General features: G+C 40.5%; 1 protein-coding gene and 1 pseudogene across 1 annotated transcript in view; both read right to left on the bottom strand.

Moving 5' to 3' along the window:
- Positions 1–23,569: 23,569 nt before the first annotated feature.
- On the bottom strand, positions 23,570–27,043 carry LOC139656362 (coxsackievirus and adenovirus receptor homolog pseudogene; annotated as a pseudogene).
- Positions 27,044–53,986: 26,943 nt separating this feature from the next.
- LOC139656359 (serine/threonine-protein kinase DCLK2-like) overlaps positions 53,987–65,000 on the bottom strand; it is a 25,303-nt gene continuing 14,289 nt past the window's right edge. Inside the window, exons 6-15 of the mRNA XM_071533909.1 lie at positions 64,499–64,571; positions 59,531–59,636; positions 58,822–58,879; positions 58,175–58,294; positions 57,295–57,441; positions 56,541–56,674; positions 56,261–56,338; positions 55,818–55,914; positions 54,397–54,477; positions 53,987–54,112 (exon numbers count right to left, since the gene is read on the bottom strand). Coding sequence (XP_071390010.1) covers positions 53,987–54,112; positions 54,397–54,477; positions 55,818–55,914; positions 56,261–56,338; positions 56,541–56,674; positions 57,295–57,441; positions 58,175–58,294; positions 58,822–58,879; positions 59,531–59,636; positions 64,499–64,571 — 1,020 coding nt within the window. The remainder of the gene's footprint in view (positions 54,113–54,396; positions 54,478–55,817; positions 55,915–56,260; positions 56,339–56,540; positions 56,675–57,294; positions 57,442–58,174; positions 58,295–58,821; positions 58,880–59,530; positions 59,637–64,498; positions 64,572–65,000) is intronic.

The raw sequence follows: 65,000 nt of genomic DNA, 5'->3' as shown, positions 1-65,000 counted from the left end.
GAGAGACAGACAGTAGAGAGACAGACAGGTCTGTGGTGACATCATCACTCTGCTGAGGCGGAGGTAAATCTTATAATTAACTCTAAACACATTTTAATGTCTTATAACACTATCTACAGTGGTCATAAAGCTAATTCATGATGTTTTATACGCATCTGCTTAATATAAAGAGTTATTAGAATGAGTTTTTAATGTTTTCCAACCCTCCATCTGAGCTCTGCCACGCTCTCACTTTACTTACAGTAGAACACAAAGCGCTTTATGAATCTTTAATGCACTAAGAGCGAGCAAATCACCTTTACTTGAAACTTTATAACACACTACAGATATGAAATCATACTGCACTTTAAGTCCAAGTTGTGTTATAAGACCGGTTTCCTAACAGAGGAGGTTCTAAAACATTATAAGCATATTCTGTAAGGCTTTATACGGAGATATTAAGAAAACAATGAGCTTTATAACACCACACATACAAATACTAGAGGTTCTTATAGTGTCATGAGACATTAAAACATGTTTCTAGTTTGTTATAGTGAGACTTGTTTGTGCCCACTTTATTAGAAAGTGATATGAAAACGACAGGAATAAGCAGACCGAGAGTCGAGGAACCTCAAGACTGTTTGGAGCGTCTGCTGGTTCAGGTGGAAGAGTGTCTGCCGCAACATCAGCTGACCCAGGAGCAGTTCAGGGAGCTCAGGCTGTAGATCTGAATCAGTACTGTGCTGCTTCCTCTTGCTCTACATCTCAAAAAACAGCATCTTCTCACTTCCAGGCTGAACATGAATCCTTATCAACTGAAACTCTTGTTAGCGTTTTTCTTCTTATTATTAAAGATCAAAACATGGAGGGTTTTCTCTGGATCTGCAAAAGTGAAATTAGTGATGATGACGAGCAGTCCCCCTCGCTCTTCATGTTCAGTGTTTTATCACAGGACACAGGAGTGAGCAGGATACTGGGCAGGGCCGGGCCATAATTCAATAATATGGTTTATGGTCTCTCAGTGGAATCATATGGTGATGATTTGGGGAAATCATGACACACAATTCTGCAGTCTGAACTGATGAGAACAAGCACAATTTCTTTAAAAACTGACAAAATGAGGTGTGGTGGGAATATGATTTGAAAATGTCGGTTTTGTTTGACATCAGTTTTCTAGAGTAATCCCAGCAACTACGGAGGCTGGCTTGCGATTATTTTTTTTAATGCCGTTATCTCAAGATCACGAGTTAATTATCTCGTTAACTCGAGAAAACGAGCTTCATAACGAGATAACGAGATAATCAACCCGTTATCACGAGAAAACAAAATGTCATTTCCTCTTATTACTTATAATGTTTATGCAGAGATGGCATCTTGACAACTGACAACAACGTTCTGCAGAAAACAAAACTACACATTTATGACTTGACTTCCTGTTCAGTTCTGAATCCTCCCTGACAGTCATGACAGTGATCTTGAAGGCTGAAATCAGGTGTGATCAAATGAACCAGACGCTCATTTTCGGGTTCTCCATAATTATCCCATGGTCTCGAGAAAACAGAATTCGTTTTCTCGTGATAAATTATCTCGTTATCTTGAGAAAACAAAAGGCCGATTTCTCGAGATAACGAGATAATTTATCAAGAGAAATATAAATTAACCCGTTATCTCAAGAAAACGAGCTTTGTTGTCTCGAGATAACGAGATAAATTAACCCGTTATCTTGAGAAAACGAGCTTTGTTGTCTCGAGATAACGAGAGAAATTAACCGGTTATCTCGAGATAACGAGCTTTGTTGTCTCGAGATAACGAGCTTTGTTGTCTCGAGATAACGAGAGAAATTAACCGGTTATCTCGAGATAACGAGCTTTGTTGTCTCGAGATAACGAGCTTTGTTGTCTCGAGATAACGAGATAAATTAACCGGTTATCTCGAGATAACGAGATAAATTAACCCGTTATCTCGAGAAAACAAGCTTTGTTATCTCGAGATAATGAGATAAATTAACCGGTTATCTCGAGATAACAAGATAAATTAACCGGTTATTTCGAGAAAACAAGCTTTGTTATCTCGAGATAACGAGATAAATTAACCGGTTATCTCGAGATAACAAGATAAATTAACCGGTTATTTCGAGAAAACAAGCTTTGTTATCTCGAGATAACGAGATAAATTTACCGGTTATCTCGAGATAACGAGCTTTGTTGTGTCGAGATAACGAGATAAATTAACCCGTTATCTTGAGAAAACGAGCTTTGTTGTCTCGAGATAACGAGAGAAATTAACCGGTTATCTCGAGATAACGAGCTTTGTTGTCTCGAGATAACGAGCTTTGTTGTCTCGAGATAACGAGATAAATTAACCGGTTATCTCGAGATAACGAGATAAATTAACCCGTTATCTCGAGAAAACAAGCTTTGTTATCTCGAGATAATGAGATAAATTAACCGGTTATCTCGAGATAACAAGATAAATTAACCGGTTATTTCGAGAAAACGAGCTTTGTTATCTCAAGATAACGAGATAAATTAACCGGTTATCTCGAGATAACAAGATAAATTAACCGGTTATTTCGAGAAAACGAGCTTTGTTATCTCGAGATAACAAGATAAATTAACCGGTTATCTCGAGACAACGAGCTTTGTTTTCTCGAGATCACAAGATAATTAACTCGTGATCTCGAGATAACGGCATTATAAAAATAATTGCAAGCACGGCCGTTCTCGGCTTCCGTAAGTAACTACCATATGAACCAAATTAAAACGATGAAACCGGGTCCCCTGACGCTGCGTTCCAGAGACGGCCGGAAAAGTCGGAAATTCCAGTTTCCCTACGAGGGAAAAAAATGTGAGGAAACGGCCTTTTGAGTCAGAAGCAGGAAACTCGGTCGGGTTTCTGAGCCCAGAGGGGTTTCCGAGCCGCGGTCATGTGACGTCACGTCACCATGGAGACGCAAACACTGTGAACTCTACACGGCTTCACTGTTAACATGTTTATGATGCTCAGAATACACTAAAGTTCCATGTTCAGCATCACGGGACCTTAAATCATCAGAACAGCTGTGTTGTGGTAAAAGGTTAAAGAGAAACTAAACTCTAACCTCAAATCTGTGTGAAGCCTGACATCCAGTGGTGAACAACATGCTGCTGAAATGGCCATCTGCTATTGGCCGATCTTTGGTACCAGGTGATGATGTCATTACCTGTTTTAGTCTATGGCAGTGACTCAACCTTTTTCATATCAAGGACCCCTAATCTAGTCCACATTAGAGCCACAGACCCCCATTTGACGAGATTTTGTCTCTCGGACCCAAATCTGAGAATATTAGATATGATTTTGTCCAGAATTCCATGACTTTCTGTATTGTAGGTAGAGAGATAACAGAGAAACTATGATCAGAACAGTCATTCTTCTACATTCTCTAATTGTTTTAACTTCATGTAAATTAAATAATGCTGAAGTTTAACAATTCATCATTTTTCTGGGGACCCCCTGGAACCCCCTCAAGGACCTCTTGTGGTCCCCGGACCCCACGTTGAGAACCACTGGTCTATGAAAGGTGACATCATCACTTGATGTCACGAAAGATCAGCCAATAGCAGATGGCCATTTCAGTAGCATGCTGTTTTTTTGTTGTTGTTTTTTTACCTTTATTAAATGTCAGGCTTTACTCAGATTTGGGTTTGGTCTTTAAATATAAACATTTGAAATGTAAAGTAGCATTTACAGTCGCTAACGTTCTGTTCTAACTAGCTAACATTGATAAATATCATTGACGTAACATTAGCTGTTGCAAAGGGAGCAGGATGCAGTTTTTCTGATCACCCGGCTTTAGAATTTCCCACTTCTGACGTGGACTTGAACGCAGCGTCGGCAAAACTAATTCACCGGCAGTTTATCAAAGAGGAAATCTGACATGTGGCGTCTTTAACATGCTAGCTATATGACTGGTGGTGTACCAATGTAATGACTGTAACGTGTGTGTGTGTGTGTGTGTGTGAGAGAGAGAGAGACGAACAGAGAGACTGGAATAGCTTTGTAACAAATGTTTTAATGTATAACCAAACATTCCAACTTTTTAATCCAAATAAAACGATGAGATGTTTTAATAGTTGTTAATCCTGCTGTTTTTTTTTTAATCATAGTTCTGTTGTTCTCAGTACAGGTGAGATTACCCATAATGCATTTAACCAGATTTGACCAAACTGAGCAGTTCCTCCAGCAGCTGAAGTGAAACCAGAGTGATGGGAGCGGCAGATTGAAGTCCTTGTTTGACTAATTGAGACACTTTTACACACTGGATCCTCTGCAGTTCACACACACACATACACACACACACACACACACACACACACACACACTGTCCATCAAAAGTTCAGGGACACTTCACCTTTTCTACATTTTCAAATCACTGTTTGATTTTCTGTGTTATTTTTCAATGAAGAAGTAAAAGGGGAAAAAAACGCCTGCAATGCTTTTTTTGTTAACATAAAATAACATCTGTTTCCTGAAACTTTGGATCTGTTTCTTCAACAGTCAGTCAGTATATTTATTTATTTTTTTTACATATATATATCACATTAATATTATTAATCACAGTGTCGCAAGAGAAGGTTTTGTCTTTTTTTTTCTCTCTCTCTTTGGCATGAAGAAAGTGTGAGCAGCAGCTTTTTGATTCATTATAGTTTAATTGTGTTATTGGTAACACTTTACAATAAGGATCACTAAGTTAAGGGTTAGTTAATGTTTAATAAGCATTAACTAACCCTTAATTAACAGTTAACTAATGTGTAATTTACTAATGGTGTTCATGTTAACTAAGGTATTAATTTATACATTATTTAATAGTTTATAAAGATGACTATTAAATAATGTATAAATTAATACCTTAGTTAACATGAACACCATTAGGAAATGATTACCAGACACATTAGTTAACTGTTAATTAAGGGTTAATTAATGCTTATTAAACATGGGAATGCTGCTTGGGAACAGGAGCAGCAGACTGGTTTCTCTCTGTGGAGGCTTTACCGATGACCTCATCACCTCTGGACCAATCAGCTGCTTTCTCTCTGACTACGGTGACATCATTTCCTGTGGACTGTGTGGCAGGGTGAGTGGAGCGCTGTTTAACTGCACTGGGTGCCAGATTGAGTGTGTTTGTGTGTGTGTGTGTGTGTACTGAAGTAGATGGTGAAGGGTGAGAGTTACACACGTACATTATCTCTCTCCGTCTCACACACACACACACACACACACACACAGTTTCAGTTCCAGGAACAGCTGCACTCACAACCTCAAAACCACAAGTAGTCAAACAAGAGTAAAACTAACACACACACACACACACACACACTCTAACACACAGACACACACACACACTGTCTCTAACACACACACACACACACACACACTCTAACACAGACACACACACACACACACTCTCTCTCTAACACACACACACACACACACACACACACTCTCTCTGTCTCTCTAACACACACACACACACACACTCTCTCCAACACACTCTCTCTCTCTCTCCCTCTAACACACACACACTCTCTAACACACACACACACTCTCTAACACACACACTCTCTCTAACACACACACACACACACACACTCTCTAACATACACACTCTCTCTCTCTAACACACACTCTCTCTCTAACACACACACATCCTTGTCTTTAATGCATTGTAAGGACTTAACACCTTTGACTGTCAAGGTGAGTGCTGTGGACCCATGATGCAGTATGATATTCATCCACTGGAGCTTGGCAATTTGTGTCAAAATTTAGGTTCTGTTAAGCAATTTTACAACACCATTATACTCAATTCGAGAGCACTGATAAAGTTTTAATAACTATTTAGGCTACTAGAGTATTATTATATTATTAGTCTCTTAACCTGCTGTTGTCCCTCTCATTGTGAACCATTCCCACTCTCCTTTGGTCAGAAAATGGCTCCTCTTCTCCATGATGTCTGAGCGTGTTTGTGATTATTACGGTATAAATTTACTGAATTTGCAGTTGTTGTTTTTGTTTTTTTTTAAATATAGAGTGACTTGAGCAATAAAATCCTCTCATTATAGATTAGAGCTCTCCTCAATCAATGGGGATTTTATTCCTGATCAGAATTTGCTACCACATGAAACCTAGTATTAAATGCACACAAAGGTACATCACCTGTATCACCATTTAGCAGCATTAAAGGACACAAATCCCAAAAGTAACGACATTAGACTGACAAAGGATCATGAATGAAAAATGTCATACCAAGATGCCTCTGATTATCTACACACCTGGTGCTGTACTGGCAGCACAATCCTGTAATTTTTGATTTCCTTGGTTGAATTTTAACAGAAGTTGCTCCAAATGAGAGACCTACTGTATGTCGTTGGATGAATTTTACAGTTCAAAACTTTTATTTGAATGTTATATGAACAAAACATTCATTTCAAGGTATCAAAAAAAAAATCAAACAAAAATGCCAAACAGTTGGTTGGACAAAAAATGCAAATTAAAAGGTCAAGTTTGACTGTTATGTGCAATTCTCTCTTTTTTCTGGCACTTTATAGACTAAATGATAAAATCAGTTGACAGATTAATCGATAACTAAAGTAATTGTTAGTTGCTTAACTTAACTTAACTTAACTTAACTGCTCTAAACTGTTGAACACTCCCTCCACTGGTTAACAATACTACCACAATGTCACAAAGTACTGCAGTACCACCTAATTATGAGATGAGTGGAGAGGAGAGGAGATGGGTTAAGATAAAATGAAATGACATGAGAAATGACACAGTGAAATAAGATGAATTGCAATGAGATAAGATTAGAGCAGAAGGGATACGATGAGAGGAGATTGTGGTGACAAAGTGAGGTTAGATTAGGTTAATGTACCAGGAGATGAAAGGAGATGAGGTCAAATGACATGACATAAGATGAGGGGAGATGAGAGAAGGGGAGATGAGTTGTGATAATATGAGAGAAGATTAGAGGCAATGAGATAAGATGAGAAAAGAGATGAGATAAAATGAGAGGAGAGAAGATGGGGTGAAATTGGATAAGAGGAGGGAAGATTACATGAAGAGATTAGATTAGAATGGAGGAGATATAAGATATGGTGACGTTAGATGAGATAAGATGAGAGATGACGTGAGGTAGGAATGAAATAAAAATGAGGTGAAATTATATAAAATGATCAGATATCTCCAGGACAGGAGATTAGGTAAGAGAGATATTGTATCGGTGCAACTATCAAAAATTTCAAACAATACCAAGCCCTACGCTTTCGAAAAAAAAAGAGAGCATCCTATTGTTGCACAAAATTAATCAATGTAGCAGAAACACTGAACGGTATCTAAATGTTGTTTCATTGCAAACGATAAAGTAATCTATGAAGGATAAGATTTAACATGTTGCGACCTGTATAACAATTAACACAAATACATATTTCTGTGTTTCTCTATGGAAGTGCTATGGAAATGTTATTGGAACAAAGGTCAATAAACACTAATTTGAAGGCTGCAAAATATGTGACAATGGGTCAAATTGAATGGATTTTGAGTAGAGACCAGAGAGACTGCATGTGTGTGGATCAGAGTTTGACAGAGGGAGGGAGCATATTATGTTACTTCAACAAAATAATAATTACTTAGAAGACCTGTCAGGTCACAAAAAGACTCATAATGAGCTGGACCATGTCAAGTGTTAAACACAAGTAATACAATAGGGACTCTGTGGGCGTTTCCAGACACACCTGCACCTTTACCCGGCTGGGTAAAGGTGATGACTCATTATCCTCTCAGCCAGTCACATTACTTGCCTCAAAGCTCTGAAACAGCTGTGCTAACCAGAGTGGAGCGTGACAAAAATCTCTCACCGAACGGAGAGATAATATTGTAGTGTAATTTCAAGTGTAATCACTGATCATGTCATTTTCCATCAATACTGCTGCTTTTCTTCTGCAACACAGTAATATACAGTAGATAAGAAATCTATAATATCTGTTACAAGCACTTGCTGACTGTTGTAGGCTACAATAAAATCAATAGTAACTGGTATAAAGAATAGAAGCAATAATACTTTGCATCAAGTCGTTTGACTACACATTGGACGGTGGCAGGAAGTTTCAGAGGAGAATCTCAAATGAGATTCCTCCACACAGAAAACCGCCAAAACTACCTGCATAACACTGGGGGTGAGTGAGATTTTTTTTTGTAATTTGTTTGAAATGACCCTTCAGATTAGAAGATTAAAAGACTGGAAACCATTAAACAGTGCAAGGGGGCAAATAAGAGGATTACAAATTTAATTTAATTTAATTTAATACTAAAATTAATATTAATTGAATTCAAAAAGGTATAACATTATACACAACAAGTTTTAAGTCTTGTCCATTTTAAGTGGGACATAGTGTGCATAATGTGACCTGATTCTCTGAAAACCAGAAGAAAACAAATTACAAAAAAATATCAATTATGATGTATTAGTCATACCTCTCTGTATTCTACTGTGTTTTGTCCACCTCTCCTTTACAACTGGGCTGTACAGTGGGAGCATTTTGCTGCATACGAGAGTAAAAATTAGAGTGTGTGAGTGTGAAAAATAATTTGGGCGCACCGGTTAGTGACTCTTGAGTTCTGACACTGAGGTTGCACAAATTCGCTGAGCTCTGACGGCAATTATCATTAACAGAGCAGTGTACAAACAACCAGCTAGCAGCTTCTCATGTCTAGCCATATCAAATCAGTAATTTAGGTTTATCAACTTAATATTTGTGACCCAGGACCTCCAGTATTTGAATAGTAGCTCATGAAAAATAAGGTCTGTCAGATACATATTTAATGAATATAAATATATCGTAAATCAGCAGATACCCAACGTTAAAGGACTGGGATCAGGATCAAAGCCAAAAAACTTGATCGGGACATCCCTACAGTAAATGGACATCCTTGAGTACATAAGCATGGTCACATTTCAGACCATATGAAAATACACTTACCTTGTGAGTGTGACTTGCACACCACCTCAGTGTCGCTGTCCAGGTGCACATTCTCTGTGAGTTAGTGGGGGGGTTGGAACAGGGGGTGGGAGGGAGGAGAATGACTGTTAGTGGAAGCAGAAGGCAGTTCATTTGATTCTGACATGCTCCAATAAGGCCCAAGAAAAACACATGAGATATAAGTGTTGTTTAATCACTTTAGATAAGCAAATTTTCTTTTGTGCAGAAAAATGCGAAGATAGATAAACAATTAGTACCCTCAGGATCAATGCTGATGTCATCCAGGGTCTTGCCCTTGAATTCTGCCAGGCGTCCCTGTTCCAGAGCCATGAGAACCTTGCTGATTTTAGCAAGTTGGAGGGTGCCCTGAGGAAGCCTGTAGAACTGCCGATGTACTCTTATATCATGGCCAAGAAAATCAGCTAACCGATCCAGCTCTGTATTACTGAGGTTGAGAACTTGAGACAGAGTTCCTGTTTGTTTGCGCGGTTTTGTGGAGGTGAGACTTCCAGGACTTTTTGCACCACAGATCTTGGCAAAGTGTCGAAGGCAATCAGACCCACGGTAGCAGGTAAAAGCGGATGGTCTGGCAAATAAGTATCTGTTATCCTGAGGAACCCCACATTCCTGCCGTTTGCTGACAAGCAGATCCAATGCTTGCTGCATTGCTGGGGTCAAAAGCACAGGAACCTTTCTTCCCCTTTTTCCTCGTATCTCTATCCTCCTGAAGTGTTGACAGAGTTTCTTTTCTAAGTCTGAGAGGGCTACATTCACATCTTCCTGAGGGTCTGATGGATTTTGAGACAAATATGCAGAGAGGGGCATTTTTGACACCTCCCCTGCTCTTCGTCGGTTGAACAAAATGACTTGCGTCAAAGTGACCTTTGCCAGCTGTGTCCATGTCTGGGGGGATGTCTCTGTGGACAGTTTACTGTGGCTATGTTGTTGTTGCACATCTAAATAAGAATGCAGAGTCTGGACATCTTTTGTGAATGGAAGCAACAGAGGGGAATTCCACTTAAGATTCCTGAAGTGTCCTCAGTGATGCAGCTGATATCAGTTCATTCCATCTGGTTTCATATACACTGTGGTATGTACGAGCATCTTTTGCTGCACTGTAGCTGTTCTGGACATTTGCACGGCTTTGTGTGTGTGTGTGTGTGTGAAAGTGTGTGTTGAGGCAATACCAGTCCCTACCACTAGGGGCCGACACTGAGTTACCTCTCCTAAGCACACCTAAGCACACTCTGTTGGTAAATGTGCATTGTGGGGTGAACCCTGAAAACCTGACAGGGCATTATTTTGACCTTCTTTTCACTGAATTACAGGTTTTCTTTGTGGGGTCCAGGTTTTGGGACCCCACAAAGATTTTGGACCCCACACTGTGACTGTGCTGTCAGATTGCAGGCCCCACCATGTGATAAAGACAAACACACACACACACGCACACACACTCTAACACGCGCACACACACACACACACTCTCTCTCTAACACACACACACACTCTCTTTCTAACACACACTCTCTCTAACACACACACACACACACACACACACATTCTTGTACTTGCTGCATAGTAAGGACCGAGTAAAACAACCCACAGAGTGAGGACCGGCATTTCTAGCCGACATATCAACACAAAGAAAGTATTTCTGAACTCTAGGTGGCGCCATCATACTATACATTCACTCTGATTTTGTGAAAAACAGTTTCAGGAAAGTTTTTTACCAACAGAGTGAGGTCCGGTTAGTGTTTTCATAAACCCAAAGTATATCACTGCTACTGTTGATGTTAATAATAATTAATGATATTTAATAATAATAATTTTATATTTTTCACCTACAATACCCCATAAATACCTCTTCCCTATTCAGTGGCCAACAAGGATGTCTTATTCATCATCAAATATGAATTAATATGACCTGTAATGAATTTTTTACTTTTAAAAATGGTCATTAGAAGGGTAATTTTATCTTATCTAATTTGCCATTAAAATGCCAAATTGGTCATCTCAACTGAGGGTATTTCTGATCTTGTATTATCAAACATCTACCAGGTAATTGGCAAACAGGGAAATAGGAATTGTTTTAGACATCAGTCTACAGTAGAGCCACAAACGACTAATTCCATCTTAATAAATAGTCATTCATTTGTATTTATGAAATGTTTTAATGAAAACAATATTTGAGAACACTTGTATGATAAAACATACAAAGTAATGACAAGTAAACTGTTGCAGTTGTCATTTCTAATGGCAGAAAACCACATAGCAGCTATAAGCTGAACAGACAGTGTTTAAGACTACTAAAACATGCTCAAACATACAGCTTCAAACAAACTGCAGTTGCCAGTTCCCCCTCAAAACAGGACCACCCAGTGTTCCTTAAACAGGAGTGGAGCTATGAAAAAACAACAACAAAATAAACATACCTTTCTCCTCCTTATATCTCTGCTTAAATTTCTCCCACTCAAAATAAGATAAGATTACCTTAATTGCTCCTCCTCAAAAATGAAGCCGTCTCTTGATTTTAATTATTTCTTTATAGACAAAATATTTAATATCCTTCCATGTTCGAGTGCCAAGGACTGGAGATTCTTACATAGCTGACAGTCAGTCTTTCCTGGCACCTTCCTCAGCGCAATGAATTTCGCCATCCCTCGCTTGACTGCATTCTTCTCTCGGTCAGTCCAGGGTCTCTTACCTTGGATTTCTGCATCTATAAAATCAGAAAATAAAGGTTCCATATAACTGGACAGTAACAAATGGTAACAGACAAGACAGATCTTTATTAAAACAATGATATCAAATTCAGAGCATCCTGTCACAAGCATTGGCTGACACACTCCCCTGGATGTGTCCTAACACCACTGCATCAGCTGTGGAGACTTCCAACCTTCCCTAATAATTACTTTTAAAGCCTTTGTACTGGTGCTAGACCAAAAGTATCAACTCTAGCCAGGAAATGGTCTGATGTCATCCATCAAAGCAGCTAATCTACCAAGAAATCAAACATGACAGCACCAATGCTCCCTCCTTCACCTGAACTCTCATTGTGTAACAGGTATGATCTGCTGACTGAACAAAATGTGTAATAATACAGTTACAATTAATGATCTGATAATCGAAAAGAACTAGTAAAATGGATATATAAATAATCTAACACTTCATAAATGTTAGTACAGCTTGACAGTTAACTATTCTGTTGGCAGAAAATTAACTGGCACCCATTCTAGTAAATCATTAAGTCATTGTTAATACATCAACTACATCATCTTGTAACAGCATTTTTATAGCATGTTATTAATACTTTTACTTAAGTAAAAGGACCACCACTGATGTTCAGGTAGCTGCTACAAACATAAATAAACCCCACCGTAAAACACAACAAACATCCTACCAATCATGTAACAACACTAATAAAATGAACCTGTACCACAACACATAATACCTCTGATGCAGTCATCCAGTCCTAGTAACTTCTGCATTGTCAGCAAGTGGCAACTTTACAGTCTTCAGAAAATTTACCTGTATTCCCTCTTTGAGGGGCAGTTTTCTTTCCCTTCTTGGCAGAGGATTTTGTGGTTGTGACGCTTTGTTCCTCTTCATCTGAAAATAGATATTAATACAGTTAAAGTACTGAAGAGTCAGATTCGGAACACTTAACTTGTGTATATCACCTGGACTCACCTGAAACTTCATCATGTTTTTACAATTACAATTACAACAATTACAATTTCACATTTGGCAGACGCTTTTATCCAAAGCGACTTACACATGAGATTTGCATACAACACAAGCAAGTTTCTAGATAGGAGAGAACAACGAGAGTAAGTGCTATAGAGCTAAGTTCTGGTCCAACAGGACAAAGGTTTAGTTGAGGTCTTTTTTCACCTCTTAACAGGAGGTGCAGTGTTCTTCATGGGCTGCTCCTTTTCATCTGACAAGAAAACATCAATGGACTCAAACAGTAGTCTCCGGTTCAGAACATATTATTTTTCATTTTAGTTAAAGCCTGAGATTTTATGGATACTTCTGTCATTTTTATTGTCACACTCAGCAGCTTTACCACGTGGCCTGTGGATGTGACACCACAGTACTACAGTAGATGCAATGCAAATCCAATGTATTACAGGCTGCAATGGTAAGGCAGAGGGAACTTCTGTCGGCCTGTATTGCTGCTTGTTCAATTAAATCTTTTATTTAAAAAAATATTTAATTAAAAAAACTTTGATCAGATTTTAGGTATGATAAAAATGTTTTCTTTTGATGAAACCAGACATTTTTAATAATTAAAAAAACATTTTAATCCATGTTATTGCACATGAATGATTGAACTCTTCTCTATGGACACAGTTTTAGATGCAGTGGGAAGACAGTACGTGTCACAGTTATGATAAAATAATGATTAAATGAAATTGAAGGTAATAATTGTGTTGAAAATATTCTATTATCAATCCCTCATAACATCTACACTTTAAAATATTTTCATTTTTAAACCTACTAGCAGGTACAACTGCTGGACATGTTTGTCCCTTTTCTTAAGAATCAATGCAATATAGCCGTTACCCAGGTCAGCATGTCAGTTATCTGAAGTGACAGTGTATTTTTTCCACACCTTTTCAATGTGAATGGCTGAATACCTGTTAACAATGCAGTTTTCTTAATCTCTAGACTTACCCCTCTCATCATCACTCCAATCATCATCATCATCATGTTTTGTTGCAGTATTTTGCTTCTTAGTTGGAGGTCTTCTGGTGGTCTGTTGTTGCTCTTCTTCTGTATATATATAGACATATAAAGTTTTAGTAGTGTGAAAGGACTGATATCTACAACTGAATATTGTAATGTTTAAGTGTATTTTATGAATTATGCCTACTTCTTCGTTACTTTGCAAACTGAGATTTTGCACATGAAACATATGAAGACTCACTTTTTGTTATAAATAATCTAACACTTCATAAATGTAAGTACAGCTTCACACTTAACTATTCTGTTGGCAGAAAATTAATTGGCACCCATTCTAGTAAATCATTAAGTCATTGTTAATACATCAACATTTTATGGATCAAACGTCACAAATGTGAGGATTTTGTTTTTCTGTATGGTCAACTTTTGCTCCTTTTCCTGCTTATAGATGAAATAATAAATAAGGACTTGTAACAGCATTTTTATAGCATGTTATTAATATTTTTACTTAAGTAAAAGGATCACCACTGATGTTCAGGTAGCTGCTACAAACATAAATAAACCCCACCGTAAAACACAACAAACATCCTACCAATCATGTAACAACACTAATAAAATGAACCTGTACCACAACACATAATACCTCTGATGCAGTCATCCAGTCCTAGTAACTTCTGCATTGTCAGCAAGTGGCAACTTTACAGTCTTCAGAAAATTTACCTGTATTCCCTCTTTGAGGTGCAGTTTTCTTTCCCTTCTTGGCAGAGGATTTTGTGGTTGTGACGCTTTGCTCCTCTTCATCTGAAAATAGATATTAATACAGTTAAAGTACTGAAGAGTCAGATTCGGAACACTTAACGTGTGTATATCACCTGGACTCACCTGAAACTTCATCATGTTTTTGTTTAGTTGAGGTCTTTTTTCGCCTCTTAACAGGAGGTGCAGTGTTCTTCATGGGCTGCTCCTTTTCATCTGACAAGAAAACATCAATGGACTCAAACAGTAGTCTCTGGTTCAGAACATATTATTTTTCATTTTAGTTAAAGCCTGAGATTTTATGGATACTTGTCTTCTTCTATAAAAGAAAAGTTTTAGTAGTGTGAAAGGACTGATATCTGCAACTGTGTACAGAACGCAGACTGAGAACATTTGTATGAACACCTGGACTTACCCATATCACATTGACTTTCCTCATCAGCATCATTGTAATCATGTTTAGTAGTTGCACCCTTCTTTTGCCTATCAGCAGGGGATTTTCTTGTGATCGAGTGTTGCTTCTCTCCATCTGAAAAAAATATGTTTTAGTACAATTACAATTTACAATTTCACATTTGGCAGACGCTTTTATCCAAAGCGACTTACACATGAGATTTGCATACAACACAAGCAAGTTTCTAGATAGGAGAGAACAACGAGAGTAAGTGCTATAGAGCTAAGTTCTGGTCCAACAGGACAAAGGTGCTACGAGACAGTGCAACAAGCTAAGTTCTGGTCCAACAGGACATAGGTGCTACGAGGGAGTGCTACAAGGCAGTGCTATGAGGTAATGCATATAGTGCATCAAATTTTTTTTATTTTTTTTATTTTTTTTATGAAAGGAGGTATTCGCTAAAGAGCTGGGTCTTTAGCCTTTTCTTAAGGATAGAGAGGGATTCTGCGGATCGAATGGAGTTTGGCAACTCGTTCCACCACTGGGGAACCACAGAAGAAGAGTCTGGCTAGAGACTTAGGGCCTTGCTGAGGTGGCAGCACCAGGCGCCGCTCCATGGCAGAGCGTAGTGAGCGAGAGGGAGCGTAGACCTGAATGAGGGAGTTCAGGTAGGTCGGAGCCGTTTTGGTTATTGTTTTGTAGGCGAGCATCAAGGACTTGAACTTGATGCGGGCAGCAACTGGGAGCCAGTGGAGGGATATGAATAGCAGAGTGACATGTGCTCTTTTGGGCTGGTTGAAGACCAGACGCGCCGCCGCGTTCTGGATCATCTGCAGAGGTTTGAAAGTACAGGCCGGGAGCCCTGCCAGTAAGGAGTTGCAGTAGTCAAGGCTGATATTACAAGAGCCTGTACCAGGAGTTGTGCTGCATGCTCAGACAGATAGGGTCTGATCTTCCTGATATTGTATAGAGCAAATCGGCATGACCGAGCAACAGAAGTCACATGCTCCTTGAAGGTTAGCTGGTCATCAATCATGACACCCAAGTTTCTGGCAGACTTTGTGGGTATGAGCTCAGTTGATTCGAGCTGGATACTGATTTGTTGTTGTATAGAGGGACTGGCTGGGATGACAAGGAGCTCAGTCTTTGACAAGTTAAGCTGAAGGTGGCGTTCCTTCATCCAAGCCGAGATGTCGGCGAGGCATGCCGATATCCGCACCGAGACTGTGGGGTCGTCTGGCGGGAACAACAGGAGGAGCTGGGTATCGTCAGCATATGAATGATAAGAGAAGCCATGTGAGCGGATCACTGCACCCAATGAGGTGGTGTATAATGAAAAGAGAAGGGGTCCAAGCACTGACCCTTGAGGTACCCCTGTGGACAAGTAGTGGGATTTAGACACTTCCCCTCTCCAAGACCCTCTGAAGGATCTCCCTGAGAGGCAGGACTCAAACCAGCAGAGGGTAGATCCTGAGAAGCCGAGCTCAGTGAGTGTGGAGAGGAGGATTTGGTGGTTCACCGTGTCAAAGGCGGCCGATAGGTCAAGTAGCAGTAGGACAGAGGACTGACCGGCAGCTCTAGCTGATCGCAGTGTTTCTACTACAGACAAGAGCGCAGTCTCGGTAGAGTGTCCGCGTTTGAAGCCAGACTGGTTGGGATCATACAGGCAGTAAAGTGTAAGTATTAAAATCTGAGAGGGTTTACAGTGAAAGAGTACTGAACTCTGTCTGAGATCATTTCTCGTGTTGACAATGCCTGGACTCACCCCCTTCATCATCACTGCAATCAACAGGGGGGCTTTCAGGGCTCTGTGGTTGCTCCCCTTCATCTATGAAAAAAAAAAAATTAGTGAAGTGAAAGCACTAATATCTCCATCTAAGAAAGATGACACTTGCACAGTGAAACAGTACTGAACTCAGACTGAGAACATTTCTTGTGTTGGTAATGGACTTACCCACATCACTTTCACTCCAAGCATTATCATCAGTCCTTCTTTTAGTAGCAGTCTTCTTTTGTCTCTCAACAGGTGATCCAGATCTCCATCTGATAAGAAAGCATAAGTTGTGCTGAAAAATCTGCACTCATTGTTTAGGAAGGTTACCTTTTAATAAAGATAACCTCTTACATAATTTGTTTTAGTCTCCTCTGCAATTTTTATAATTAAAACTGTAAGTTGAGCTCTCAGCCTTTTAACATGAATTTCTGAGTATAGAGATTTAAAAACTTCAATTTTAAGTGTGAGCTTAAATGCACTAATATGGAATTTCTTGTGTAAATATTATCACACATTACTTACCATCATTAACTTCCAGTGGTCTGTCTGCATTTGATGTCTGTCCCTCTTTGCGTCTTCTTGAGCCTGTGGTTACCTGAGCTACGTATGCTGCATGGCTCGCTTCACACTTCTTGTGGTGACTCCTTAAAATGTCCAAACGTCTTTTAAATCGCTCCATCCCCCTCTCCTCTCTCCTCTCTCAACTACCAGCTAAACACCAGCCACACCCTCCGCTGTTGAACTCTTCGCCTTGCGCATGGAGAGCTCTGATTGGCTGCTGCTGATGGGTCGTTAATTAGCGGAGGCCTCAGGTCTGCTTCTGCTGCTTCAGGACCACTCTGAAACTCTGTTAACCCTTTCAGTACTCTGCCTTTCTGAAGAAGGTTGACCCTAAAACATGAACATATTTTCTCACAATTCCTACAACTAGATAAAGTCAACTTAATTAATACAAGACATTTTGTGTATATTCATGAATATGAATAAAAATATAATATAAATGTATTTTTTCTTTTTTTCCACATTCAGTCTTGATCATAAAATTATCTCCATCATCATATTCAGGATTTTGACCCTTTAAATGCCAGATTGTATCTTCTTGAAATAAAATTTATCCTGTTATCATGAGAAAACAGAACAAACTTGACAATGTCAGAGGAGCAAGAGAAGGCCGCATCAGGCTGAAATAGCTTCAAGCTTTGCTGTTACAGATTATAACTGGTTTGACTGACTGGAGTTAATAAATTAAATTGAAAAATAAATTATCTTCTTATCTTGACAAAATGAAGGCAACATATTTTATTTATTTATTTATTTACCATAAAAACAGGTGTATAAGTGACTTTTATCTTTGAATAGTGGGTGGTAAAAGGCCATCTACACTTATGAAGTTTAATGTCCTATAAACAACTGTGTGAAGCATGCATGCGCATGCTCCAGCTGTGTCTGCAGCTAATGAAAGCAAATAGGCAACTCATGATCTGTTACTGCTATATGCTGTATGGATAAAAACAGGCAGGTTATCGGGTGCTGATTTGATGTGTTTTCAGTTTTTACAGACCAAACTGACCCAACCGACCAGTGACGTGCGGTCAGGGGAGGCAGAGCCTCACCTGTCATCATGGAAAGAAAAAAAACAAATAATGATAAAATAAATTAACCCTTTAACACCTATAATACAAATATGGCCGCCTGGATTTATTTTGATTATATGGCTATAGAATTGTCAATAAATGTGCAATGAGTGAGTGCTTCTACCCCTTTTTTAAGGGGGAAAAGAAAATACCTGAAATGGATTTTACAAGTTTATTGCTAGATTAGAGCACACAAATGACATGATCAAACAATTCCAAATGAAAAATGTGCAACTCTGAACTATATTACATATTTACAAAAAAGAAAGTGTCACTCCTGGCCTTTTCCCCCCTATTTTTCCCCATGTTTTATAACTAAGTTCCTAGCATTTTTTGGCTGTGGTAGTCTCTGAAGCAGTTTCTTTCCAGCTGCAGACAGAGCTCCACATCACACAGCTCACACTGCCCAGGGAAGCTCTCTGGGCCTCTTCCTGTCCATGGCTTGTGGGAACAGGGCAGTAACTTGCCACTAACGTGATCTAACTCATCTGTTACCTTTACTTTGGCGTGTAAAGCTGGGTGGCGATACCGCAAATGCTGCATCAAGTTAGATGTGTTTGACCCTTTAGAGGCAACTTTTTTTCCACTGGTTTTGCGGACGGGTGATCCGTCGTCTTGAATGACTCCTTGGTCATCCTTGGTGTATCTCCCACACTGCCGACTTCACTCTTTTCTTTGGTGGAAACAAAGCTTTGCTGCTTGGTCCTTCTGCCATTGCTAAGCTAATGTAGCGTAGCCTCCATGTCTCTTGATATGCTTGGTACTTGGAGCAGGTGCACCGCTGGTGTGACTTTGTTCTGTTCAGGTTGCGCCGAAAATAATGTAACAGCATAATGTTAATTTTTTGCGAGTGAGAACAGAAACACTCGGTGTAGTGAAGCCTTTGGGATTAAATAACCGTGATGTTTTAAAGCGCCATTAATAGTAAAATCGGTTAATCGCTGCATCCCTACCCACAGCACGTCACTGCAACCGACAACAGCAGATGTTGAAGCGCACACAGTATGAGCACAGATCAGAAGAATAAAAGATTCACTAACTTTGGTGTCTTTCCTCTGGATGGAACAGAGGATGATGTTTGTTTGACTCTGACTGACACAGAGTCTGAGGACAGTGAGCTTGGTGAGACTAACAGCACAGCGACAGCTAGTTTTTGGGAGTCAGAGAGCACACAGCTACACACTGTATTAAATATGTAAAGTTACTGTGTCCTTTTAAAAGGTTTAATGTAAAACTGAACCCGGTCTGAGTTAATATACCTATATGATGAGTGTTCCTCTTTTTTCAAGGATTGTTTTTCATGCTCTATGATTTGCACCTCATTCCTATATTCATACAACCACACAGCAACCACACACTCTGCACCAACAGACTTGGTGATCTTGGATAAAATAACTGACACTGTAACAAAATAACAGACAAAAGCAACAACAAACAGATAACCAGCATTTATGTCAAGCATGCAGGGTCCAAAAACAAGGTGGGCCTTCCACAGGCCCCTTGAACAGTGGGCCCAGGGTGACCGCCCCCTCTCCGGCGCATCCTGTCAACCCTTTCAGTTTTCTATCTTTCTGAAGCAAGTCGACTTAAATCATGAACAGATTTTCATACAAGTCCTAAAACTAGATAAAGTCAAATGAATTAATGTTAATTCTATGAACTATTAAGTTAAAACAGAATCAGAATAGAGAATAAAGGAGTTTGAACATGCCACACTGGGTGGTCTGACTATTTCAGAAACTGCTGATCTATTTGGATTTTCACACACAACCATCTACCTGAGTATCGTTGCTGACCATGTCCATACCAGTGTACCCATCTTCTGATGGCTACTTCCAGTTGGATAATGTGCCTCATCACAAATGTCAAATCATCTCAAACTGGTTTCTTGAAGGTGACAGTAAGTTCACCGTACTCCAGTGTTTAAGTTCAAGTTTATTGTCATGAGCATAAAGTACACTGTACCATAGGCAATGAAATAGAGTTTGCCCCAGCACTCTCTTAGCTCATAACATTAATAAATAAAAATACAATAATAACAATAAAAAATACAATATTTAATTAAGTCTAAGAATCAAAGAAAATCAGACCTCAGCCCTCCTTCTAGCTAAACTGTTGTTCAGGAGCCTTGTTGCCTCACAGTGACCAGGTGGCCAAGTGTATCTAATAAAGTGGTCAGAGAGTATAATATACATAATTTAAATAAGATGGAGAAAGAAAATACATCAGTACTTGAAAATGTACCTGAAAATTTCCAGACCAAAAGTTCATAGTTCATTGAATTAACATAAAAGAGTCTTCATCAGTACGTTGTCAATTTTGTAATTATTTGTTTGTTGTTTATCCAGCAAAGATGCATCTGCTGTTATATTATTATGTAGAAATAGTTGACATTGTGTTTTTTCTCATTTGTTTAAGGAATATAACTTCAATGTATTTATACAATGAAATTATATTGCACTATTAACTAGAGCTCAGCCATTTAAAAATAGCTCAGTTCATAAAGAAATAGGAAACTGTTTTATTTCTCAACTATAAATGTAACTACTTAAATTAATTCCTTCCCTATGGCAAAACTATCCATTCCATTTCTGTTTATGCCTCTGATCACAACACAGCAGTACAGGCTTTACTCTTTCATGATAATTTGGGTGTAATACCAGACTAATGCATTGAGGGCGCTAGTGAGCAAAAATAATTTGGGTGTAATACCAGACTAATGCATTGGGGGCGCTAGTGAGCATAAAGTGTGTGAAAATCCAGGTGTCCAAAACTCATTTTGACAGTGAAATTGGGACCTTTGTGAAAACAAGAGTATAGCATCTATATAGCCTCAGGAGGCTATTTAAGTGGAAGCAAAGTGAGGACCGGCCAAAATGTCCTCACTTCCCAAAAAAGACTTCACTTTGTTGGTTAAAAACTCATGCTGGTCTCTTTCTAACACACACTCTCTCTCTAACACACACACACACACTTTCTCTTTCTAACACACACACACACACTCTCTCTTTCTAACACACTCTCTCTAACACACACACACACTCTCTCTTTCTAACACACACACTCTCTCTCTCTAACACACACAATCTCTTTCTAACACACACTCCCTTACACACACACACTCTCTCTAACACACATACACTCTCTAACATACACACACACGCTCTCTTTCTAACACACACACTCTCTCTTTCTAACACTCTCTCTCTCTAACACACTCTCTCTTTCTAACACACACTCTCTAACACACACACACTCTCTCTAAAACACACACTCTCTAACACATACACACACACTCTCTTTCTAACACACACACTCTCTCTCTAACACACACACACACTCTCTCTAACACACACACACACACTCTCTAACACACACACACACTCTCTAACACACACTCTCTCTCTCTAACACACACACACTCTCTAACACGCACACACTCTCTAACACACACACACACTCTATTTCTAACACACACTCTCTCTTTCTAACACACACTCTCTAACACACACACACACTCTCTCTAACACACACACACACTCTCTAACACATACACACACTCTCTTTCTAACACACACTCTCTAACACACTCTCTCTCTAACACACACACACACTCTCTCTTTCTAACACACACACTCTCTCTCTCTAACACACACTCTCTTTCTAACACACACTCTCTAACACACACACACACTCTCTAACACATACACACACTCTCTCTTTCTAACACACACTCTCTCTCTAACACACACACTCTCTCTAACACACACACACACACTCTTTCTAACACTCTCTAACACACTCTCTCTCTAACACACACACACACTCTCTTTCTAACACACACACTCTAACACACACACACACTCTCTAACACGCACACACTCTCTAACACACACTCACTCTCTCTCTAACACACACACACACACACACACACACACTCGTTTATCTGGCCTCGTGAGGACAGTGGACAAAGTGGTGTCTGCTGGGGACCACCCTTTCTAAATGAGATACAGACATGGTTCCAAGTCAAAAAAATGTTTTTCAATTTTATATTTTCATGTATCACTTGAAATGTTAAGATTTCTCATTTTTAATTTTTCACTTATGGCATATGACATTTACCAACACGATGGGGACTTAAGGGGGGGGGGGGGGGGGCAACACTAGGTAGTTTGGACTCATTACTCCCCCAGCTGGTTGAGAAGCGTAATCATCTCTTAGCAGTGTGGTCATACTGTTGCTGTATGAACATCCCTGGGGAAAATCAATACATGTGAATTTGTTGACGGAGCCGGCGAATCACAAACCACCAACAAGGTAAAGTAGCATATGTTATACAATATTTATTATATTATATTTACTGTGACAGAAAACTACTACTACTGTGTCCATGGAAAATGAAGGTGCAAACAGCATATCCTGCTACTGTGATGTACTTGTTGATCAGTAACTGCCATAATTCTCTCAGGTGTATTTAACCACAGCTGTAAGGTTACACATAGGTTCAAAACTTCTGCTAACTGCTGCGTCGCAGAACTGCTGCAGTGCATTAAAGGAATAGTTCACCCTAGAAACAAAATTCAAGGAAGGAAGGGAGGAGGGAAGGAAGGAAGGAAGACAGGAAAGGAGGGAGGAAGGGAGGAGGGAAGGAAGGTGGGAAGGAGGGAAGGCAGGAGAGAAGAAAGTGGGTGAGTCCATAATGACTGAATTTTGTTTCTAGGGTGAACTATTCCTTGAACATGTATTTTTGTATGCATTTAACTGTGATATAAAAACAATTAGTTAAACCGACAACAAACAAAAAAATTCTCTGATATGTATAAAAACAAATGTGCACATTAACTACTGCTGTTAAATGAACTATTTACGCCTTGATTTTAGGAACCTTAATGCTTAATGCTCTCAGCTTCTGTTTTGCAGCTTGGAGTTTTTCCTTTGTCCACATCTTCCTCTTCTTTCTTGATGAATCTATAAAAAAATAAAATAAGATGAAATAAAGGTTGGTGGGGGTGATTCCTATAGATATGTGTGTGTGTGCCCAAAGACAGTCCTAAGGCTGCAGTTTTGCCTTTTTCATTCTGTCAACATCACATCCCTGGGCATCGATAAGAGGAATCGCTAAACTCAGAAAAATATGATGTTGATGGATTGAGCCAGTTCTCAACTTGAACTGGTTCTGGGTAAAAAAGTCATACTGTGTTTTCTAAGTTGTGTGTGAATTGAGTTTCATCAAACCCTAAAGTACCAGTAATTGTAGGAATAGTGGACATCCTGAAACCAACAATGTCTGTATGAGACTATAAAATAACCCACTGAAACAGGTTATTGTTCAAATACCTTTGCTTGGCTGTGATGAGGCATCAGACCCATGGTCCTCCTCTGCATGTGACCTCTTGATGGGTTTGGTCTTCTTCACAGGACTTGACCCTCCTTGAAAACATAAAGATGCAATGTTAGAAAAGCTCATTTAAAGCACTGCATCTTAGAAGACTTTTAAGGAAACCACATTTATATCATTCAAGTTTTTTCTCCAGGTATGATGAGGATATTAATTTGTGTATCTTGCATTGAATCAGAACGTGTCATTATATATAAACACAACAAAATTACAGAAACTGTCCCTGGTGCAGACAATGAATTAAAGTTGAGTTAAAAGTTAAATAGACAAGTTCGAGCACAGCTTAAAACCAATAAATGGCAGAATAAAAGTACTCTGATATTAAAAGAAAAGTTCATAATAAAAAAATATGAATTATGTATTGAAAGGAATGTTACACCCACTGAAACAGGTTATTGTTCAAATACCTTTGCTTGGCTGTGATGAGGCATCAGACCCATGGTCCTCCTCTGCATGTGACCTCTTGATGGGTTTGGTCTTCACAGGACTTGACCCTCCTTGAAAACAAAGAGACACAATGGTAGAAAAGTTCATTTAAAGTAGGGATCAACCGATTATCGGCGCCGATTTTCAACATTTTGACGCATATCTATATCGGCCTTTAATTTTAAATTTGACGGCCGATAGAAGAACAATTTAAAACTGGATTATTTTGGCTCTGCTCTGATGCAGCCGCGCCTCTCTCTGTTGTCACTGGCTGTCACTACTCTGTCTCCAACATTGTCCCACCCACAACACCATCTGATTGGTCACAAGCAGAGTCACGGTAACAGCCAATCAGCAGTGTGCATGCACAGCAGAGCAACACAGCAGCGGCATCTCACATGTCCCAGAGAGAGCGGTCCGAAGTAGATGCCTCGAAGGTAAGTTAAGTCACCTGAAATTGTAATAAACAGTCCACAATCCTCCTCTACAACTACTAGTAACATTTCTATGAGCCTATTAACGTTATAAACATAAGCTGCAACTTTGCTCGCTCACAGCCCTGCCTCCGTAGGCTAATAGTAGAATGTGTGAGTGATAAAGTAAAAAACCTAATGAACTCAATTCAGCTCAGTTTTACTGCAAAGACGTCAAGCACGTTGAGGCACGTTGTTGTAAAGGCTTTTAGCGTAGCATTAGTTAGTTAGTTAGTTAGTTAGTTAGTTTTCCTTCTCTGTCTCTAGACGCTCAGCTGTGTGTGTGCGTGTGCGTGAGATGAGCGAGGGGTAACGCCACAAGAGCGGAGAAATGCATCATAATAAACAATGAAGCATAGCGTTAGCCCACGTTAGCTTTTCCTTCTCTGTCTCTAGACGCTCAGCTATGTCCGTGTGTGTGTCGTTAAGCCACGCGAGAAGCTGCAGAAACTGACAGCAAAGTAACGTTACTGTCTGTCTGAGAGAAAACTGTAGGGCAGTAACATAATGTAGGCAAATAACTGCATCATAAAGTCTACATGAACTGCATGGTGTTCAGGGATAAACAGTCTCCTATTTCTACTGTACTATTTTTTCAGCTATAGTTACACTAATTGTTAGTAATGTAGCAGCCTAGTTTTGAATGGCAGGGTCCCTGCTATCACATATTTATAACATTTTAACATTATACAACATTATAACATTTACATAATACAAATCAACAACTTCCCAAATGCTGTTTTAATTTAAACATGATGAGTTGAGCATATGATGCATGTGGCCCCACGTTTAACTCTCTCTCTTTTTTTTTAAACCCTTATTGCAGATGGAGAGACCGAATACCAAAAGTGCTGTGTGGAATTATTTCAGCCAACCAACAGCAGGAAAGGCAGTGTGTAACAAATGCAAATGCAAATAATCTGGTGCTGCTCAACTGGGACTACTGATTTATTTTAGACTCAGATTTGTGTGTAAATTTTGTTTAACTCAGTTTTTATTTACTTTATAAACATCAGGGAGCTATTTATTTATTTAAATTTTCAGTTAACTTTATAAGAGATGCTGCTGGGAACTCTGCAATTTTTGTTAAAAAAATTAAAACTATGGTGTGAAAGAAAAAAAGCCAATAAACGTATTAAAAAGCTGCTTAATAAACGCATGCTGGAAGGCATTTAAACAAAGTTAAGTGAAGTTTGTATTATTTAAAATTTTGACACCAATATTTTCCCTTTTACTGGAAATGAATATCGGCTCTATATCGGTAATCAGCCTCTGTGAAACAGGTTATTGTTGAAGGAATAGTTCACTCAAATAATCAGTTACTATGGATTCACCCTCATGCTAATGAGAAATCAGGTGTAGTTTTTTATTCTTCAAATGGTGCCGTGGGGAGAACATCCCTCAGCATTTATCCATATAAAGGGCTGAGACCAATCATAAACCAACCATGTCTCTCGAACTCCTCCGATGGGGGAATCTTGGCGTGCTGGGGCTTCATCTCCATGTACTCGGACTCTGGCTTCATCTCCATGTACTTGGGCTGGGGCTTCATCCTGTTGTACTTATGCAGGTTGGACATCGAGCCCAGGGAGGAGCGCTGGCTGCCCACACTGAAGCTGCTCGCCGTCAAAATGCGTCTCTTAGGAGGAGGCACATCCTCTCTCATCTCATTGCTGGTTTCCTTCTCGTACTTCTTCCTGTGACGGGCACGCCAATAGCAGAAGAGGACGATGGCAATAATGATGAGGATCAGTAGTACAGCAATTATGGCTCCTGCGATGATGCGTCCAGTGTTGGGAGGTGGTGTCACATTGAGATACAGTACACATTGCTCAGTGCCAACGCGGTTTCTGACAGTGCAGAGATAGGTGCCAGATGCACTGGTAGATGCGTCCCTCACGTTAAGGGTGCCTCCCACAGGATCCATCGCAGCAGAGGCGGGCAGCAGCTTGTTGTCACTGGTCCTCTCCCAGCTGTATTGCAGGGTGTTGGTGCTTTCCATAGATAAGCACTTCAGCACAATGTCTTTGCCCTCGTGTGTGGGGCCTTCGGCATAGCACCTGGGCTTGGATGGTTTCAGCATGACTTTCAGCAGAAACCTCCTGCTGTCGACACCAGGAACCTTCTTCACCCTAACGTGGTAGGTGCCCGAGTCCGACAATTTCAGCTCTGTCAGATTGATGGAGGCGTCGCCGTGCTTGGGAAAAGCAGAGCTGAAATGGATTCGACCCTTCATGGGGGCATAATAGTCTTCATAGGCCCTGTCACCCGCGTACAGGATCAATATGTTGTCCTCTTTCTGTCTGTCAGAGGCCAGAAGGTTCCATTCAATAAACAGTGGCCCAGAATCTTCAGGAGCCAGACTGAACTGGCAATCCAGCTTCACACTCTGACCGCAGGCCTTCTCTATGGATGTCGGCCCTGTAGTTGTAATCTCCAGACCAGAGGCCAAACCTGCAAAGAGGCTTAACAGTACACAGCAGAACCGGCCTATCGAAAGATCCATTCCTGATCCTATTCCACCACTTCTTCTGCAAAACATTTTCTGGGAAAAAAAAGGTTCGGAGATATCAGAGAGAAGCAGTCAGAAAGATCATTCATAGTTTTCAGTGACGACCCACTCAGTCGGAGGGCATCGGTTAAACAACATGAACAGAAACTGTACAGAGCAATAAAGGCTGTTAATTTCCCCATTTATCAACCCAAGAATACTTTGACTGTTTTTCCCCCCACTGAAAACAGTCCCTGTCTGGAGAGTCCCTCGTCTGAAAAAAGCCCAGATAAAAGCTTTAAAAGTGCAGTTGTCATTTGGGAGGTGAAGACAGGGTTTTCCCTATCATTATAACCATAGATATTAGGGGTGTCAACGTTTACAATTTTTTCTACACATACATGTGGCTGTTAAACATTACTGTTAATACAACCCTCATTTATACAAACTCTTTATCTTGTCTTTCTCACCTGTGCATTCAAAGCCATCAACATTGGTTGCAAAACCTGGGCCATCATCCTGCAAGTACAAATGACAGTCAAAAAAAACCTTCAAGGTCCAACATTAGAAAATTCATGGTTCAGTCTGATAAAATATAGTGATGCTGTGCATAATTTGCAGACCACAATGGTCGGATTTATAATTTATAATATTATATTTTTATTATATTATCTAAAATCTGATGCAGTTGAAGTGCGCTACAGCATGAAAAAGTGGTGAAAGAAATGCGACAGGCTCGCTTCCCCTGCTGTGGTCCGTTTAGTCAGTCTGACTCGCTGCTAATTGAATGGTTTTTAAATGGAAACTGCAGCATGACACAATAAAACATTTTATTCTTTCATATTAAACCAAAGACGTGGATTGCCTGCTAACGCTCATTTCCACACTCGACTTTTCAGCACATGCATTAGCTAAAACGCTTGCTAGCTAAGGCTAGGTTAGCTAAACATTTTGGTGAAGCTACAACGTCGCTGCGACACATGTTGCGACACATATGCGAACCTACAGTATGTAATGTTATTCAAGTAAGACATATTTAACAGCACAATATTATATTTGAAGTCTGGAACAAGAACTCAGCACTTACCATCTCCTCCGCAGTTGAAGAGCCAACGCCACACTGCCAGCTCGTCATTTCACAGGTGTGTGTGTGTGAAGCAGACGGAGCGCGAGCTTGGACTCTGGAGACCAGCGCATATTGGGGCGAGCGACTATGACTTTGAACGGGGAGAGAGAGCGCAGACGCTAGTTTTTATAGGCGGGGTGGGGCGACACGGGGGTGACTAATGGTGGCCCGTAACGTCAGCTGCCCGGTTAAAAAAAAAGTGGTCTGGGGGTTTAGTTCATAGACATAGGCCTAATAAATTTATTATATTATTATTTATTATGTCTATGGTTTAGTTACTCTTTAAAGCAAGTTCACTTGGCCTAAGGCAGGTTATTTGGGTTGAACGCTGATGTCATCATCATATGCAAGGAAAAAAGTCAGATATTTATTGAAAGTTGATAGATTGAGAGACAATGTGTAGATATTCAGAGATAAAGATGGTGTGGGATTTTTTGTGTTTTTTATTCAAATTTGATGAGAAAATGTTTTTTTTCAAAGCTTTATTCAATGCAATGTACAAATCAATCAGTCACTGCAAATGACCAATAAAGCTTAGAAAAAAAGTTATGCATCATAATATTTATTGATTGATTATTGGTCCACATAATAACAGATTTTAGGGTGGGTTAGGGTTAGGAAAATTAGTCAAATAAAGTCAAGAGGCTGTCAGGCCTATAGTTTAACACCCTCTGACAGAGTTGACCAGTCTGAAGCAAATTATTTTTTTCAAGTTGTGGAAGTCTGATTTTTTTAGTATGTTGATTGATGACCGGAAAGGCTTTGGTTCAGTGTCGATCTGACCTGTACTTTTCAATGGGCAGGCCTTCAAAGTAATTGCCTTTTTGAAACTTCAAGTGCTTGCCTTTTGCACAAAAAATGACCAAATGACTTGAAACTTGGTGTCTGAACTTTAATTTGGACATAGATTGATCACCCTGAGTCCCAACTCTGTAGACCTATGGGAAAGCTAAGTAGCTCTACGGTGCTCATATCGCAATGCAACCAAAGAATCCACACACAAGACCCTCTGATGTGCAACATAGTTCAATCAAGCCTGCTCTCAGTAGACCACACACACACAATAACTGTATAATTCAAGATCATTTTTCATCACTGTACAATAAGAATACCATTGTCCACTATTTCACCAGTTAATATGCTCCACATCTACCTCTCTCCATTGTTGTGTATATTGTTGTTTATATTGTTATATTGTTTATATTATGTTATTCTATACTGTATACTGTGTATACTGTTTGGGTTTTAGTTTATGCCCTATCTCTAGATATTCTAGAGTCTGTGGATTATTTTTGATAATTGTTAATTTGATATATATTTTTTATCTTGTTTTTGTCTTTTTCTACTGAGTGCACTATCTCCCCCTTTCTTGTACAATGCTGCTGCTGCAACACAGCAATTTCTCACAAGTGAGATCAATAAAGGACATCTTATCTTAAAAATGGTTTGGTTCAGGCTTAGGGTTTGTAAATTTGGGCTAATTTTTTACAATAAAAAGTAGTAGCACAAAATAAGCCTCTTTTGCCCCTGGTACTCATATGAAGCACTTTTGACATGGATTCGCAGGAGTGCTGGCTTTGGTCCATGAGCAAGGCCAGCACTCCTCTCAGGTAGCTGCTCTGAACTGATTCATAATGGCCTTTTCAATAATATATACTATAATATAGTAATATATACAGGTATATCTTAATCTATACTTTTGTGTGTATTTTTATGAGCGTTGTCTATTATTTTAACTATTGTGTGCTTTGATTAGTGCTTATTTCTTTAAATTGTTCATCTAGCAGTAAACATTGTTTCATCAAATTTCTTAATTCAAACCACATATGGCCTATTGATGGTGTTCCTTCAAAGACCCTGCGTAACTTAAGGATTTTGTTTAATCACAATAATTCCTCTCTGTCATATACATTTTAGAGCATTTTTACATTAATTTGCATTTACATACATACATTAATTTTTACATTTTAACATTCTTTTAATGGGGCTTTCATGAGCCCTTTTTGGATTTTAAGGAGTTGTTTTGGCCCCCGAGAGCCTGTGCCCCTCATAGTGCTCTTTTCAAAGCGCTGATTGAGCGCATATGCCCTCGATTGTCAGCAGTATTGTCCGTGGGTGACTTATTTTGGTCACTATTACCACAAAAACAAACAAACAAATAAACAAAAAGCTTAATTTTATAAACTGGGCCTCCACAGTGCTCTCTGAAACTAGGCCTGGGCTGGCTTGTGTCCATGAAATGTGAAAATTAATACGAATTATAGGCTACTATTAATTTGGTCCGCAATGTAGTGGATTGTAAGTATAAACTTGCATTAAATGGAAATACGAGTAAAGTAGGCTAAAAGTACTTTAAAATACTAAAGTAAAAGTACTTACTGTCCACCACTAGAATAGTGAAACTTTGGTTAAGGAGAGAAAACTTAAATGTTAACAATTTAGTTTTTTGCAGTTTTCTGTAGTGTTAGATGTGAAACATCAATTATTTGCAACACTAGCCTGTAAAACTACCCTGTGAGTCACTGTTGAGAAGTGGAGGAATATTATGTGGTCCTAGCACTGCCTCTGCCGAGCGTTAATTAATGGCCCATCAGCTTCAGAGGACACCGCCCCGTCTGCACCTGCAGCCACAGCTCTGCAGCTCTGCACATCTCCCGCAGCTCAGGACGCTCGGGCGGGACAGCTCGTCGACATGGCCGCAGCAGCGGAGCGGCTTAGAAAAAGAATCTACGTGTTACGGAGTCATCACAATAAATGTCTAACACAACACCAGCAGCTGGTAAGATTTTAAGTTCTCTCACTTTTGCTTTAATATGTCATGATTTTAATCGATAAACAGCGATATTACTCGTGAATGGAGCAGTTAGCATTAGCGGCTCGCGTCGCTTGCGGCTAATACAGTAAACTACAGGTGTTTTATTGGACTTATCTTCTTCTTAACTATAGCCTCCTTTACCAAGGCCTCGGTTTATAATGTGTGCAATGAATTACTTTATTGAATTAATTATTGCCGGCAAAGCTCACTAGCAGCTGGACGCATTGCCGAGTGTCGATAAAGATATGTAGGCTATGTGCTGATTCACGTGACTAGATGTTTACGACCGAGTTATTGAGTTAGTTGTGTGTAAATCTGTACAAGCAATCTTTCAGAAAATACAGAGCTCATTAAACTGACAATGAACTGTTATGAACAGACTCATAGCAGACATTTACTGTGTGTAATTATTGAGTCTAATTGGCTAAGTATCTTAAAATAAGTTGAAATCTGTCTAGTCTGACACAGCCTGATCCTCCTCACTACCAGCAGCAGTGAATCTGAGCAACAGAGGGAGGAGGACAGAAGAGACCACTTAGTTGTTAACCAGTGTAAAGACCTGCATCCTTTTTAAATAGTAGTATGTGTTCGTCATCCTTAGTAATGTAAAATTTTAACTGCGGCAGTGCGGCTTTTGAAAGCATATCGAGTTAACACGAAAAGATCACACAGGGCAAATTTTTCTTCAAAAGTCTTGTTCTGTGTCCAATTGGTGGCTTCATTATGAAGTTTCTCCTTGCCTCACCTCCTTGTCTCCTCTCCTTCTGACACCCTCTCCTCTTTCATCTAGATGGGAGCCATGGACCACCAAGAGCAGCAGCAGCTGGGGTCCACAGCCCTTGGTCTGTCTAAGCAGCTCAAGGTGGATTTGCCCCCAGAGGAGACTACCACTGCCACCATTAATATCAACCACCTGCTCATTTCCATGGAGAAGAACAGTGAGGTGAGATAGAGGCCTGCAAATATTCCAATACCTACAAGTCATATTTTAAATAGCAATTTATTAGTCTGTAAACAGTAATATAACTAAAACACAAATGCAATGTTCCAACAAACTTAGGCTATTTCATAAAAAGTATTCAGCAGAATGAACTCGTCGCAAACTTTGCAACCTTAGTTAGCATACAACAATAAAATATAACAAGTAGTCTTTTTTATTCAAGGTTTAAAATTGAAATCTAAAGATTTTTCATTGAAGATTTTTTGAATTGCTCCTGTTATGCAGTTGTTCCCTCGCCCCCTGCATTGCCACTGCAGCTTTTAATGGGAGCGGATGGATCTTAGGCTGTTCAGGCTATTTACATCTCACAAAACTGCAATTTTTTAACAGACAACTTCAGATGGCTATTCAAACTTCAAGGAAGCAGACATGTTTATGAAAGTAGCTGTCACATGGCTGACCACCGTATTCAAAGTTATCTTCCCAGTGTTTCCCACAGATCTGAAGGCAATGTGTGGTGGTAGGCCGGCGGCGGCCGACCGGGGGGGGGGGGGGGGGGGGGGGGGTAATAATAACAATTCCTTCGTTAATAACACACCCAACTTTATTGTATTAATATTCACTCTACAAATATTCTCTACAAAATACTATACTATAGTAGTATATACTATACTAAGCCTACTTGCTGCAAAGTCTGCATGTTTTGTCAGAGCACCTGATTTTGCGGGGCTTGCTAAAAAAAGACTCTAATGCCTTATCATAAGCAGGGGTGCAAACTTGTCACCTTTCGGCGAAATTCGCCGTTTTGGATCCCAAATTGGTCATTTGTGTGATTCGTGTAAATCCGCAATAAAAAAAAATTTGAGAGGGGGGGGGGGGGGGGGGTCCGACGAGGCGAGCCAATGCACCTGTCTCTTTAAGGCGCATGCACCTTATCTGGATGACAACGAGTGGTGGCAGCGCTCCTCTTCTGTCCAGCAATACACACCTGAAGCTTCACTTTTAATACAGACTAACTAACGCGACTTTTTGAGCATGGCGAGTGAAAGAGTCGGAGCAAGAAGATGCGCCAGCAGTGCTGTATAGGTCTGCTCTGCTGTATGGGACCGCGTGTGTGTGATGATCGCGATCGCGGCCAATTAGCGATTAGCGCGTTTAGCATTAATTAGCTCCAGTGTCTCTTTCTTCTCTGGAGGAGGGTCTGGCGAGCGAGACCAGCTCCAGTGCGACCTGTGCAGCAGCAGCAGCAGCAGCAGCAGCAGGAGGAGGAGGAGGAGGAGGAGGAGGTTGACTGACTGTGGCAGGACACCTCTGCCTCTGTTTCACTTTATGTCGCTGGTAAATAATGTGGTTGTAAAAGTAGTAGGCTAAAGTTAAATTATTTTGTATGCACTAATTAAAGGGGCAGAGCTTTACATTTTAGCTTTTATATTTTATAAGATATATTTTTTGTAAGAACCACAATTAATAAATATAGGTTATATATAGGGCTGCCCCCAAATAGTCGACCAAGCACTGGTCGACCAAAAAATCATTAGCCGACCAAAATTTCATTGGTCGATTGGTCGCAGGAAAAAAAAAAAAAAATTGGAGCCGTGTCTTGTCAAAATTAAGCCAACATCAATGACTGAACTGTATATGAAAGGCTATTGGGCTTTTATTTTGAAGGGCCAGATACAGGAAGTCGTGACGTGACACTTTTTTTTTTTTTTTTTACACGGCACGGCAGTCTCTCTCGTATCACCGCTGTCACCATTAGCGGGTGCTGTCTGAGCCCCGGTCCCGTCCCACAGCGCTCACCGGCGGCCAGTCTCAGTGTCACGGAGCGGATCCATGATAGTCCCCGCTGCAGTCAGAGACCCGCACCCATAGACATATGTCTATGCCCGCACCGCTCCACGCCGCGGACCCCCACCCCCGCACCCCCGTCACAGCCTGAGCTCTAACTTTTTACCCTCCTCATCTACTGTGTTTATTGGTGATAAACGGGCATTCTGCCGGTAATAACGGTGAAACCCGACCGGCTTGTTGTTGAATCTCGGACCCAACACGGCCGGAGTCACGAGCATTAATTAATTAATTCTCAACCTGACCGCGGGAAGAAGAAAAAAAAAAAATTATTATTATTTTTTTTTATTAATTTTTTTTTTTTTTTCGTCAAGGTGGGGGGTCGATTAGTCGACTAATCGCCATAAGTGACGACTACTGGTCGACCAACAAAATCTTTGGTCGGGGGCAGCCCTAGTTATATATTTCAGTGAATATCTAATTGTTCTTAGCATTTGTTAGATAACTTTATTTGCCCAATAAATTAAAACATGATGGAACTATCAATGTCTCCTCTCTTGCCACCAGATCACCTACTTTTAACCTCAGACTGTCACAATGATGTATCAGATGTCAGACCGCCTCATTCTTTCAGTTTTAACCTGAATATACAAGACATGATTGATTTTCCCAACGATCAAAGTATACAAAACCGAACCGAAAACCATGACCACAAAACCGTGAACCGAACCGTTTGCTTGAACATCTTTTAAATACTGCCGCTTAATATGTTTTATGTAGCCTATGGCATTTTTAAGCTTCATGTGTGTTATTGGACAGAAAGAGCAGCGCTGCCTCGGAGCATAGCCTACGTACAGAAAACACATTTACATCAATAAATAAATGTTTCACAATGAACCAATCAGTCTGTATTAAATTTTATTTAGTTCGAAGGCAAGGTTTGCAAGGTTCATCTGATGGACATCAAGGGACAGAGGCCCCGTCCAGACGAATACGCGGCTTCACCGAATCCGATCTTTTTCTTAATCGTTTTGAAAAAAATCTCCGTAAACACGGCATCGTTTTCAAAAATATCTGCGTCCACATGATCACCTGAAAACGACCTAAAACGCTGTAGTACCTGCATACTGCAGGCGTGTGTGTGGAGTGTGTGTGTCGCTGTAGCGCTGCCTGCCACACATAAACACTTAAGACAGAGAAGAAGACGGGAAGTCCCCGCTGTAATTCAATAGAAGAAGTTCCCCGCTGTATTCAAACTCAAACATGGGATTAAATGTTGACAGGGAGTCATGTCAGAGTAAATATGATGATTAGTGATGATTAAACAGACGTGATTCAGCCGCAGCGTCTGAGCGACGCGACGTTAGTCGGCCGTTGTTGTTGTTACGTGCATAGACTGTCAGTGTGCAGCTGCTGCTGCAGCGGTGTGTGTGTGTCTCGGGTTACAGGTAGAGCGGCGGGGGGCATGACATCATCGTTTCTGAAAAAAGCCGTATTGGCCGTCCAGACGAAAACGCTGGGGCGGCGTTTTCAAATTTTCCCACTCTGGGACCCGTTTTCAAAAAATACCGTTTTCACCCCCTGAAAACGCCGGATTCGTGTGGACGCGAGGCCAATCCGATAAAGTATTTATCCGGATTCTAAAAAAACGGATTCGTCTGGACGGGGCCAGATTCTCCAAGTTTTGCACAGCTTTTACTCATGCTAAACCTGCATAGGCTGAAGACCCCCTTCACATATTTCAAAACCAAACACAGAGACAGATTGTGCAGGTTTAACAGGAGCAAAAGCTGTGCAAACCTGAGTAAATCTGGACCCTAGTCTCATGCTAAAATTGACTGTAAATTCACCTTTAAAGTTGGTTTTAAAAAAAATTTCCCCGGGGGAGCATGCCCCCGGACCTCCCTAGGGGGTCGGTATCTTGTCACCTTTTTTTTTTACCCCTGATGAGTTTGCACCCCTGATTTATTTATTATGAACTTTTCTTTTAATATCAGAGTACTTTTATTCTGCCATTTATTGGTTTTAAGCTGTGCTCGAACTTGTCTATTTAACTTTTAACTCAACTTTAATTCATTGTCTGCACCAGGGACAGTTTCTGTAATTTTGTTGTGTTTATATATAATGACACGTTCTGATTCAATGCAAGATACACAAATCAATATCCTCATCATACCTGGAGAAAAAACTTGAATGATATAAATGTGGTTTCCTTAAAAGTCTTCTAAGATGCAGTTCTTTAAATGAGCTTTTCTACCATTGTGTCTCTTTGTTTTCAAGGAGGGTCAAGACCTGTGAAGACCAAACCCATCAAGAGGTCACATGCAGAGGAGGACCATGGGTCTGATGCCTCATCACAGCCAAGCAAAGGTATTTGAACAATAACCTGTTTCAGTGGGTTATTTTATAGTCTCATACAGACATTGTTGGTTTCAGGATGTCCACTATTCCTACAATTACTGGTACTTTAGGGTTTGATGAAAGTCAATTCACACACAACTTAGAAAACACAGTATGACTTTTTTAACCAGAACCAGTTCAAGTTGAGAACTGGCTCAATCCATCAACATCATATTTTTCTGAGTTTAGCGATTCCTCTTATCGATGCCCAGGGATGTGATGTTGACAGAATGAAAAAGGCAAAACTGCAGCCTTAGGACTGTCTTTGGGCACACACACACATATCTATAGGAATCACCCCCACCAACCTTTATTTCATCTTATTTTATTTTTTTATAGATTCATCAAGAAAGAAGAGGAAGATGTGGACAAAGGAAGAAGTCCAAGCTGTAGAACAGAAGCTGATGAACAATATTAAGACTGGCAAGGTTCCTGGTAAATCACAGTGTGTAGACTGTATCCGTGCATTTCCAGAGGCACTTAAAGGTAGGACCTGGGATGCTGTGAAATACTATGTGAAAAACCGTATCGATACTTGGAAGCGGCACTCTACAAGGAAATTCTTCAGTTAAATGCATACAAAAATACATGTTCAAGGAATAGTTCATAGGAATGTTCAGTCATTATGGACTCACCCGCCTTCTTCTCTCCTGCCTTCCCACCTTCCTTCCCTCCTCCCTTCCTCCCTCCTTTCCTGTCTTCCTTCCTTCCTTCCCTCCTCCCTTCCTTCCTTCCTACCCTCCTCCCTTCCTTCCTTGAATTTTGTTTCTAGGGTGAACTATTCCTTTAATGCACTGCAGCAGTTCTGCGAAGCAGCAGCAAACAGAAGTTTTGAACCTCTTGTTATGTGTAACCTTACAGCTGTGGTTAAATACACCTGAGAGAATTATGGCAGTTACTGATCAACAAGTTTCTGTACATCAGTAACAAGTTTACCCGTTGCCTGCTGTTAATAATAAAATGTGAGACTTTTCATTAGACATTTATGTCGTTTGTTTGTATAGCTCAGTCTATAACTCAGCCTATGGTGTTTTTATACTGGAAAAGGTGATGAAAGTGATGATCAAGTGATCAATCACCTGATCACCACACCTGCAACTCAGGTCATGAGGTGCTCTGATGACCTGAGTTGCATTACTGTCAGTTGAGTCACATCCAACAGTTTCTGCTTTTCTATAGAGCCTAGTCAGGCATGCACAATGATAAACGGCATTAATAGCAACCATGTCACCAGCAGCTAGTTGGGCCAATAGATGCCTGTCACCCACCACCTGAGCACATTCTTTTACTTTTCTATCCAAGCCAAGGGTGGCAGCCCTCCTCAGTTCTTTTTTGTTGCCCACTTCACCACAGAAGATAGACAGTTTATTGACTGGTTCACATGATGATGAGGGTGTGGGTAAAGCCAATGTGTGTTTTTACTGGGCTCACAGACTCTTCATGCTTTTTTTCTTTTTCTTGCTCTCTCAACTTTTTATTTATCAATAGCATTTCTGCATCCTGACTACAACCGCTAATGTCCACTATAAACTCAGGCATATCCCTTAATGCCTTCAGCTCCTGGATGTTATCTACAGCTTCTTTGTAACATGATTGCAATCTTTCAGGATTGTTTCTCAGTTTCAATGAAGAGAGATCTAATGTTTTTTCAATCTGTAGGGCAGACTGACATAGGAAGCATAAACTCCAGTCACAGCATTCCATTATGGCTAATCTGAAAAAAGAAATGATGTTGCTTTAACATCATGAGATAGATAATGAGCATTAACAAGCATTCACAAAAGTAAAAATCTATCAAATAATGAAGGTAACTAACTAGCTAGCAACATGTGGCTATGTGCTTGCTTCAATAAAAATTATGCTAACTAGTCACTAATTAGTTATTCTCTAACATTAAAAACATTTTTCTATTAAATGAGAAAGTCAAACCTCAAAGTGTTAACCTGTCCCCTCTGACCTTCAACAGCTGTCACAGCCCCGGGTGCAGATGGGATGTGTTGTTGCAGGAGCTGATTTGCTATAGGCTACTCCTGACTGGTCGAAATCCCATGCTACTTAGGACAAATGTAATGTACAGAAGTAGCTGCACTGCTTAAATATAAAATCAAAGTTTTTGAAGAACTGAACTTGTTAAGCAATGTAAAAGAAAGCGCCTTTACTCATTGTGTTATGCACAGTACTTTTATTTTGAAGGACGTTTGTTGTACAATCCCGGATGTGACGTGTGTAACTAGCCCCGGGAAAAGTTGTTGACGCTTGTGTGTTCCAGCGGTCAATAATAAGTTTATACACATCGTTGACCAAGCTACGGATGGCAGACAACGAAAGTGTCACAGACTATATTATAAGAGCGGAAAATATTATCACTGCTTTGAGAAATGCAGGTGAAACCATGAGTGATGGACTAATCATAGCCATGACACTTGGCGGGCTACCGGACATGTTCAAGCCCCTAGCTGTCCATGTAACACAAAATGAAGACCAAGTTACATTCACAGACTTTAACCCTCAGATCCTGTTGGCACATTTTTTGTACCATCTGATTTTTCATTTGGCTGTCATTTTGGCTGTGATCATGCTAGAATGTTCGTAGGTTGCAGAGAGGTGGCTTTTGCAAGGTACACCATGCTCCTAAAAGATCTCCTGTCTGCACCTTATAGTTCTCTGTTTATCGCGTTGGCACCTCTTCTCCTGATATGGACAAAAAATGCCCCCATAGAGATCCATTGAAAATCGCAAAAACCCACACGTTTTCACCTGGGGGTTATTTTGTCCTAGAAAAATATTTTTTATATTTTCATGGTTTAATTCACATCAGGGGAAGTCAAAGTATAGGTTTCTGGGTGACTTTTGAAATATCACTTCATATTACCGCGAGGACGCGGCTCCGAAGTCCGGGGCATTCTCTCCGGCCGGCCCCGCCATGTGAGTCTGCTGCCGGGGTACAGCTACTCGCGCTGCCCCGGGGGACTCACCGCCCCCCCAGCTGCAGCTGGTCCATGCTGGGGGGGATCGAGCTGAGGGATTACATCGGCCTGATGATGCAGGAAGTGATTTGGTCTCTGATTTTCACCAGATTTAACTTTTTATCAAAATTTGCCCAGCTGATCCATTTTTTTCTCATTTTCTTAGTCCAAAGTTTGCGCTGCAATAATCGAATACGTGGACGCGCGTGCCCGATGATGCGCGTGCATTCGTGTGTGGGGGGGGTCCGTGTGTATGTCCTGGTGCAGTGGGACTTGACTGGAGTTGAAATATTATCATCATCTGCAAGCAGCAGCTGTAAAACCAGAACCAGTCCCAGAAGCTCCAGGCCCGGAGAACCAGAGAGGGGACCCTCCCAGAGCGCTCCCCGAGAATGGTGCATCGCCGCCCGGGTAAAATACGTGAGGGAGAGGGCCGGATGATTTGACGCTTTTTTCAAAACTCCGATCTAAAATATCAGATTATACCACTTTCTCTTGGTCGATTGAGGTCCAGTAAAAAGTATGATGGTCTTTTAACTCTCCTCTAGCCATGTGTGTATTATGATGTCATGTTTATTATACAGCAAGTCACGTGACCATGCCTTTTAGCCGACATGTCACAAAAACTGTACGGTACATGGCCATATAAAATGAAAAAAATGCTCCAGCAAACTAGAAGCAAACAAATCGATGTTGGCGCTGTTCAAAGGCAGACATATGACTGTTCTCATAATAGTTGGAGGAAATAAAATTATTTTTTAAAATTTTGATAAATTGCAGTTTTTCAACATTTTTTTTGACGGATGTTAGCGGTCCCTCACTAAAACAGGCCATGAAAGGGTTAAATTATAAAAAATATTGATGAAATTACACATCATTCTTTAGAAGACACCTAACCCTAAGCAACAAAAAAAAAAAAAAATTGATACCTATTTTTACTTTGACGTGGTGTGTGTTTGAACAAATGGTACAAAAAATGTCCATATCAGGAGAACGTTAGTGATTTTTAACAGGATCTGAGGGTTAAGAGGAGGCTGAGAATCTATGAAGAAGCTGAAAAGATGAAAACAGCCGAATCAACGGACAATGTAATGAAAACACACATAAAGCATAACAAGCAAAATATGAATACACACTTTAATAACAAAAGACATGAAGATGTAAGTGTGACATGCTACAGGTGTGGAATAAAAGGACACATAGCAAGACAATGTACTCGAAAAGTGTGGTGCAGTTACTGTAGAAGCAACACACATAAAGAATCCCTGTGCAAGAAAAAGGGAGAACAAGATGGTGCCAGAAAAGTTGCAGAGAAAGAGCAAGAAGATGATGACGACCATCTCTTCATGGCGAGACATACAAAGACTGAGAGACCAGCAGACAACATAAAGAAGAAAGGCATCATGGTGGATGGAGGAGCAACCTCTCACATCGTGAACGACATGAGCAAGTTTGTGAGCTTCGACGACACATTTCAGCCAGAGACCCACGCAGTCGAGCTGGCAGATGGGACCAAGTGCAACGGAATCGCCCAACGCAGAGGGACAGCTGTGATTCATCTCCTGGACAGCACCGGACGACGACACAGAGCACAGCTTCGACAAGCACTCTACATGCCATCGTACCCCCAGGACATCTTCTCAGTGGCGAGAGCAGCAAATGGAGGAGCAACAGTCACCTTCAAGAAAGAGAACAGTCACATGATCACAAAAGATGGCAGCAGGTTTGACATTCATGAGAGTGGTAACTTGTATTATTTGTCAACTGTTGAACAGAGTGTTGATAAATGTAAAGTGTCCCACGACATACAAACCTGGCATGAGATTATGGGCCATTGCAATTATGAAGATGTACAAAAATGACAAGGTGTTGTAAAAGGCATGGTGATAAATGGGAGTGTGGTCAGGCCAACACAGGTATGTGAAGTGTGTACAAAAGGAAAATTCACACAGAGTAGAAATAGAGAGCCAGACAGAAAAGCTACAAAACCATTGCAGCTAGTCCACACTGATCTAGCAGGTCCCATGCGAACCCCGAGCATAGAGCTCAATCTTTTACAGATGACTACTCAGGTACCATGTTTGTGTACTTCCTTAAAGCCAAAAGTGATGCAGTTCATGCCACAGAAAGATTCTTGGCAGACATAGCACCTTATGGTGAAGTCAAGTGTGTCCGTTCAGACAACGGCACTGAGTTTACAACTAAAGTTTTCCAAGAACTGTTGACCAAGAATAGGATAAGGCATGAAAAGTCAGCGCCCTATTCGCCACACCAAAATGGCACAGCAGAGAGAGGTTGGCGAACTCTCTATGACATGGGCAGGTGTTTACTGCTAGAGAGTAACTTACCAGATAAACTATGGAACTATGCTGTACAGACAGCTGCTTACGTGAGAAACAGGTGCTACAGCAGACGCACAAGAAAAACTCCATATGAGATGTTTACAGGAGTGAAACCGGATGTTTCCAAACTGCAGAAGTTCGGATCCATCTGTTTTGCTTACAAACAAGAGAAAGGGAAGTTAGATTCCAGGTGCCAGCAAGGTGTTTTTATAGGATATGATAAAAACAGCCCAGCTTATCTGGTGTACTATCCAGACACAGAAAAAGTCCAAAAGCACAGGTTAGTGAAATTCACAACCAGAACAGCAAATGAAAAAGAGACACAAACATCTGAAGCACACATTGAGTATTGTGATAGAGATGTACAGCCAAAAAGTCACGAAGATGGAGAAATGGTTGATGAAAACAAAGAAAATGCATCAAGTCATGATAATGAAAGTGATGTTTCTGAGACTGCTCCAAAACAGACTGAAGTGCCTCAGCAAGAAGACGATGCTGAGAGAACAAGGCGGAACCCAAAGAGGGAAAGAAAGAAACCAACTTACCTACAGGACTTTGAAACGGAAGGAAAGGTAGACAAACTACAAACATGTATTGACTTCTGTTACAGAGCAGTGTGTGACATTCCTCAGACTTACAAGGATGCCATTGCTTCAACCAACTCAAGGCAGTGGATCAATGCTATGGATGAGGAGATGCAGTCACTGGAGGAAAATGAAACATTCAGCCTCACCCATCTTCCACCAGGCAAACGAGCAGTGGGGGGCAGATGGGTGTACGCACTCAAGAGTGACACTGATGGATCAGAAAAGTACAAAGCGAGATACGTAGCAAAAGGCTACAGTCAAAAACAAGGAACTGATTACGAAGAGACATTCTCACCTACTGCTGATATGACCAGTGTGAGGGTGATCATGCAGAAGGCAGCGCAGGAGAATCTGCTGCTGCATCAGATGGACGTTAAGACAGCATATTTACATGCACCTATTGACTTTGAACTTTACATTGAGCAACCAGAGGGTTACGAGACATGGTCAGACACAGGTGAAAAACTGGTGTGTAAACTGCATAAGTCTCTCTATGGTCTCAAGCAGTCCGGAAGAAACTGGAATGCTATGTTACATGCATGTTTGATCAGAAATGATTTCACACAGAACCCTGCTGATCATTGTGTGTATACAAAAGAAAAACATGATGAAAAGGTAATCCTCATTATATGGGTTGATGATCTGATAATAGCAGCTAGCAATGAAAGTGTATTAACAAATGTGAGAACAATGCTAACTGAAAAGTTCAAAATGAAAGATCTGGGAAGACTCAGACATTTTCTGGGAATAGACTTTGAACAGACAGAAGGCCAAGTTCTTATGTCACAGAAAAGATATGTGAACAAAATACTGAAAAGATTTGAAATGGAAGATTGTAGGGCAAGAGAGACCCCATGTGAACCAAAACTTGACTATTCAGAAAATGCTGAAAAAATGACAAATTCAAGAAAGTACAGAGAGGCAGTGGGAAGTTTAATATATCTGTCCACATGCACTAGACCAGATATAAGTTTTGTGGTCAGTAAACTCTCACAGCATTTTGATGATCCAACTGAAGAACACTGGAGCACTGTAAAACATGTGTTCAGGTACCTTAAAGGTACAGCAGAACAAGGTTTATGCTTCAAAAGAAATGACACAAGTAAACTAGGTTTGAAAGTGTACAGTGATGCAGACTGGGCATCAGAGAGAGCAGACAGGCGCAGTATCTCAGGTTATTGTGTTAGTCTAAATGAAGGAAGCGCTCTCATTTCATGGAAATCAAGAAAACAACCAACGGTTGCACTTTCTACGTGTGAAGCAGAATACATTGCCTTAGCATTAGCTATACAGGAATGTATATATTTGAAACAGCTACTTAAAGGAATGGACAAGTACCAGTATACACAAACAAAAGTGTACGAAGACAACCAAGGTACTATTGCACTTGCCAAGAACCCTGTAAACAGGCAAAGATGTAAGCACATAGACATCAAGTATCATTTCATCAGGGAGATTGTAAACAATGGCAAGATACATCTGGAGTATTGTCCTACTGAGAAAATGCTTGCTGATGTAATGACAAAACCAGCAACTAAACTGAAACTGAAAAGGTTTGTCAAAGATATGTTTGGTACATAAAAGTACATAAAATGTTGTGTTCTCAGGAAACCCATTAAGTTAAAGACGAGTGGGGGTGTTAAGCAATGTAAAAGAAAGCGCCTTTACTCATTGTGTTATGCACAGTACTTTTATTTTGAAGGACGTTTGTTGTACAATCCCGGATGTGACGTGTGTAACTAGCCCCGGGAAAAGTTGTTGACGCTTGTGTGTTCCAGCGGTCGGTCATGGAGAAAATAAAGCAATGATGGAAGCTGTACTGAATGAAAATCCTTAACAGAACTGTTTGCCGCTAACATTTACAAAGACACACTGATTTGAAAAACACAAATGTTAGCCGTTTTCCACTACAGTGATCTAGCTGCTGTGCTGGTACTGTAGCCCAGTGGTTATCTACCCAGTCTGTTATTCAGTGTCAATAGGCACACTGTCTCTTTAAGAGTCACAACAGTAAGCTCTGCTTTATGGCTGTAGAGCAGCAACCTCAGAGGAGGAAAGTTTGTGGGTTCGCACTTGAATAATGCTGTGAGGGGAGAAGACATGGCCTAGCTGTAACCAGTCTCTACTAGCTGTCTTTCACATGAAGTCACCACTGTTTTCCTGCTAGCGTGGGTGGACTGGAGTCTGGCAGAGATCGTTGTGTCCCAGGACTTGTCGACCAACCATCACCCGTCTCTGCTCGTGGATCACTTGAGTATCAGAAAACATTTTTTCTTTCTTTCTTTTTTTTGGGGGGGTATCCAAATTGTGTTTCCTTTGCTGGGAGTTTATTTTTTTCTCCTGAGAAATACCAAAGAAATACCAAATTGTGGATCACAACAATTTATGGAGATGATTGACTGTTCATTATCCAAGAACAAAGGACTTTTGATAAACACTGAAAAGAGACATTACACGTGATATTGATTGTGTTGTGATATTTCATGTATATTGTTCTATTGCATCTATTTGTGTTGCTGGAATAGGTCAGATCATTTATATTGAAGCTGAAGAGAATTTATTTTCTATTTTATTTTTGTCTTTAATTTTTTTGAATGCTTGTGTCACTAGAATGAAAAAACATATTGAGTTAAACAAACTGACACTGATTTAAAAGGAAGGTACGTTCCAGTCCATAAAATGAACATGAACATGAATCATGTCCTCAGCGACAGTTCTCTCTGTGGGCAGTACTTTTGCAAGTGAGTGACACGGAGCACTACTTTCGGCAGTTCATTCACTGACAGAATCCCCTCTCTTTGTGCACTACGTTCACAAGTGACACAACACTAGTCTCAACAGTAACTTCACTGAACGAATCAGTGCTGACTGGTGGTGCATTCACTGTGTTCTAACAACTGAAAAACAGCACAAAATGATTTAATGAAAATAACAACAAGATATATAATTATCTAAATGCACAAATTAAACTTTTAGGGGCTGAACCCACCACCCAATACCTCATCAACTCTGCCAGTACAATTCAAAGCACAAAGAAAAGAGAACTGTAATGACCATACACAAATAAATAAGAGCTAACTCTGTTAAATTCTCATGATAATTGTATATGAGGATAATAAACACATTCTAATAATGACAAAATGGCATTCAGTCACATAAAAAGTTCACACTCTGAAAAACCAGTGCTGGTGGGGACTTAGTTCATACACTGTAATACCAGGTTTGGCCTTCGGGTATGCTCTAGAGCACACACACAATTTCCATAACCAGCCTGCTGGGGTCTTGCGTACACACTGCAATACCATGTTTGGCCTGCGGGATTGCTATAGAGCACACACAAAGTCATAAAAAACAGCCTGCAGGGGACTTCTTAGGAAACTTCACCAGCCATATTGAAAAGTCATTTCCTATTCATTGGAGTGGGTCACACCGTGGGGACCATGGTTTTGTCCCCACGGTGTTTTATGGTCCCCATGGTGTGGTATGTATTCATGTCAATGTCCCCACCAGGACAGACACACACTCTCTCTCTCTCTCTCTCTAACACACACACACACACACTCTCTAACACACACACTCTCTCTCTCTCTAACACACACACACACACACTCTCTAACACGCACACACTCTCTAACACACACACTCACTCTCTCTCTCTCTCTAACACACACACACACACACTCTAACACGCACACACTCTCTAACACACACTCTCTCTCTCTCTCTCTCTCTAACACACACACACACACTCTCTAACACGCACACACTCTCTAACACACACACTCACTCTCTCTCTCTCTCTCTCTCTAACACACACACACACACTCTCTAACACGCACACACTCTCTAACACACACACTCTCTCTAACACACACACACCGCTGCCTGTCAGTCTGTTTTAACTCTTCTTCTTTTGTGATGATGATGATGATTTCTCGGCAGAAGTCATATTGGCATCTATCAAGTGAAATTTACAGAAAGCAGAGCAGAGCAGAGAGAGAATTTGACTGAAAATATCATGAAAGAAGCTTCTGGAAACAAGAGAAGATCACTGGACAGACTGTCATGTTTTGCAGGGCAGATAATAGATAGTGGATATTAAAGATAATTCAGAAAGCAAAATGTTTAATATTTCCAAGTTGGCTCCAGCAGTTTCACAGTAAAGTCTTGTTTGTCTGCACCGTTTCATCTGTGAATATAAATCGTTCCATAACTGCCGCAGTCACATATTGTTTTAAAATATGAAAATAATAAACGTGTGATTATTGATGCTTCGATAACAGATCCACACACACAGCAGAAAGTTTCAAGATGTCATTGCATTTGTTTTATTTTCACAGTTGAACGCATCTTTTGTCTCGATACAAATCAGGGGTTTTTGTTTTTTTTTGTTTTTTTTTATTTTCTCTGGATGCCCGCGCCCCCCCCCCCCCCCCCGTTCCCCCACAAACATACATGTTTCATATCAACACACGTCACGTTTACACATCATCGTTTAACATGTCTACAACATGTCTTCAAAACACTGCTGCTGCTCCTTCACCAAGACACAGGAGTGTGTTTCCTAAAAAGGATCTGAGGGGAGAAACACAGCGGATTTTCACTTGACAGCTTCTTAGAGCATCCTTTTATTCACCAGGAGCTTTTTTTTTTTTTTTAATTGGTTGTGAAATAAGGTGCTGATGGACGTCAAGGCCAGAGAGCTTTAAAGAAATGAAATCCAAGGCCAAAGTTCACAAGGCTTTGTACTGTTTTTATAATAAAAGGCTTTCAAGCATTGAACATAACAGAAAGTATTCCCTTTCGTTTCTTTGTTGCAGAGGTGAGACCAAGTCAACTTCACTCGAGTCCCAAGTCAGTCTGAAGTCTTGAGGCTCAAGTCTCAAGTCTAAATGTAGATTACCAAGTCAAGTCCAAGTCAAGTCCATGTCATTAATGTCAAGTCTCAAGTCTAAATGTAGAACAGCAAGTCAAGTCAGAACAAATCAAGAGTCCAGTATCAATTTAATTTTTTCAATGCAAAAAAACTTTTCAATGCAATATGGTTTTAATAGGATAAAAACTTGGTAAGAGCATCATGAGTTTGATTTCTAGAATCGGTTTCAACTTCAATAAATTCAATCATTCCATACAAATTCAGAAAACAGAATTTAAATTCAGTCGTCTGCTGGAACAAATCTCATCACTTTCAATCTGAGTCATTTACACAAACACAAGATCTCAAGTCAAGACTTTAGAAACCTTTTCAAGTCATCAGAGTACAAGTCAGAGTCAAGTCCCAAGTCACCAGAACCCAAGTCAAGTCAAGTCTCAAGTCTTCTCTTCATGCATCAAGTCAAGTCTCAAGCAATTGAAACTGTGACTCCAGTCCAAGTCATGTGACTCCAGTCCTCACCTCTGCTTTGTTGTAATCGATGAGCTGCAGCATACAGATTGGTAAAATAGTATTAAGTCAACTCTGGTTGTATTTACAAAAAGAAGAAGAAGCAAAGTTTCAAACCAGATTCTGTCAAGTGAAATAAAAAAAAAAAACTTTCAGCAGCAGGAGCCGCAGCTGAAGCCAGGTGTGAAAAGACACATTTATGTTTTTCACAAGTCTAAATGACAGTTTGGGGTGCAACTCAGTTTTCACTCAAATCCAGTAAATCCAAGAGATTTTCTTCAAAATTAAAATATTGAAAAACTTGTGGCATCAGAAGGTTGTGATATTAATAATTAAACATGAATGCTCCATCAAAAGCAAATGAATCACAGTTTTTGTTGACAGTAAACGGACCCCGGCTATCTTCAGTAAATCTCCCCTCAGATTCCTTTTAGGAAAGCAGCCCAGTTTGGTTCAAAAACCTATTTTGTCTACTGCACTTAAGATTCAGTTCCTGTCTAAAATGAGGCATGATGGGAAATGATCACACACACACACACACACACATACACACTCGCACTGCGTTTGATAAAAACACACAAAGGGCCTAGAAACCACAACCTGGGTCCAATTACTATTTGAAATGGATTCAATTACTTTCTGTGGGATTGACTGATTGATTGATCTGGTCGGACGCAGTGGAACCAATAGGATCGTCCCCCAAAGTGCTAAACCCCACCCACCTGTCACTCCTGGTCAATCTGTGCTGCGTTCAGGTCGTATGGAAATCCATATCAGAGCGACTTGGAAGTCGTCTGAAGCCGTCAAGACGCCATGATTGTAGTTTTCTGTAGACTTTGGTCGCCCCTGATCAGCTTTTTTAACACTGAACACACAAACTTACTGATGATTTATCTGTTTTACAGCAAACCAAACACTGAAATGTCTAGCAGGTGGTTGTGCCCTGCTGTGTCTGCTCAGTTGTGATCAGGACTTGTGATTTATTTGTTTGATTTGAAATGAATCTGTCATTCTCTACACTTTCCTTTCCTTTCCTTGTTTCTGAACTCAGTAAGTCGAAGAAATCAGAGTCCATCGCCAAAGCCCAAGTTCCCAAGTATCCATCTTACCAGCTGACAGCTGGGCTGAACAGTATTTTCTAGTAGGAAGCTTGTATCTACCGTCTTTCCAATGAGAAGTGAATGCAGCATAAGGCAGTGGTTACACTGAAGGCTTCGACACAGCAGACTGCGCACAGGAGGTGAAGCTGGCAGGAAAAATAACTCGCAGGATGTTGCTGGGATGTGAGAGCTGTTGCTGATTGTTTTGTCTTAACGTCACGATCATGTGACGCGGCTCCTGACCTGTTGGCAGTGTGTGACACTGAATCAGGTCACTTGTCGGATTTGTACGGAAGCGTAATGCATTCACTTGAGAAAAAAAAAATGTGCCCTGTTTTTCTGAATTAACAAGATATCTCAAAATCCCAAGAGAAGCTCTCATTCCTACTTGAGAGCTCGATGTCATGGAAGCAAACATGTCCGCCTGTTTAGCTTAATCCAGTTTTATTTTGCTTTTGGTTTGAAACATTGGGAGATACTCGTGTCTTTAAGTAATATAGATGGTATCGCAACCGTAGGATATTCCATGCAGATGAGAGCTTCTCGCAGGATTTTGAGGTATCTCGTTAATTCAGAAAAGCAGAGCAGAATTTTTTTTTCTCAAGTGAATGCATTACACGTCCGTAGGTTTGTGCAGCTGTCTGACAACAGAAACAGTAGTTTTATCAATGACAACACTTAAATGTTTCATTGAAACTCAAAACTCGACTCTGTTTCTATCTACTGTGTACTTCGCTACCCGGCCTCCTGTTTGCACCAAACTCCACTACATCGTGTAAAATGGCAGCAGAGAGGCAGAGAACATCCAGAACTAAAAAAAAAACAGTGAAAGTAATCGAAAAGATTTCGGCTGATAGTCGACCCAGGTGTGGCAGAACCGCTAACAGTATCAACAGAAGGCTCCTCTTGGTTTGGTATAAAGCAAAGAGAAAAGAATTAAGACTACTGGGTTCATAGCAGGCATAGAAGATCAAAGGCCGACCCACTGATTAAAAGAGTTTGGCTGTTGCTGCTGTTTTCCCTGGCGGCCATGTTGGCTCCGCAGTCGCTCAGTAACTGGTGTTTCCACAGGGAGGTAACGAGGAAGGCGTCCATGCTGGATTCAGGTTCTCGGTCTAACATGAGAAAGGCCGATTGATCGATTGGTGGAGATCTCGTTGATGCAATTCGGAAGCGTTTGTGTGTTTAGCGTGTTTAATCGTGAGTTCGGTTGCCGTTACCAAGTTGTGACCCTGTGTGCAGGGTCTGATGGACGAAGATGTCACAGTACAGTGTTGATATTATGTTTTTACATTCATGGATGTATGTATCTATGTGGACAGGAGCTTCACGTGGCCATAGGGTCATGAGAGTCCCATGTTAACCATGTCCTGTCTTATCTCTGTTGTTAGGAACATGGAGAGGACATGTGTTAGGGCACCAGAACGTCTGGGACACTGTTATGATGAACTCTCTTTACCTGGGGACTGTTTATAATATCTATATGTGTTTCGACATCATGTAAGGTTAATGGACTCTGAACTGAGAGAGGGAACAGAGGTTGTACTGAAAGCTACTCTATGGTCATCGTCTGATTCTTCCTGTCTGAGCAGAATATCATCCCTGGGAAACACCCAATTACAAGTGTCACAGTCACACGTAATTGTTTGTCGTCATGGTGACAGAACGCGTACTCGGTACCTTTGAGCCACTTTGACTGCGAGAAGACATTCGCCAAAGTCTGAACCGCCCATCGGTCCTGCGTTAAGAAGCGGCAACACGGCGTCCGGAGTTCAGCCCGCCAAACTCTCCATCAGTGGCTCTGGTCGAAGGTCAAGGCCATGGAAAGGTCATGATAAGTTCAAAGGTCGTGGTCAGGTCGTAACACTGGGTCAGGTCAACGCGTTTCTCCACACGACTGCTGACGCTTCTTTTCAAGTTTTACAAAAAGTGACCCCCCCCCCCGTCCCTCGACACAGACACACTCATGCATACATGCACAGGTTTCACACACACAGAATCCCCATTTCCACATGATTTAATGTTAAACCATTACACTGTGGAAGCAGATGCTCACACACACGCACGCACACACACCTATTTACACGCACACACAAACACACACACACACACCTTTCCTTCCTCCTTGGTGATGAGTAATAAAAGTGATTCTAATAGCCAGTAACATCAACAGACGGGATGATGGATGTGTGGATGGAGCGATATGTCACATCTCACAGACACATGACCATGTAAGGACAGAGTTCCCATCAATGTCCAGTCACTTCCTGGAACTATTTTTTGTCGCTAGGCAACATTTGCCACCAGAGTATTCTATCAGGAAGTATCTGAAATAGAACTCTTTCCTTACATGTCATCAGCACCCTGGAGAAACCTTGAATCTCTTGTTTTTTTTTACTTTTCTTTTAATGTAATTAACAACTAACATTGTCCCTTAAGTGTAGAAAATGTTTAATGATATTTAGACCAAGACAAACTATTGAAAATACACGTTAAAATGTCAGAAATGCTTAGACATCAATGTGGAAAATGTGTTTGTTTTTTTTATTCTAGAAATGTTGGCTTTTTGGAAACACAAGTTTTTTGCAGGGCGTTGACAGATTATGTCTATGAGACTGTTTCTTTTCATTGTATTATTTTTTTCAGACTGCTACTGTTTCCCTACTTCACAACTGACTCACACAGACAGACACCAACGGACAGAATAATATATACAGTATTTACAACATATTATTTCCTCCGTAAACTGAAGACGGGAGGAGAGGCAAGGAGCCGGGAGTTTAGATTGGAACGTGTCCCGCAGCTCGTGTGTTGTAGGTAGAAACTAGAGACAAGGAGCTAGGAGTTTGTATTGGAGCGTGCCCTTTAGCTTAGTCACACTGCAGGTAGAAACGAGAGACGAGGACCTCAGAGGTTGTTGAACTTGTCCTAGAAAGAAGGAGCTAACAGGAGGTTTGGAACTCGTCCCTCAGTTCATTTGAGATGTGTATCTTAGGGATTAGGTTAAGGACGTGAGTTTGGTGATTGAACGTGTCCTTTAGTGGAGTGGAAGGATGACGACTGAAGGTAAGAAGAAGGTAAGAGGAATTAATCCTCCATGTGGATAAATGTACTGGTGCTGGGTGCTTTAGGGAGCTAGGAGGGAAGGAGTTTAAAGGTGCATTTTAACATCAATAGATCATTGCCACATTCATTTTGAGAAATTAGTATACTTATCAAAAACAAACCAGACCATCACTGAGAAGCCTGTCAGCCTCTAGCGGCCTCTACTCTGCATCCTCCATTGTCTGGTCTGATGGATCTGGAGGGAAATCTGCTGGATCGCTTTACGGCACAAAACAGGAAGAGGTTCTGTTCTTCCAGAGCAAACGGAGCTAAAGCTGAAAGAGTTTCTGGCAGCAGATGGTGGAAGGAGAGAAAGGAAGATGGAGAAATCACTTCCAACATGTTGATCCTCTTCAGGGAGGGGGGAGGGGGGCAGGGAGCAACGGGGCTGATGGGAAATGTAGTCTTAATGTGGAGAAACACTAGAACTAACAATACTACAGACTGAGACAGAGGAGACCAATCGTCTCAAGCATGCTCTCATTGGTTTACAGTCATTAGACCAAGGTACCGCCAACAATATGACAATGATATACTGATGGTTAAAAATGCTGCATGTAGCACCTTTAAATTGAATGTTTCTCAGTGAAGGTGATGATGGTTAACCACACACACTAGTTGCTGCCTTTTAAACATTTACTGGGACAAAAGCAAACACTTTGATACAGCATGGAGACTTGATGAGGCGCCAATGTTGCCTCAATGTGTTTGTCCCAGTAAAAATGCTAAAAAGACACCTAATAGCGTGGTTTAGCTGTCTGTTCCTGATTCACACTGGGCCCAGAATCTAAACTGCGCATGGGTTCATGTCTCTGCTCCTCAGCAATGGCAGCAACACATGGCGGGAGTAGAATCTAGGAGCAAAGGGTGGGATTTAGGACATGAAGTGGAATTTATCAGCAGCATAAACAGGCACAGTAATTGAATATCTCCTTGGATCAACGGGTGCCAGACAGAAGAAATGGTAAACGTCCTTCAGACCAGCAGAAAGAGAGCTACAGGGTAAAAGCAGGAGAATTGGGACGTTTCCCAGAATAAATGGAAGACATCCTGGTCGCCAAGTGGCAGGGACTAGAGCAGAAATAGTCCCTAGACCAGAAGGAATCAATCAACTGAATCAATTGTTTACATCCCTACAGAAGTGGCACGGGACCTTCTTTAGAGTTTAGGAGTTGAAATGGTATGTGTCCTTCTGACCAGAGATAAGGGCCACTTAGAGGAAATTGGACAGGTCCCACAAGAGACTAAGAGATGAAACACAGGGCATCCAATGGCACTTGTTCAGTGTCCTTAGAGCAGTGGTGAGGGGAATTCTGAGGGGATTTCTAGCTGGAAAAATTGAAACTGGTCCTAGAGAACAAGGTGGACATGTCGCAGAGGTTTAATGGAACGTTTGTTTGCAAGGGGATTTATATAGTGTCCTAGATCAGAGGTGAGGGAACTTGTGAAGTTTCCGATAGATTAAATGGTATACATCCTACACCAGAGGTGAGGAGACTTGGTATGTGTCCTAGGCCAGTGCTTAAGAGACTTGTTTGATTTCCAGTAGATAATATGGAGTGTATCCTAGACTAGAAGTGAATAAACGTATGTAGTATCCAGTAGATTAAATGGGAGGTATCCTAGACCAGAGGTGAGGGAACTTGTCTGGTTTCCAGTAGAAGAAATGGAGCCTATCCTAGACCAGGGGAGAAGGAACTTGTTTGTTTTCTGGTATTATAAATAGGATGTGTCCTAGACAAGTTGTGAGGAAACTTGTTTGGTTTACAGTAGAATAAAAGGAACATGTCCTAGATGAGAGGAGAGGGAACTTGTCTGGTTTCCAGTAGAAAAAATGGAACGTGTCCTAGACCGGAGGTGAGGGAACTTGTCTGGTTTCCAGTAAAAGAAATGGAACGTGTCCTAGACTGGAGGTGAGGGAACTTGTTTGGTTTCGAGTAGGTGAAATGGGATGTGTCCTAGACCAGTGGAGAAGAAACCTGTCTGGTTTCCAGTAGAAAAAATGGAACGTGTCCTAGACCGGAGGTGAGGGAACTTGTCTGGTTTCCAGTAAAAGAAATGGAACGTGTCCTAAACTGGAGGTGAGGGAACTTGTTTGGTTTCGAGTAGGTGAAATGGGATGTGTCCTAGACCAGTGGAGAAGAAACTTGTCTGGTTTCCAGTAGAAAAAATGGAACATGTCCTAGACCGGAGGTGAGGGAACTTGTCTGGTTTCCAGTGAAAGAAATGGAACGTGTCCTAGACTGGAGGTGAGGGAACTTGTTTGGTTTCGAGTAGGTGAAATGGGATGTGTCCTAGACCAGTGGAGAAGAAACTTGTCTGGTTTCCAGTATTAGAAATGGAATGTGTCCTAGACCAGAGATGAGGGAACTTGTTTGGTTATCAGTAGAAGAAATGGGACGTGTTCTAGACCAGAGGAGAGGGAACTTGTCTGGTTTCCAGCAGTGGGGATTCCTGCTCTGGTTCCAGTGTGTCTCCACTGCTCTGCTCCTCTGTACTGCTCACAGTGTTGGTGTCTACGGGAGCCTCGTCCTGGAGGAACACACACACACACACACACAACAGGAGGCTGTGTCAAATTTTTTTTGGACATTTCAACATATGGAGGATAAGATCAGATGAAACTTTAATGATAAAATAAATGACAAAGGAAGCCAAACTGAGGTATAAAATCTATTCAAGTAACAATATCTTCCTCTGAGATAAAGCAACAATAGTGAGGCAATTTATTCACTTTTGCTCAATATCAGCGTTGTCGTGTGCATCAATGCATTGTGTGTGTGTGTGTGTGTGTGTGTGTGTGCACGTGCGCTCACCGTCACCCAGGGGTGTGACAGGACCTCCTCGGCAGTGTAACGAGCATCCACATTCACCTGCAGCATCTGACCAATCAGCATCTGAGGAGCAGGTCAGGTGACTGTTAACAGGCTGCAGTGTTCATGTGCTTCCATGTTCAAGTGCTTCTCTTTCTGCATTCACATGCTATTGGATATATCAGATAAATTAATTTCACATGAACACCATTCAAAGTTAGATGATGAACTCGTGAAGTCTGAGAAAATTTTGTTACTCGAGTTTCTGAGTTCTGAGACAATATGGTGGAAAACTCACGTTTTGTGTGAGTCAGCAGTAACAAAGCACTTCCATGGGTGTAGTTAGCCAGACTAACCATCATAACTTGTTAAATGGAAGAAGCACCCAAAGCTACATCATCCATGTTAATTTATCGTTTGTATTCCAGTTTGATTTTCTGACAAAATAGCATGTGAAAGCAACACTGGGGAAATGATGCCTCTCACTGCTGGGTACCAGCATTCAAAATGACACCAATTGGCCCAAGGAGGAACTACAATTACAGCTCAAAACAAGGAGACATATCTGTTATTCATTACTGACTAACTAGCTAACTAAGTAACTGACGGACTGACTGTCTAACTGACGGGGGGCAGATTACACATTTTTCAAGCTCAAGTGAGCAACAATTTGAGATCAGGCAGAGTCTGCAGTAGTCCAGGGTAGTTCAGGATAGTTCAAGGTAGTTCAACATAGTTCAAGGTAGTTCAGGATAGTTCCAGGTAGTTCAAGGTAGTTCAAGGTAGTTCAATGTAGTTCAGGGTAGTCCCGGATAATTCAGGATAATTCAAGGTAGTCCAGGGTAGTTCACAGTAGTTCAGGATAGTTCAAGGTAGTTCAGGATAGTTCAAGGTAGTTCTGGATGGTTCAGGATAGTTCAGGATAGTTCAAGGTAGTTCTGGATGGTTCAAGATAGTTCAGGGTAGTACAGGATAATTCAGGGTAGTCCGGGGTAGTTTAGGATAGTTCAAGGTAGTTAAGTGTAGTCCAGGGTAGTTCAGGGTAGTACAGGATAATTCAGGGTTGTCCGGGGTAGTACAGGGTAGTACAGGGTATTTCAGGGTAGTCCAGGGTAGTTCAGGGTAGTTCAGGGTAGTTCAAGGTAGTTCAGGATAGTTCAGGGTAGTACAGGATAGTTCAGGATAGTTCAGGGTAGTACAGGGCAATGTCATTATTTTTCCTTGCAAATCGTAGCACAAACCACAATTGCTGCATGTTTGTTAAAATAATAAATAATAATATATAATAACATTTAAATAAGTAACTAACTGACTGACTGACTGACTGACTGACTAAGGAACTGATTTATTGATTGATTGATTGATTGATTGATTGATTGATTGATTGATTGATTGATTGATTGATTGATTGATTGATTGATTACCTTGGCAGGCAGGCTGATGTTGTCCCAGTCTGGAGAGGGAAACTCCAGCTTCCCTCTGAGGATCTGATCAAACAATTCCTCCTGAACATTATTCTCACTGAGGAGAGGAGAGGAGTGAAAATGGCTTATTAATTCAAAAACAGTGACCAGATATTCATGAGTCAATAGCACAAAGATAGATAATAGTAAAATATGTAACAATATAATAATACAATCATAAATAAACAATAATAAATACATAAACTAACAAATGAATGCATAATAGTATGATAAATGAATAAATGAACAAATAAAATAATGACTAAATGAATGATTAAATGAATAAATACATATAAATACACATACAAATGAATGAATGGATCTGGTTGAAATCTTGTTTTGGAATGATCGACTGATTATTGATTATTTGATGATGTCATGTCAGGCGGGTTGTACCAACTGACCTTCTGAAGGGGGGGAATCCACACAGGAGGATGTAGGTGATCACTCCTGCCGCCCAGATGTCCACCTTCAGACCGTAACTACACACACACACACACACACACACACACACACACACACACACACACACAGCAGTATGAGATCACAGCACTTTCTTTTCTCTCTTTCTCATCTCTCTCTCTGTTTCACACACCTGCTACTCTCTCTCTCTCTCTCTCTCTGTCTCTCTCTCCCTATCCTTCTCTCTCTCTCTCTCTCTCTCTCTCTCTCTCTCTCTCTCACCCGGTTTCGGCGATGATCTCCGGAGCGACGTAGGTTGGCGTCCCGCACACGGTGAACAGCGGTCCTTCCACCACCGTCGCCAAGCCGAAATCCCCCAGCTTCAGGGACTTGGTGCCGTCTGGGTACTCACACACCTGCAGTACACATCACAGTACTCTGAGAAATACTTCAAATACACTGGAAACATACTTCAAATACACAGTACACTGAGAAATACTTCAAATACCTCAGAATTACACACACCATACAGAGAGGGCAGAGTTAATTGTACTAGTACCAATTCACTGTTAAAATATACTTTTAACAATGAAAAATAGTTCAAAATTCACTGTTAAAATGTTTTTAACAATGAATTGGTACTAGTACAATTAGCTGTTAAATGCACTTTAACAGTGACAGTGACAGTTTAACATTTTGAACTATTTTTCATTGAGCTAGTACCAATTCAGTGTTAAATTGTACACTTTAACAGTGAATTGTACTAGTACAATGAATACTTCAAAATGACACACAGTATACATAGAGTGCAGTAGATTATGATTACCGACAACAATTTATGTGTTTGACAGTGATTTGGTATAAAAGACTTAAAATACTCATGATAGTAAACTTGAAAATACTTTTAATACTTCAAACACTTAAACACATGGAATACACACTATAGTACATTAAAAGTACTTAAAATACTTAAATACTTAATTCTCTTAACATAAGGTGTTTCTGTGTGTGTGTGTGTGTGTGTGTGTGTGTGTACCAGCAGGTTCTCTGGCTTGATGTCCCGGTGCACGATGTTCATCCTGTGCAGGTATTTGACGGCTCCTGCCAGGTTGAACACCATCGCACTGGAGTCCCGCTCACTGTACTTAGTGGAGGAGGTGATGGCATCAAACAGGTCTCCTCCCTGAGAGAGAGAGAGAGAGAGAGAGAGAGAGAAGGAGGACAGGAAGATGAGGGAAGAGGAGAGAGGATGAAGAGGGAGGAACAGGAGAGGGAGATGGGGGAGGAAGAGAGACGAAGATTAGGGAAGAGAACAGAGGAAGGAGAGGGCGAGGAGAAAGAGGAGGAAAAGGGAGGAAAGAAGGGAGAGAGGAGGGGAGACAGAGAGAGGAAGAGGAGGGAACAGGAGAGGAAGAAGTGGAGGGAAAAGAGAGAGGAAGAGGAGGGAAGGGAAGAGAGAGGATGAGGGTGGGAAGGCAGAGAGGAAGAGGAGAGACGAGGAAGAGAGTTGGAAGAGGGAGGAACAGAAGATGGGAAGGGAGAGAGGAAGAGGAGGGAAGAGGAAGATGAGGGGAGAAAGGAAGGGAAAGAGGAAGAGAGGAGAGGATGAGAGAAGAAGATGGAGGAAGAAGAGGGAGGAAGGGAGAGGAAGATGAGGGTAGAGGAAGAGAGAGGAAAAGAGAGAAAAGAGAGAGATAATTCCAACAGTTATCAAAATTTGATTGGATGGGATATGTGTCTCCGCCCCCGAGTGCAGGATGAGTCATCAACATAAATATGCTGTTTACCGAAAAGAGACGATCTGTTCATTTTGATATAAAACTAAGAGAAATCAAAATTTTTTTTGTCCTGTACTGGTCAACAGGTGAACACTGGGTCCAGCCACATCAGCAAAAAGGTAAAAAAAAAAAGCTCACCTTCACCAGCTCCATGACCAGGAAGAGCTGAGTCGGCGTGTCGTCCACCTCGATCAGCTGGATGATGCTGGGGTGTCTGACCCGCCGCAGCACCGCCACCTCGTTCTCTATCAGGTGCTCCTGATAGAATATTATATTAGAATATTATATTGTAGGCCCATATTCTAATATCATATACTGTATAGCAGTGGTTCTCAACGTGGGGTCCGGGGACCACCAGGGGTCCTTAAAGGGGTTCCAGGGGGTCCCCAGCAAATTGATGAATTGTTAAACTTCACCATTATTTCATTTAGAAGAAGTTAACACCATTAGAGAATGTAGAAGAATGACTGTTTTGATCATACTTTCTCTGTTATCTCTCTACCTACGATACAGATAGTCATGGAATTCTGGACAAAATCATATCTGACATTAAAAATATTCTCAGATTTGGGGCCGAGAGACAATATCTCATCAAATGGGGGTCTGTGGCTCTAATGTGGACTACATTAGGGGTCCTTGATATGAAAAAGGTTGAGAATCACTGCTGTATAGAATATCATATATATTATATATGAAACATATTATCTCACCCTCATTGGATTTGATCAGTTTCTTTAGGAAAAATCCAATTTTAAGACTCTGTATGAATCAGAAAGTCAGATTACCTTCCCACAGCAGCGAGCTTTGTCGATGATCTTCAGAGCGAACTCCTGACCGGTCGACCTGCCAATCAAAACACACCAGTAAACATGTAGACACCAACAAAGAAGAAATGATGCAAAGTGTCAAAAAAAACTTCTGATGAAGGCCGATGCTGAAACACTCTGGAGTGTTGTAAGTGGTTTGAAAAGTCTCTAGATGAGCCAGAAAATACATAAAATAAAGGCTTTTTAATGTTTTTCAAAGAACAATGCGTTGGACTTTTGTTTCATTTGATGAGATAGACACCGTTTGAAAGATTTGACTCCTAAAATCTGACAAAATTATTGTTTACATGAAAGTAAAGAATATTCTGGGTTACCGTTGAGGTTAAAAACCATTTTCAGACCTCTGCTAACAAAACAGTTCTGTTTCTGCAGATCGGATCACCTGTTTAAAATGTTAGCTGATGAGTTTCAGTTCGCAAAATATTCCCAATTTTGGAATTTAACACTTCAAAGGCGATTCATTATTTCACGATGGAATATTCTGTCTCAACGATTTACTGAATAAATTAATGCAAAAAAACTATTAAGGATTTTTAAATTTTTAACAAATTCAACTTGGGTATCAACTGAAATGAAAACGGATTGAACCCCAGTGGGAGAGGTGCATGATGGGAATTGTATTTTTTTTTGTCATTGTCATTATTTTATATGTATGTTTTGTCATTACCTCTCCACACACTCCTTCACCACGGCAAAGTTTCCGTCTCCGATCACTTTACCGACTTTGTACTTCTCATTGATGATGGAGGAGGAAACACACCGATTACCATTCACTGAGAGGAGGAGGGGAGAGGAGGAGAGGAGAGGAGGAGGAGAGGAGAGGAGGAGGAGAGGAGGAGAGAAACAGAAAGAAGAGTGTCATCCACATAGCTGTTGATCTGCTGCATCTTTTCCCTTCAGCTTTCTTCTCCTGCTTGGCTGTGAGCGTCGCCGGTAACAGAGTTATGCAATTTCTGTTAAATTGTGCATTGTCCCTGTAAAAATAAACAATTAAATAAATAAATAGAGACAGCAAGAGGTCAAAGGTCACCAGGAGGAATTACTTCATTCTGGTTGCATTCAGGTTAGCTAGCTTATCTGAAGTTAAGAAAGAGGATAATGCTGCTGAAAACCAAACTGGAGCAGAAAGAGTCAGCGATGTGTCTGCTGCTGTTGAGGAAGAGGATGAAGAAGATGATGAGGAGGAGGATGAAGAAGAGGATGAAGAAGAGGATGAGGAGGAGGATGAAGAAGAGGATGAAGAAGAGGATGAGGAGGAGGATGAAGAAGAGGAGGAGGAGGATGAAGAAGAGGATGAAGAAGAGGATGAGGAGGAGGATGAAGAAGAGGATGAAGAAGGGGATGAGGAGGAGGATGAAGAAGGGGATGAGGAGGAGGATGAAGAAGAGGATGAGGAGGAGGATGAAGAAAAGGAGGAGGAAGAGGATGAAGAAGGGGATGAGGAGCAGGATGAGGAGGAGGATGAAGAAGAGAATGAGGAGGAGGATGAAGAGGAGGAGGAGGAGGATGAAGAAGAGGAGGAGGAGGAGCATGAAGAAGGGGATGAGGATGAGGATGAAGAAGAGGATGAAGAAGAGGATGAGGAGGAGGATGAAGAAGAGGATGAAGAAGGGGATGAGGATGAAGAAGAGGATGAGGAGGATGAAGAAGATGAAGAAGAGGATGAAGAGGATGAGGAAGAAGAGGATGAGGAGGATGAAGAAGAGGATGAGGAGGAGGATGAAGAAGAGGATGAGGAGGATGAAGAAGAGGATGAAGAAGGGGATGAAGGTTCATGACGTCTCTTATTTCTCTTATTTTGTATTCCTCCTTGAGGGACTCGCTTGTAATCACTGTATGACTCTCTGTTTTTTTTTATTGTTTTCATTTTATGCTAATTAGAGTTAATGAGATACTGTAATCCTTCTGGGTTTGTTTTCCTCACCTTCCTTTGTGTGAAATAAACTAAACTAAAAAGTGACGTCCTGCTGGAGAGCAGAGCAGCCGCAGGTTTATCTGATCTCAGAGCAGCTGGATAGAGACATTTCACACTGATGAGACGTGATGAGGCTGAAGCTGAGTCATGTTCAGCTGGGAGCCACAAAACATTCTGCGTCCAGAACACCAGGCGCCTGCTGCCTCCACTAAACATTTAAAACAAGGCCCAGTGTGCTGGTCCTGTGATCACAGCCTGGGGGAGAGTTCCTGCTGCACTCATTTGTGTGAAGCTGAGGATACTCAGGCACATTTTAGGGGAAATTTGGGGAAAAATTTGCCGCTAATGAATATGAGCGACTGGGCAATGGGCAATGGAAACCAGTGGTGGAAGAAGTGCTGAGATCTTTTACTTCAGTAAAAGTAGCAATATAACAATGTAAAGATACTCCATTACAAGTAAAAGTCCTGCATTCAAAATCTTACTTAAGTAAAAGTACATAAGTATTGGCAGCAAAATGTACTTATAGAGTATCAAAGTAAACGTACTCATTATGCAAACTGTCCCCATTTAGAGAGTTATATTTTTCATAAATTATTGGAATATTAATACTGATTTATTGACATACATGTACATGTAAGCAGCATTTTAAAGTTGTCAACGTGAAGCTAATCTTAACAAGTTAGCTATACTTTTGTAGTCTTGTGTAGTCTAATCTATAACAATGCTATTTTATAGTTATTTTATAAAGATGATCAAATGTTTTAAATATAAAATATTGATCTGAAAAATAACTAGTAACTATAGCTGTGAAATAAATGTAATGGAGTAAAAAGTACAATATTTCCCTCTAAAATGTAGTGGAATATAAGTACAAAGTAGCATAAAATGGAAATATTCAAGTAAAGTACAAGTACCTCAAAATTGTAGTTAAGTACAGTACTTGAGTAAATGTACTTAGTTACTTTCCACCACTGATGGAAACGGACAAATTTGACAGTTGGAGTGAAAATGGACAAAATAACAAACTGCTGTCATCTCCGTCATCTTAGCCTCTACTGAAAATGTAATAATTTAATCATTTTATCAGGTTATCCACTGGAATGTCATCATGTGTATTATGGTTTTATGTTTAAGCTTGCTAGATTAAATGTTCTTTAAAAAGAATCACAGCTATTATTTCCTAGTTGTGTTTACTATTTAGTAGCAGTTGGACCACTTTGAAAATACAGGTCACCTAACCAGTTTTGTTGTCTCTGATTGGATTTCAAACTGATACGTTGTTTTCAGTGAGAAAATATTTGCCCCAAATTTGCCCTAAAATGTTCCTGTGTGTCATCACCTTTAGAACACACATGTCCACATATTCAGTTCTATTTTGAAACATTTGACAAAGAACAGACTGCAGCGGTCACTCAAAACGCAAAATAAGCTCCAACAGGGCGAATCCACAGACATTAATCATTTGACATGAAATACTGAAAGTCTTTTCTTCCAAACACTAGTCCAACTAAAAAAGAGTGGATAGAGACAGCAGGTCTGCGCACCTATTACAATGTGTCAGAAATGGCTATCCAAAACAAAGATAAATAATTTCATTTTACAGAACACTGGTTTCCCACATACAGTCTGTTCCTTTTGGGAAGATGAATTTAATATTTTGATACCTTGGAAACACTTCAGAATCTTTCAGTTGAAGATATTCTACAAACTTACTGCTACTAAAAAACAACTTAACATGTTTAATATTGAACAATCATCATTATGTAGATTCTGTAATGAGGAAGAGGAAGACCAGTTGCATTTGTTTTTCTATTGTCCATATGTTTCAAGTTTGTGGACCAATATTGAAAATTGGCTACGGCCACTCAATATTTATTTTATACTTATACCTTTAAACATTATGTTGGGGGTTCTGGATGAAAACTGTCCCCAGATAATAAATACAATTATTCTGTTAGGTAAAATATTTATATTTAAAGCTCAATCAAGAACTAATTTGAAAAATTAGTTCTTGATTGGAAAGAATAATTGCTGCAAACCATTACAACGTAGCACAACACAATATGAAATGGGGAAAAATTTGCTCTGGTGGAGAGTGGGACTATATAAAACTCATAAGCTCTACCTGTCATGAGTATATTTCAGTTTCTAAATTTAAATTTTGAAGGGATCCTATTATTTTTATTTTGTCTTTTTTATTTTGATTTACTTTTTTTACTACTTGTTTTTTTTTCTTTTCTTTTTTGTGAGGATATATTGTCATGTCATCATATTGTTGTGTGTGTTATGTGTATTATTTGCCTGTAATAAAAAACAAAAAAAAAACACTAGTCCAGCATCTTATTGCAGTAACGTCTTTTCACCACAAGGTGTCAACAGTCAGCCTGATTAGAAATCAACATGATGGATCTGACTTCCTGACTGCAGAGTGATGTGATCAGATGTGAAGCAGCAGTCTGTCAGTCAGACTGCTGAGGAATGTGAGATGGAAGCAGCCTCAAAACCTTCATGCAACCGTCCAGAGCTTGTGACAGAACATTCATTTAAACAACAAATTCCGTTAATATTCTGTAACAATTCTCTTTTATTATGAAGGGTGTGGAAAGCAACTATATTGGACAATGTTTCTGCACTGTTTAACCTCTTCTTCCCTACTGCCCCCACCACTGGCTCCATCATTACAAACGCAGGTTGCAGGGCCAAGCTTTGTTCAAACCCACAGAACTTTATTTTAAATTCTAGTCAAGATAACAAAGACACCAAATATGTCATGCTGACTTAGAGGAAAATGTGTATAAAATGATACACAAACATCTAGATTTTATGTAATGGTGCAGCCATAAAAACATGGTGTCTTGTTATTTGAATATTTCATTCAATAGAGCTTCAAGAAAGAGTTGGAACAGCAGATACAGAAAATTCTAACTTTGAGGATGCTTAAGGGGAAATTTCAGGGTAAAGTCAGCTAAAGTCAGGGTACAAGGGGTTAAATTCTGTACTTGATTGATTCTATTAATCCTGACTGTTTATTAGTGCTGTGTGACTGTGCTTACCTAAAGGCTTTTGTCTTTTGCAGCTTCTCTGTACAGTTTGTCTCGAAAACAAACTGCAAAACAGATTTTTAATCTCAGTGAGACAAATAAAGGTTCAATAAAATAAAACTCAGACTAATCCATGTCATCTACTTAATTTGTATTCTGGCATTTTGTTTGATAGTGTGTTTGTGTTGGATGGGGAGGTGTCTGTTGTTTTTGGTATTTTTACATCTTTTTTATTATTTACAGCGTTTCTGTATGCTTATATATTGGAAAAAGCTCTAAATAAAATATATAAATAAAATAAAACTCCATTCATTCTCCTGCTGGGAGCCTATGGTTTTATACTGTGATGCTGCTGCCACCTAGTGGTTGAAATGTTTAAAATGGTTTCATTTCTGCCTGTCACTGACACAGTATGCAGCAGTCTGATCAAGTCTGTCACCTGTCTGGGAAAATCAGATCTGAGGAAGTGAACCAGGAGTTTTCCTCTGAACCAGGACTGTCCAGGAGCCAGTGAGCAAGGCACTCCAGAGCTCACTTCACTGGGCACTTTACATTTCAGGGGCTTTTTATAAACTGTAAAATGCATTTTTGCCCCAAGTCCTCGTTAATTTCTGACTGTGACACACACATTTAGACACATACATTTTGGGACATAAACACACACACACACACACACCTTCAGGCGTGGTGTCATCTGGTTGCTCGGCCTCTCCGTTTACATCTGAGGAGGAAGCACGATGAGGAGAGATCTGGAGAGAGGGGGGGGGGGGAGAGAGAGAGAGAGAGAGGGAGCAGTCGAGGAAGGAGTGTAGCAGAAAAGAGAGAGAATAAGGTTTACTCTTTTTTTAATTAAATTGATCCATCATATCCATACTGTGAGAAATTATTCTCACAAATTGCCCAGCAGGTCCTAGTTACCTAGTAAATTCTGATTGGTCATCTAGCAATTTCTGATTGGTCACTTGGTGATATCTGATTGGTTACCTAGTGATTTTACATTGGTTACATACTGATTTCTTATTGGACAGCTAGCAAATTCTGATTCTTCACCTAATGATTTCTGATTTGTTACTGAGTGACTCCTGACTACTTACATATGGATATCTGATTAGTTGGCTAGCAATTTCTGATAGGTTGCCTAGAGATTTCTGAGGCTCAAACTTCATCTATAGAAATCA

The sequence above is a fragment of the Centroberyx affinis genome, unplaced genomic scaffold (genome assembly GCF_046629955.1).
Source record: "Centroberyx affinis isolate AG114_WGS23_722 - 3 ecotype Tasmania unplaced genomic scaffold, CSIRO-AGI_Caff_v1 ptg002461l_1, whole genome shotgun sequence".
In the NCBI taxonomy this organism is placed as follows: Eukaryota; Metazoa; Chordata; class Actinopteri; order Beryciformes; family Berycidae; genus Centroberyx; species Centroberyx affinis.
The sequence above is the reverse complement of the archived record's forward strand: the minus strand, read 5'-3'. Positions and strand labels throughout refer to the sequence as shown.